Source organism: Fukomys damarensis, unplaced genomic scaffold (genome assembly GCF_012274545.1).
Source record: "Fukomys damarensis isolate Sample0158 unplaced genomic scaffold, DMR_v1.0_HiC HiC_scaffold_25, whole genome shotgun sequence".
In the NCBI taxonomy this organism is placed as follows: Eukaryota; Metazoa; Chordata; class Mammalia; order Rodentia; family Bathyergidae; genus Fukomys; species Fukomys damarensis.
The window spans coordinates 35,907,834-35,979,922 of NW_022900937.1; positions in this window are offsets into that span (position 1 = coordinate 35,907,834).

Below are 72,089 nucleotides of genomic sequence, written 5' to 3' on the forward strand. Positions count from 1 at the left end.
ATGAGTGGGCAGAGCGACACATTGGGACAAATTCTGTTCTCCCTTTCGACAGAAACAATTGCAGCAGATCATTTTTATCGTAATCAATTTAGGTACAGTTTCTTGGAAACCATCTGCGTAGTGTTCATAGATTGTGCTTAAGAATTTAAATGTGTATATTTTTGGTCGCTTGATGTAGCATCTGCTAATGGCCACATAAGTTCTACTTTTTATGCAGAAAGCTGTTTTCTTGTGAAGGGATTAGTAGAATGACTACTTGATTTTATCCTCTTAACTACCCAATAAGCTTCTGCCATTTCAAGGACACCCGCCACAGAGGGTTAGTGGTGGAATTAATTGCTCAAAAAGTATAAAAATAAAAACTGGAGTTGAACTTGTAAGATCAACAAAGCCTTGGTGAAACATTCCATAGGATTTCTAGCTCTAGCTCACAGTTTTAAAGTAGCATAGCCATGTATGGGCAATTAAGAATAAAGAAAAGTGTAGCTTTTGATGGTGACTCTTCCATTTTCATTCAATTTTTGTTGGTGGCTTTGAGCTATTAGTTGAGGAACTCTATAAAGAAATAGAACGGCTAACGTGCCAGCATCTACTTTAGCGTTGAGAATAATTTTAGAATCATATTAAAAGATAATTGGTCCTAAGACTCTAGATAATGAAAACCGAGTGGTTCTGGGGCAGAGAAAGGAGGACTGCCGCAAACATGCTGTCAGCTATATTTTTGGGATTGGAGGCATTCTGTAATGTAACTCAGCCTTGACAACACGTTTGGAAAAAGAGATTCCTAGCCTCACTTGAGAATTACTTTTGAATATAGCAAATATAGCACCATCGGGTAATTTAGCATAACATAGAGGATTCCACAGTCTGGGGGAAAATGTCTTTTTCACCCTGGTGTCGGACATGCTTTGACCTCTTCTCTGCTCAAAGGATTTAGGAAAGGCACAAAACTAACTAGATAGTCAGCTGGTTAGCTAATTAAATATGATAATGTCAGAATTTAAATCCTATGAGATAATGCAGTTCTTAAAGTCACATAATTCTGATTTTTCATAGAAGACCCAGCAGAAGTTTAACAGGAGTGTGAGTTGTATATTCAAAGTCAGGAATACACATGAAGTGCCCCATATACGTTTGTGAAGTGCTGGGCTACAGGGTAAATGGGGTGTAGTTCTACCCAGAAGATTCCTAGCTCCAGGAGGGAGCGAACGTCCTGGAATGGAAGTTGCTTTCTTGCTCCCGGGGTGCTACTACAGGGAACCTCAGTTTAGCACAAAGCTGGGAGCAGTTAGTGCACAACCAACCTCCTTGCTGGCTCTTATTCATCCATTTCCCTTTCTCTCTGGGTATCAGTCTCATTTGGTAAAACAAAGTCATGAGTTGCTTTTCATAGCAGGCAGGTGACCCCAATAATCAATAATTATTTATTAAATGGGTTGTATGGCTTTGCACTAGTCAGTCAAGCTGCTAAGAGAATGTGCAATTGAACTACTTATAAAAATACTTCATTAGTTCCTGTCCCTGACATTTGCAAACCATCCACTCATAATTGCATGAAAACAGACATTGGTTACAAAGGGCTGAGTTCAGGATGCCCATAGCAGCAGTGATGGGTCATATTTCCCAAAATGTTTCCGCTGCAGATGATTCAAGTGCATTTCCAGAAATGGATCAGCATCTCTAACTGATGGTAAGTTCTAAAAACAGCAGGAGGTGAGATTACTTAAAGCGCGTGCCATGTTCGGCTTGTTGGTCTAGAGAATTTCTTTGTACCCCATCTAAGAATCAGCTAAATTATCCCCAAACTTAATTAGGTGGAAGAATCTGGTCCTATGATTCAGAAGGTGTACAGACTATTAGAAACGTCATTTCAATAAGATCCTTTTATGCCATCTGTAAGAATCACACCAAACAGACTTGATACCCACAGACATAATGCAAAACAAAACTTATATCAAAGGAGGGGAAAAGGAATTCACACGTACACACACTCAGGCGCACACACACACACACACACATACACACTGTGCGCGTCTCAAAGTGTGAGACTTTAAGTCTCACTTCCACTCCGAGGAGCGTGAACAGCCAAAAAGGCCTTCTTGATGCTGCGTCCTATAGCTCAGTGGGGCTCTGGGAGCTCGACAGAGGAACAAGAGTCACCCAGGAAGGAACACACCAGGCTAGACTGTAAACAGACCTTTATTAGTCTGGCCAGACGGCACTCTCAGAACCAAGTAGCTGGCTCAGAGAGGCACCAGCTCAGGGATTAGCACAGTTTTTAAAGGCAGGTAGGTAGGGGATTGCAAGCACAGCAAGTGGGCAGGGGGGCAGGGGTCAAGGTTCTGCTGACCAGTCACATACTCGGCAGTCACACATTGATGATTAACAGATACCTATAGGATGTTTCAAAGGCCACCAAGACATTCCAGATGAGCAAACAGTTCGACAATTAACTTGGGGTCTCTATGTATGGTACAGATTTTATCTCATAGTCTAGAACCACTAACTTACGCTTTAATCATGATCCAGACTTCAAACAGTATAAGATTGCCTTACATTCCTAAGCCAGGGTTTGAACAAAGGTAGGGGCTATGGCTACAATGGGAGGGGGTTAGAGCACTGTCTCCTAGGCCCTCTGTCATTTAGCATGGGCTTGTAATTCAGGTCTTACAAAGGCTTGTATAAATGTACTACACTATGTAGGAGCCACTTAGGAAGCTAAGCGGCCTCTGAATTGCTCCATTCGGATGGATGTGTGTATATGTGTGCAAGAATATGTCAATATTCAGTCACGGATTAAGGCAGCAACTCCTTCTCCCAGGTATATGAGACAAAGTCTGTTTGGCATTTTCGTTACCTTGTAGTCAGCCCAGAGTTGAATACCCAGCCTCTTCCAGGCACAGAAGGGGGTGATGTAATAAATACAGCGTTGCACACAGTAACTGGTAATCCTGGGTAGGGACAGATGAGCCAAACGAGAAGTGCTTGTGTCTGCGAGGTTGTTCATCGTGGCAAGGGCTCTGTCCAATGGGGGAACATGTGCCCTGCATTCCCGTGAGAGAGATGACAGCTTGGGAACCCTTCCCTCGAAAAAGAAGTTTTGTTTTTCATTTCCTCATATTAATTTCATGCTCTTCCTTCCTGAAAAAAATAATGGAAACAAAGTCTTTGTAGATAGGGAGGGAGGGGGTGAAGGGTGGGAAGGGGAATGGGGAAAAATAAGAACCAAGATGGATCACGTAAAGGCATAAATTTCCAATGAAGAATGTCATTATATTGTGTACATTAAATGTACCAATAAAATTAATTAACAAATAGAGGGGGTTTTAAAAAAAATCCTGAGTAATTAAAAAAAAAAAGAAAAGAAAAAGAAGTTTTGTATCTGAGACTCCAGTTTGGACTTGCAGGCCAGGAGAGGACTGTGTATAAAGCTGATCACTGCTCTTTTCTGGTCTGACTTTCCCAGCTCCCCCGGCTAGCGATGTGAGTCACTCTTCACTGCTCGTGTCTAGAGACACCACCGCCGACTTTGGGGTGACTTGGCTAGCACAGAGGCCCCTCCCTGGGGTTTGGTTTTGCAGGGTTTCAACACTGCATAAAGCAGTAGTTCCTGGACAGATTGCATCAGCGGTGCTGGGGGAAGTGTTTAGAAATGTAAATTCTTGAAAAATACTCAAAAGAAACAGAAAGGGAGGATGGGGTTTAACAATCTGGGGCTTAACAAGCCCTGCAGGTGTTCCTGATGCTCCATAAGGTGTGAGAGGTGTGGCCTGAGATGGAAACCTTCCTCCCAATGGGAGAGCTCATAAGCCTCACTAAGGCTAGGACTGGGGCTTCCAGCATTTTGTAACTAACAGAGAGCTCTGATGGGTGCTCACCACTGGCTATATTTTTAAGGTACTCTTAGCAGTTAACTTTGTTGGTTATTTGTCTGTGGCTTCCATCTGCAAGCCACTAACCAAGGCGACTCAGGGACGAGGCTTGTGCCATTACTGGCAGTAAAGTCGCAGTTCGGCTGAGCTCCAGACAGCTCTGACCTCCAATTAGGCACTCGAGAAGCCAGAGGCAGGTGCCCAGCTGGCTCTAACGCAAGGATTCATTTCAGAGCCTTGGGTGCTTATACACTTTGCAGACTCAAACCTTCAGGTCAATGTCGGGATCCTTTAGAGGCCTCTGATTTCTTTGTGTGTTATACCTGAGCTCTTTATCTCTTTCAGACATGTAGAAAATAAAGGAGAGGATTTGTGTGTTTGTACCCTGGCTCATGCTTAGCTTGCTCCTTCCCTCCCTTCCTACCCTACTTCCTTCCCTCCTTTTCTCCGTTCTTCCCTCGGTTCTTTGATTTTTTTTTTTTTTTGAACTCGGGTCTTGCACTCGCTATGCAGGCGACTACACCACTGAGCTAAATCCCTGGCCCATTCTTTGATTCTTTCTTTTGTTCTTTGTTTTCGTCCTTTTTTGACAGTGAAGAGTTAGAGTTTAATTTTCTAACTTCTGATTCTTGGGATTCTCAGTGTCCTCCCCACTAAGGCTGGGCCTCTCCAGCGCGCACACACAAGGTGCTGGCAGGCTGAGCCAGGCCCTTGCCATCAAAGCCTCTGTAGGTCCAGGGTGCCTTTGCAGAGAATTGCGCCTGCACTCCCCGTGTCTGCAGGCTGCCCTCCTGAGGACTAGAAGGTGAAGAAAGTTGTCCAAGGTCGTCTGGCTGAGCAAGGGCAAGGATCGCAGTGCTCCGCAGTTCTGCCCTCCTTCCTCAGGATGCTGCCTCCCTCCACAGACTATGCTGAGCAGCGAGGAATGAGGCTTGCATATGTGCCCAGCTCACACACGTGTGCATGGGAGGAGATCCAGGAGGGCACGCCTGCCCTACGGACACAACTCCAGCCAGCTGTGGCATGGGAAGACAGCCTCAGCATTGGCAGTTCTGACTTTATGTGAAAACTGCTGATTGTTTAAAACATTGCCTCACATGAAAAATGTTGGTGGAGGATTCAACAGCCGTGTTTCTCCGTCTGATGGGGCCATGGGTTACCAGTTTGAGACCTCCACCATTGCAAGGAAAGAGGTGCCTCACACTGTCTTTTCCCATTTTTTTCTCAGTTCACTTGGTTTGAAGTCATTCCTTTTCCAGCCCTCCTGCCTACAGCAACATCTGCTCTTCTCCCTCTGACCTACTTTTGTTGGAGCCATTCTCTTTGCCAGTAATGTATAACATCGTGCCTGTGTGTAGGCCAACTTGCATAGCATCTGAGCTCCAAGTCAAGTCAGTGCCACCATGACGCCTTCCCACGGCCTCGCCCCATCAGCCCCTGGTGTTTCCGAGGAGCTGGTGTTTTTGGTGCTCAGCAGGCTCCCCACAGCAGGCGCGAGGTGTGTGCAGCCCCAGCTGCAGGTAGATCACCTGGAGAACTTTAAGAACTGAGGTTCGGGCCTCACCTCTAGCAGTTCTGATTTCATTGGCCTCGAGTGAGAAGTGGGCTTTTTGTTGTGTTTCGTTTTGTGTTTCTGTTTTTATTGTGTGCTCCCAAAGTGACTTTAACTTGCCAGGGTAGAAAAATATTGAGATGGTTAATTTACCCATGGGCATACTTTGATTAATCCACTGGATTGTAGATGCCTAAAAAGAGACAGAGTGGAGAGAGTGTTTTATATTGAGGTTTTCCTCACAGGGAGACACATGTAGTCTCACATGCAGTAGATGGTGCACAGATGCACACACAGCACAGATGACACAGTGACACACTCCACACGTGGCCAGAGAGCACATACTCTGCACACGTTGCTTAGGGTCCCTGAGCCCTAGCAGTTGGGTAGCGCGGTCATGCATGAAACGATCCAGGAGAAGGAACGGGGATCCTCAACAGTCACGGTGACCTCATGACTTTTCTTGGTCTCCAGGTCTTCGTTGCTGACCCTGGAAAGAGCTGCTTGCTCTGAGGGTTCCAGGCTCCTCTCCTGAGCCGTGAATCCTTATGCTGTGGTTCACTTCTGAGCCCATTACATTTTCCCTCCAGCAGCTCATTCTAAAAACAGGAAACACCAAGGAAAGCTAGATGTGCAAATTTATCTCAATGGCCCCACGAATGTCAAAAAATTTAAAATATCCAATGCCTCATGGTAAAGTATTTTAGATATGGCCATGGAAATGGCATTTGTAAAAATCTTACTGGACTAAGATGCAGATTAAATCGAGTTTATCATAATAAATTCACTTATTCCTTTAAGTACTCACTCAAATGCCTATTTACTGACATGTACTATGAATGAGGTACCAAAGCGTCACGTCCATAACCTAAAAAGCACGTGCATGAATATTTTGAAATGTGGCCGCTGTTAGGAAGGTATCTTTTAAAAATTTTAAATGATATTTTGGAGTGGAGTTAAGGAAAAGCTATTGGATGTGTGTGTATGTGTGTGTATTTTTGTCTTGCTTCAACAATTTCAGTCATTAAAATTGTAGTCTTTAAAAGTTTCGTCCACAGTTTTATTTTCTAGGAAATGTATGCAAGAAGTAATTTTGCTTCTTGGATCATACAAAGTTACGTTCGCGTTTAGGTTAGGTTCAATGTGTTGGTAGATCAGATAGTTTTGAGGTTGAAAGAGTCTGGAAACAATGCCATTCCCAGGTTTCTACCTTGAGCAACTGGCTCGGTACTGAAGTTCCTCACCTGGACAGGAGAAGCCACGCACAAGCACACAGCTCTCCTGTCATGGTTCTGCTTTAAACACTCAGGACCGGTTTCTGACAGACGCCTAAGCCAAAACATCAAGGTGGCCCTTGGTTTTATGAGAGCAGAGATGGACATTATTCACTGGAATCACCAGTCTCAATTCATTGGTCACACCTGTGAAGAACGTACCAGAAACCATAGACAAAAGGCAAAGTGCTTCAGAAAGAACTCAGATATTGGATATTTGAGAAGAATGGAAAGGATATAAATTTTTATATGTGACTCATTTATGCATTAAGAATCACAGCTGATGGTGCTATTTTATTTTATTTTATTTTATTGTTCTAGGGACTAAATCCAGGGCCTTTGCACTAAGCTACAACCTCAGCTCTTTTTTTTATTTTGAGATAGGGTCTCACTATCTCTTAAGTTCCCCGAGATGGACTCAAACTTTCAGTCCTCCTGCCTCAGCCTCCCAGAGTGCTAGGATTGCAGGAATGAGTCACCGTGCCTGGAATCTGATGGTATGGGTTCTTGCCATACCTTGAAAGGAGTAAGTATTTTTTTATGAACTTCTAGCCAAAGCAGATGGTCAATGGTCTGCAAATCTGATCTGCCTGAAACAGTGTTTTCAGGGAGGGTGGTGGATTTCCTCATGTGGCTCTCACAGGGCAAGGTTAAGTTTGATTTTGACATAGAGTGTGTCTCCAAGGGGCAGGATTTCTTCAAGGCAAGGCCATTCACTTGTAGCTAAGGATTAGAAACCACACTCTTCCACTCTCTTGCTCACTCTTTGAATTTCCAAAGAGTTTGAACAGTGTGTGCCAAGCTAGCCAATGAGGCAGTTTTATGATTTGTTGAAATTTCTAAAATGTTTATGTCTCCCTGGAGAGTTTACCCACCCGCCTTCATACCTAGTATTATTTTAAATACTAAGGTGTGTCCAACTGTGCCCTCAAATACGGTAAATCAACACCGACATGAGCTCAGCTTTCTGCAAAGGGTCTGGGTAGGGCAGGGAGGAGAAGTGGGGTCACAGCACCCTGGGGAGTTGCTTTAGCTCCATGTAAAGATGTGTGTTTGGCATCTTTTCAAATTCCCATGCGGGAAATGTGATGTTCATCCTAAGGAAGTGACATTTCTGGAGAAGGGATTATCTTTCGACTTTTTGCTTAGAAAGTGGGGGTCATCTCTGAAGTCAGAGTGCAGGAGTGAGAATGCCAGCAGCAGTTCTTAGGTACTTCGGGTCCTTGAGCAAGTCACATAATGGACTCTGCCTCAGTTTCTTCATTTGGCAAGTGACACAAAGAGCCTCCCCTTCCGTTCCCTTCCCCTCCCTTCCCTTCTCTTTGCATCTCTTCCACCTGCTCCCCGCTCCTTCCCTTCCTCCCTCTCTCTCTTTCACTTTCTCTCTCTGTCCAGGTGTCCTTAAGGATAAATGAGTTGGGAAAATACAAAGTGCTTAAACAGAGCCCAGCTTGTAGCATGGCATTCACTAAATTGTCAGGATCATTATTAGTCAGAAAGTGATTGAAGTAATGAACATATTTCCTATTTTTTGGATTGGTCTAGCAGAAGCTCACAAGTAAGCTTGCAGCTCAAGAGAAAGAACTATGTGTGCTCCACGGTCTGAGTGTGCACTGCTACCTTCCTCTGCCTTGTTGCACATTCCAAAGCTTTGCTTAGAGCCTCTTAATTTTTCACGTATTTTTTTAAAAAATAATTTGTAATAATTCTTTCATATTTTCTGGAGAATGAAGAAGAAAACAGAGCATGTGTGAGTTTGGATTTCTATGGCTGGCCCGGTTTTGAAAGGTACAGAGAGCCCTGTTCATTACCAAAGCCCCAAGCACCAACAGTGCCCTGGGAGAGAGGTAGTGGGGACATCATAACATGGCTGCTCAAGGTCTCAAAAGGAGTCTTCCTTTCAGTTCCTGGCAACCTTATTTGGTTTAGGTGGGGGAATGCTGACCAGAGCTGGAAACCCCCAGAAGCAGCCACGTAGGAGAGCATGAGAGAGAATAGCACTGGTCTCTGAAAAATCATTTAGGGTGTAGATCTAAAGTGTCCCCCAAATCTCTTTGTGTCGATGGTACTGGATCATGGGATGCTGTTCATCAGTGGATCCACCATGGATGAGTTCAGGGCTGACTGTGCTGTAGGAGGAGGCCCTGACTGGAGTGGTCACTGGGCTGTGACCTGGAGGGGTGCATTCCTGTCCCCAGCTCCTCCCTTCCCTTGCTGCTTCCTCGCCTACAAGGTGTGAGTGGCTCTCTTCCACCACGCCCTTCCACCACGCTATTTCTTTCTTGGAGCACTGACCGTGGACTGAACCCTCTGAAGACTACAAGCCAAAATAAATCTTTCCTCCTTTAAGTTGTGGGTATTTTGTCCCAGCACTGGAAAGTGATTAAGATAATCACTTTAGACATAAACTCTCCTGAAATGCTTGTGGGGAAGGTACAGGGTCAGACTAAAATGGTTTAGGGGGAAAACACCCCTGATCAAGACCCGAGCTGGGCATCTACCTAGATCTTTCCGCGAAGTTAGACGTGGATCAGATCCCTCTCCTTCCCCAAACCCTGTTCTTCGAGAGCAGCACCGTCAGGGCTACCTTCCGTCTTACAGGACTGAGTGTAAAATAAAGACAAAATTTCAGTACTCAACTACTTTCACTCATAGGAGGAGCCTGTGTGTCTCCATTTTGATCAAAATTACCAATTGCTTGACTGTGATTGTTTCTGTGGGGTGATCAATTCTCAGCTGAAGCCTAAAACTTCTCCCAAGAATGCAGGTAGAGAGGCCTTCTTCATACTCCTCAGAGGAAGAAAAGGAGAGAAGAAAGAGAGAGAGAGAGAGAGAGAGAGAGAGAGAGAGAGAGAGAGAGAGAGAACTTCCCATGTAGGAAATTGTGCAGCAGAAATCCTCACAATTGTCCCTGGCTGTGTTCGCCAGCCTGGCTAAGGGTCATTAGCTTAATGAGCTATTGTATTTTTCTCTCTTTTTCTCTGAAAAGTCTGCTGAAACATCCTCCCAGGAGCCAAATGAGGAGGCGAAGAAATAAACAGCAGCTGAGAGCTGAGGGAGCTTAGCCAGAGAGCCTGTCAGCTCAGGACGGCGTGGGGTGTGTGTTTGTGTGTGTGTGTGTGAAGGTGGACAGCGGTGCACAAAGGACGAGGTCTCTAACTACTCTCTGGAAGTGGCTTGCCCTGTCGTCGGCTCTGGCTTTTGAAGAAGACAGTAGCTAAAGCAAAGGTAAGAAGTTATTTCCTAACCAAAGCGATTGAAAAGCTATGGGGTGAGTCAGGTTCAGGTATCATGGTGCACACCTGTGATCCCTGCATTTTGGGAACCTGAGGCAAGACAATGACAATCTGAGGGTAGCTTGGGCACTTTAGAAAATTAATAACATCCTGTCTCGAGATTTATAAAAAGGGCTGGGGATGTAGCTCAATGTGCAGGCCTTGGGTTCAATCCCCAGTACCATACAAACATATTGGCAATTTCCCCATTAACGGACCTTATGTGATATTAACCAGGTATGACATCTTGGTTTATTTAGTTTAAAGAAGAAAAATAATTTACTGTTGCCAGACATAATAGGTATCTAGCAAATGGGTACTGAATAAATCAGTGTGCAGATTCAGTGGCAGATTATTGGTCCATAGGGTGGAAGCAATCTCACGTGAGTGTTTGGCCCCTCCCTGAGCTCACCAATTCTGCCCCAAACGTCTGCTCTCTGTCTTCTCTCCGTCTCTGCCCAGGACCAATCTGTAACCTTGCAGGCATCTCTAATCCACTTTTCCTCAGAGCGCGATGACTGATTAGTAGCACAGGCTCATTGTAGGAAATCTGAAAATTGAAAAAGTACAAAGAGAATCAAAATCCCATGCACTGTGACAACTACAGGCTGTGTTGTAAAGTTCTGGTTTGTCCCCGGTATGTAGTCTCAAAGACTTGCCGTCTGAAAACCCTCCCGTGACATCTTAGAAGCACGTTTCCACCAAATTACTTAAGATAAAGCTAAATCACCTGCTCTGCTGAAAATGTACCACGACACATATTAATCATTCTTCCCGCACTTGACACAGAAAACCTTCTTTAGTGTACAGGGCTTCGCATCTTCGCATCCTTCACTGTCTTGGGCAGCTAAAAGAGAAATCATTGAGTTAGAGTATGTACACTCCCAAAATACGTACAGAAGAGCATGTGCACTTGTGAGCACACACACACACACACACACACACACACACACACACACTCACTCCACTTGCTTCCCAGAACAGTCACACGATTTTATTTCCTTCTAAAATACATCACCACACTTATTTCCTGCCATCTTTCTGACCCTGAATATTTAAATTTGAACTTGATTTTGTTTCTTTTTCAAAAGGCACCAAGTGGTATTTCACTGCTTAAACACGAAATGTTATTTCACATGGACGGGTCTTTGCCTAGAGGGTGTCCTGGGGCTCAGTCCTGAGGGCCACCCAGGGAGCCACCCCATGGACTGGGCCTCCTCTGGGTGCTGGACCATCACATCCAACTAGGACCTGCAGCCCACAGAACCTTGTCTCCCAGGGCAGCCTGAAAGAGCTCCCTGGAGGAACTGACGGGCACCTGCTGCCCCAGCCAAGGATCAGGAAGCTCTGGGGACAGGGGCAGCCCGGATGCTGCAGTAGGCTGGCGTGACCATGCTCTTGCATCCTGAGTTGAGTGCAGCCCCACGGAAGGGTGCCCTACTTCCCTCCACCCAGAGAATGACAGAGTTGGCCTCAGAGCCTCCTCTCCTCTCCCTTGGCACTGGCCTCCCTGGACTTGCCACAGCCGGGACCTACCAGTCCTCTTTCCAGAGAACAGCTCTCAGCACTCTATCCTGGCTTGCCAGGTGGGCTTGCCTGCACACCTTTTACCTGTGACTAGATGCTTTGAGGCTGAGATCCTATCTGCAGCCTCACACATGACACATGACAGAACAGAGTTCAGCCTGCAGCCTCCCACCTGGAGGGTACCTGTCCTAGGCAGCTTCCTCTTTCTCCCCTGCTCCAGCCTGGCTGCCCCACCCTGGCTGTGGCTGCAGGCCCTGCTGGGCAGCCTGGTTTCCCCAGGCAACCTGCATGCTGTCCCTCTCTCTCTCTCTCTCTCTCTCTCTCTCTCTCTCTCTCTCTGTCTCACTGAAAGCATTTCTCATTTGCAGTTCTAGGGCCTGCAACTTTTGCCATATGTCGGTTGTCTCTGCCTTCGTGATCCCAGCCATATTAATGTGATAATTAGAACCAGTATTTATACAGACTCTCTGCACAAAAGCAGCTCCTTGTGCTTTGCAGGAGTGACTTACTTTATCTTGCCTGCATTGCCGATTCGGGGATATTATTCCATTTTAGATTTAGGGACAGATTGGGAGAGAGGAGGGAAGGGGAGAGAAGCACGCTGAGACAGAAATGTAGAAGGAGCAGACATCCATTGGGGAGGAGTCCTATGGCTGCAAAGCCAGTGCGGCTCTTGCCTCCGGGCTAATGACTGCATTTGTGCTTATTTGTACAGAGTTCTCGTTATGCCTGGGATGTCTTTCTGAGCCTTTGCTTATACTCTACTGTGTGAATGAACACTATTAATAGCAGAACAATTGCAATGTACTGTGGCTTGAAGACTTTCTGCAAAATTATGTAAAGGGATGATAATACCAGCTCTTCGTTCCTATGATAATTAAGCCAGAGAACAGGTAATAAGCTTAGGAAAATGCTTACACTAAGCCTGAGTTCATAGGAAAGAAGGTAGCAAATCTGAGTTACACTTTATCTACAGGTAGGCTGCACCAATGTCAAATCTGCACATACACCTGGGCACGCAAGGAAGATCAATGCCTTTTGAGCAACGTGCAGCATCTAAGCTATGAAATCTGATGTGCGAGCTTGGCCTGCGTTGGTTCCCAGGTGACATATGAACCTCAAGGCCACCACCATGTCCCAAGCGATGTGATACCCAGGGTCTTTTGTGCCCAATGCAGCCAGGTTGGTGGGAATGGAAGTGAATGAAGTCTTTCAAAGCAGACTCAGAGTTGAGTGAAAGCCCCTCCAACAGACACCCTAAACCAGCAAGTCCTCAGGCTTCATCCACCTCTCTGCTGCCAGGACTGCTGTCTTTGTCTTCCTTCTAGCACCCAGAATGAGCCTTTTCTAACAATGCTTGACGGTGTGCTCTCTATGGCTTCCTCTCCCACTTGACTCACCCACCCAGGAGGCCTTCCCTCTCCCGTACTGTCCCGTCTCCTTCCTCTCCTGTGTCCTACAACTCCTTCCGCCCTGTTCCATGTTTTTGATGTGCTAATGAACCCAGTAAGTCTCTTCCCCGGGGGGACTGTTTCCTGTGAATGCTGCCTGAATTATTTGCATGGCTTCATTTGGCTTTCCTCTTTGGTACTCGGTCCTCAGGTGTGGACTTTCATGTGGGTTGTCACCATCACCCATCACACACTCGCCTGTTGGATCACAGGCTGTCACAGATGCCGAAAGGACGCTCTCCAACGTTATCTCTTCAATTCATTGTATTTACCCAGCACCTGAATTTAAGCCAGGCACAAAAAGTAAATGAATATGAGGTGTGTTCAAAGTAAATGGTGAATATTTAAATTTTAAAATATTTATTGCAATCCAAGGCATATTATAATGAATCCCCCTCCGAATCCTCCATCTCACTTTGAACACACATCCCATCATTGTTGCCACTTTCTGAAACGGCTCTGAAGTCCTCTTTCATGCATGTTTTTACCAGGTATAATAAAAAATAACTAAATGCTGCAGCTGAGTGCCATCCAATGGAAAGGCAGGCTCATAAGAACATGACACTGTGTCCCTATGCACTTTATTTACTGGATCTGGCAGTCTGTGACTTCTGGCTCTTCCCCAAGTCAAAATAACCTTGAAAGGGAAACATTTTGATTTAATCCAGACATCGAGGCAGCCAGGACAGCGCAGCTAAAGACCCTCAGGAAAGAGGACTCCAGAGCTGCTGCAGAGAGTGGTGAGGATGGTGGGAAGAGTGCATTCAAAACAAGAGGAAATCTACAAGGGGAATAATGGAAATATACCTTTTACTGAAATGGACTTGTAAAACATTTACCATATTTTTCAAGCATATCTTGCAAGTAGGTGAATGTATCAATCATGCAGGAGTTTCAAATTCCCATACTCACTTTCTTCCTGCTGATTCATTTTATTTTGCATGGTCCAGGAGAGTCTATCTGTACAGCCATGCAGTTAACAAGGTGCTTTGCATGCATCATCACAGTGGATCTCTCTGTGGTCTTATCCAGCTTGTCCAGTTGACAATGGAGGTAGATTTCTAATGCTCAAGATTTAGGCCAGGACCCAGGTGTTACACAAGCATTCAATGTTTTAGAGCTGTGTTGCATGCATTCAAGGTAACACTCTGCCCTGTGGGGTCCAATGGCTAGCTCTCCGCCCACTTTTTCTGTAAGAGGATTTGCCAAACGTGGGTTCCTGTGTCCAGTCACATCCCTGCACCCTCCATCTAGTCCAGCTCTGTGCAATAACAGTAACTGTGTTATTAATGGTCTAATGTGAACATAAGTAAGACTTTTATTCCTTTCTTTCCTGCTGTAATTGCTGATTTCCACTTCCTGTCAGTGAGGTACAGAGTGAGATCATGTTCCTGTCTTTCGTATCCACATTCCATCTTGGCGTGAATGAGGCCAGGTCAGGTTCCCCACATGTTCAAGTTAACTGCTCTGTGATCGCACCCCAGGCAGTGCTCTGGGTGTGTGTCATCTTCCCTCAAATACAGGTGCTTTTAGCTGTATTGGTTCTATGCAAATTTACGGAATCTAGGCACCTCAAAACTATGTCCTTTTCAATCTAAAATGGTGACATTAAAATAATTTATCTTAGCAGAAACTGCTGCATATTAAAGATATCTCCAAGTGCAAAACAATCATCCTATGTCTGTGTTGTCTCAGTGTCCAGAGGAAGATGGGAAGAGCTTTGGCAGTGCCTTGCCCCAAACCCACACAACTGCACAAAAATGCAGTATTCATAAGGGCACGGATTTCAGATAATCCTTTATGCACAACAGCTGCCACCCCTAAGGGCTCAGCCTCTTGCTCTTTGTGCATTTTGAGTGCCACACTCTGACATTCAGAGCACTGAACAGATTTCACAGGATTCATCTCATAGTGGCCAGGGGAGGCAGAGGTGCCATCGCCAACAGAAAGAAAAAGAGTTCTCTCAAGTCAGATGATGTTCTCACTCAATTCCCCATATCCGGTCATTGCTCAGCTCAGTGTGAGCCAGGAACCCCATGCCCCCAACCAGAGAGGGCATTGTCTCTTTCACCTGTGCATTTCATCCCACAAGCAGTAAGACAATACCCAAAGCCTTCAGAGAGATTTTGCATGGGGAATATTCATAACAATCGTGAAAAGACACAAAATTATTAGATTTTTCTGCTAGCTGAAGGTTATGAGAAAAAGGACATATGACAAGATTAGAGTCTTTGATAGCAAACCACACTCTCTTCAAGTTTAAATGCCTTGCCCTTGAATTTTACTTAGCTCCAAAGGAAAATGATGCTTAAAATTCATATCTCATTCCAGCAGATCATATTAGGCAATATGGCATTGATTTGTCCCATCTAAAATCTCTGTGTTGTTTGATGTATTTAATTCTGTATTTTGTAATTAACAACCTAGGTTAAAGAATGCATCAAATGGAGTGTTCTTTTTCTAAAGATTCTATATTCTTCATTAATTCAACTAGCAAATACCACCCCATTTGAAACCAGGTATAATCTGGCAGATGGAGTCAAAGTAGTAAACTAACTGCCTCACTAGTGCAGGCAAGCTGCAGAATGCTAACGGCCTGAGTTATTTTGGGGAGGTTCAGCAGATTTCTTCTTTCCATAATGAGTGAATTTTCTCCACAGAATTTTAAATATAACGGATTTTTTTCCCTCAACAAAATAAAGTTACTCCCAAACAGAATGTTTATTAACTCTTTCCATAAGTCACTTTTATGATCAAACTTCAGAAAGAGAAAGAAATGCAAATGCTACTTGTGTTGTCTATCTAATTCCCTGTAGTCCTATAATTTTAATTGACTTGAAGTAAAAAAAAAAAAAAATGACCTACTCTGTGAATAAAAGGTTGAAAAGTGGTTCATCATTTGCCCCCGCAAATAACAAATGATAACAGTGTCACCAAGGAAAAGACCTAAATATCATTCTGCCGCCCAACTGCCATAGTGCCCAGATGAGGAGAGAGCCTTCAGCTGAACTTGGTGTCACCAGATCATGAACTGGAAGAGGAATCGAGGGGTTGGCCCTGCCCGTGGAAGCTGATCATGTCAACAGTAGCCTGAGAATGAGAAAGCCTACTTTATTTTGTAGCTGTTTCTCCCTGTCTCTAAGATCTTGGGCAAGACCCTTAGCTTTTCATCTTCAAATGGGAATGCCCACACCTCCTCACCAACAAGCAAGAACAGATTTCCCCCAAACACGAGTCGAATCAGTTTTATTCCCCATGAAATATGTGAATTGACTTTCCCCTTGGCCTTGTGATAAAGGACTCAGCTGGGTTTCTCTTGCAAGGCACTGCCCTAGTTGGTGGCATTGTCTTCTACTTTTCTCTTTTTCCTTCAGTCAGGGACAACCCTACTAAACCCATTTTATTTTCTGGAAGGGGCCACTATCTTTCTGTGGTTTTGTGTCTGTACAATTTTTGGCAGGAAGGATCTAGAGGGTGGGATTTCTCTAGAGGAAGGGTTAAGAGGATGGACTTTCTCCAGGTTGAGAGGATAGATTTTCTTCCTTGAGATTTCTACCCCATGCTTCAGTCTCCTTGCCATTCCATTATCAACTAAAGTCAAGCAAGCAGATGGCCCTGCTCAGCCCAAGGGCATGGTGGAAATCTTGTTGGGGATTTTAAAGGAAAATTTAAATGAAGAATTTTATATACACTTTGCTTTCCTTGTTTTGTTTTTGGTTTTTGAGGCAGGGTCTCACTACGCAGTTCAGGCCAGCTTTGAACTCACTATGCAGCCCAAGCTGGCCTTGAACTCGTGGCGATCCTCCTGCCTCAGCCTCCCAAGTGCTGGGATCACAGGTGTGCACCACTGCACTCAGCTTTAGATTTCCACAGCTTTGGTTACCTGTGAACAACTATTCCAAAAACTGTCAAATGGAAAATTCCAGAAATAAATAATTCATAAATTTTAAATCTATATACTTATGATACTCTTATAATTGTCCTGTTTCATTAGTAGCTATCATTATCTCCTCCTGTGCCTAACAACTATAAGTTAAACTTCATCATCTGTGTATGATCATAGTCCATATAGAGCCTGAGCTCTCTGTAGTTTCAGACACCCAATGGGTCTTGGAGGAATGGGTCCCCTGAATAAGAAGAGGTGACTGTCCTTTCCAAGGGTTTCTGTAGCGATGCCTATTTCCTCGACTGCACCACTCGTCACACCTGGGTGTAATTGCTTGTTGGATTTCTCGCACATCATACCCTGTCTCTTCACTACACTGGCTGACATAGGACGGGAACATGAATTGCTAATGGTTAAATAAACAAAGAATGAGTCTGGTAGGGGCGCTTCTGAACTCTAGTGGGCATAGAAACAGGAACTGTGAATTCTCAACACTCCTGAGTCTGTCCAGCCTTAAAGTTCTGCTGTCTTCTTTAATGGAAACAGCATAACCCATGCTACATAAGAATCGTAGACAATTCAAGCGTCTAACCCGAATGACTTCAGGTCTGGATTTTCCTTTCTTAATACGAGTGGCTATGTGGAACTGACTGGATTCGATGATCGTGTGGTCATTTTCCTTTCGCACCTAGCAACCCATGTTCATTTACACAATTCCAGGTGTTCATGTGCACAAAAGTAATAGCGGAAACTATTGGTCACGTGACAGTTCTACTTTGACAATCCCATATCACTGCAGAGAATCGAAGTTCAATGGCACAAACCTTGTGTTTGATAAGGCAGCCCTCGTTTTTGAAAAGATATATTAAATAGTTACATGTTTACTTCTTTATGGCAACATAGATGAGGAATTCTTCTATACGATATAGCCAAGATGGCTTTCCACCATATGAAAAGGGCATTCAGTGGTGACTTTTGGAGAGCACAGAATCCAAATTACCTTTGAAAACTAAGTAAAACAACGAACAAATCAGTCATTCCACTGCAAGCCAAAAATCTGTGGCTCCTGGCACCTGCACACCCATTTCCCTCTCCCCCGAGAGCCCGGCTGTGCCAGGGGCACTGAAGCATGCACTTCCCAGCTTTCCACGGGGCTCTTAGGCTCGCGATCTCCCACGGCGACCCCAACCCGGGGACGCTGAGTTCCGTTTCACTTCGGGACTGACTTGGCCGTAGACTTCCAACATACCCCGCAGGTTATATCACCGGGCTCCATTACCAGCGGTGCGCTCGCTGGTGGGGAAGCCCTCTGTGGCACAGTCGTGCCATGCCACACCCAAGGTACGTCATGCTTTTAAATCGGGGAGAGAACAGTAAGGAAGGAATCCCCATCTTGGAATCACTGGCACCGCAGTCGAGCAGCAGCACGGCCCCACCACTGCGGAAAACGCGATGCATCTTCTCACCGCAGCTGCTGTGATCTCTCCTGAACGTTTGGAAGCCAAGCCAGCACGGGGCTCCCAAGAGCCTGTTCTGGAAGAGAGACAAGGCTGAATGGGAAAGACAGGCACCGGTGGTGCTGCGAGGGGCCGTTTCCCTCCATGGTTATGGGAGGCGCGCGTGTATGAGGCCTCCTGCTATTGCTGGGGGTCGTTCAAGGCGAGGGGCAATTGTGGCTCAAGACAGGAAAGGAAGAGAGGGCAGGAGGCCGAAAGAAAGGCACCGGGTCATCTTGCTCGGGAAGCATTTGTAAAAGTCAGGGAATCATTTGCACCTGTGTTGCTTTGGAGGTAAATTACGGACAAGCCATTTTAGCTGCCTCTAAGTGTTGTAAAGACCTTGGAACTCCGACGAAACATCCTAGAAGTGGTTAGGTTAGAGGGTGTCAGCACTGACACGGAAGAAGAAGCAGCCGCCATGTGGAGTCCCAGTAAAAATGGAAGGCTCTGGGACAGGTGACACCCAGACTCGACCACAGGAAAACTATGGAAAGGGTGCCGCCCACGGCACCACTGCTGATGGGGACTTTCTGGAGCTGACCCTGGCCGTGAGGGGTCATTCACTGCTGCCACGGAGGAGCACCAAGGCTGATTCCCAGAATCAAACACACGACTTTTCAAACCACTGCCGCTTTTCTCCCGTAACCGGAGAATAATTAACGTGTGGTAAAGAGATAAAGTCGAAGGCATGTGAAGTTTAAGCCGATTTGGCATCTTTAACGTATTCCGACCATAAATATTATGATGTTCTACCCTGTGATTTGCTAACTGTTTTGCAATATGCAGGCAGAATGTGACCCCTACGTAGTGAGGGCTATGCTATGGTCATGTGGTTAAATGAAGGAAATCCAAGTGCTGCAGCAAAATCTATGGGTAGACTATCAGGAAAGAGCTTTTAATAGGTACACACGTGGTTTGAGCTCTATCCTAAAGTTCCTACCATGTTATTAATTCTCATTTCTTATTGCTCTCAGCAGCTGAGTGATCTAAATTATCAGAGACTGTGAGTTAAGAAAATATTTAAAGAAACAAAGGAGGAAATGGCAAAAATAATTATTACTTAGCTCCACCAATCAAAACTATTCCTAATTTTTATTTCTTTACCCCCCCTTTTTTTCTTCATTGGTACATTTCAGGTATACAGTACAGGTAGTTACATTCATCATTGGAAAATTGTGCCTTTACATGACACATCTTGGTTCTTATTTTTTCCCATTCCCTTGCCCTCCCTTCACCCCCTTCACTCTTCCCTATTTACAGAGACATTGTTTCCAGTTTTTTCTTTTCTCTTATTTTTTAGCTTTCCTGTACCCCTCCCACTTCTACACCTTTAGACATTTTTTTCCTATTATGCAATATCAATTATACATTTTGATCCTTATTTACACTTTTAGTTTATCATGCCAGATAAACTATTTGGTATTTATACATGTGTGTCCTATTAATTTCACTTAAGCGTAAGTCCCCAATGTGCATCCACTGAGCTATAAATGTCTCCAGTTTCTCATTCTTTATGGCTGATTAGTACTCCATTTTATTTTTTAAAAATCTTCTTTGTCCAGTCTCCAGCTGATGGGCATTTGGGCTCTTGCCAAGTTTAAACTATTACAAACTGTGCTGCTAAAACTAGTCCTAACTTATAAGCTATATGTTCTCCTCATAGCATGTCTAACAGAATTAACAAATTCAGAGAGCATTGCTTCTTATATGCCCCCTACACTTTTGGAGAATATTCCAAATCTAAAGTGTAATAGTTACTCCATGAGATCTAAAGTCCTAGGACTCCATGTACCACAGCAAGGACTATACAGTTCTCAGTCCACTGACTGTTCTTCAAAAGTATGTGACAATTATTGACTCTAAGCCAACTACAGAAATGATCCCTGAAAGTACAGCCTTTTGACTCTAAGCCTTTGCAAACAATGTTTCCTCATAGCTTTTTTGTTTCTCCTCCCACTCACAAAGTAGTTATCCTTCAGGAAATTTTGCTTTTGCTTGAAAACTTCTCATCCAAAATAATGCAAAAGCCCATTTCTCAACAAACTTCTTATTTTCCTGGATGCTATGCAGTCAATATAATCTGTTGACTCATTTCATAATTATTTCATTTTAAAATTTGTTTTCTGATTGTTCTCTGTCTTTGTTTCATGGATTTGTAGATCTTTTCCCCAAGAAAATGTAAGCATCTTCAGACTGGAACCTACACATTAATGGATTTTCCAAAGTATCCCACACATTATAGTTGTACACAGGGCTCTGAGGATGCTTTATTGAATAATTCACTTGCTAAAATTGGAATATGTGTATTTTCATTTCAACCGCCACTTTGTTTTAAGTTTGAGTTACTCTGAGTGAAGTACACATTTATTTTAGCCACTCTTAGAAGTGAGAAGTTTTTTGAGTGCCTCTGATAATTGGGTGCAACATGAAGGTGGAGATTGCAATTCACATTTGAATGCCCCTGACAGAAAATAGGTAATAATCTATGTGAAGCAATGTGACACAGTTTGTGTGTCTTTATAATGTGATGTCAAAAGTCAGATGCATGTTGTTGTTATCAAAAATATCAGGTTAAAAAGGACACATGGCTTCCTTTTATACACATACGGCCTCACACAGAGCTAGGACTTATCCATGTCACAGGAGCTCTGACAATATCGTGTTCATCTTCTCTAGCTCAGAAGCTGTGTTTTCTCTTCATTTCTGAGAGAGCTTGAATTCTAGGTACGTCCATTTCACCTGCTTGATATGATGTCCTTCGAGACTAGAGCATTTCATAAGCAGTTTGATGAGTTAAATTTAAAAAAATTACAAAGACACATTCCCATGCACCCCCTCACTTCTCACACACTCATCCCATCCTTCTACCACACTTCCTGCAGCAGCTCTGGTGTCCTCTTTCCTGAGGGTCTTTAGCTGAGCTCTCCTGGCTGCCTCAGTGTCCTGAATGGATTCAAAACAACTCCCTTTTATGATCAATTCAACTTTGGGGGAAGAGCCAGAAGTCATACGGTGCCATATCTGGTGAATAAGGTGGACAGGGACGCGGCCTCATGTTTTTATGATTCTGCCTTTCCACTCAGTGGCACTCCACATTTGTCATGTTTTTTAGCACACCTCATAAAAAAAAAAAACCTGAAACTCATGAAAGAGGACTTCCAGAACTGCTTCACAAAGTGGCACGAATGAAGGGATACATGAGTTCAAAGCAAAGGGGATTAATGGAAGACGTGTCTTTTGTTGTAATAAGCATTTTAAAAAATTTAAACATCACCATATATTTTGATCACTGTTTCTCTCCAAAGAAGCAAGAGTGTCCATTTCTGAGTGTATTTTCCCATTATCTGGAGCTTCAAACATGCCATTTTCAGGCTGGAAGAGCCAAATACATAGCAGCATGAGATGATGGAAAAAATATCAGATTTCCAATCTGAAAACAAATATCTAGCCAATGAGTAACAATATTCTCCAGCAGATAGCTGTCAGATCCCTTAGGATATAGCTAACTGAAAACAATGGTAGTCAAGCCCGGCTGCTTGGCCGTGGTTCTGTTAGTCCCACGGTAACTCAGTTTGATGGAACAGCGTGTGAAGAATTGGAGATGCAGTCCTCAGCAGTGCGGGCTTGGCAGCAGGTCTCCAGGGTCCTCTTGGTCCTCATCCTTCCCCCAGTTATCCTGTGGCCACCCCAGCCACCCACCCCTCTGCGCCTCACCCGTCTTCATCTGTGTGGAAACCCGCAATGGCTTCCTCCTGCGTCGCCCTGCCTGCAGAAAACAAGGCCAGATGGACTCAGGAGAGGTGGGTGTGGCAGCACCGCCCTTTCGATCCCTTCATTTGCCAGTCTCTCCCTTCTCTGGCCAGAGGAAATCTCCCCAGCACTTCACTCACCACGAGGAGGGAAAGCACCATGCTGCCAGCAGTGTCGCCGGCTCTCAGACCTGTTACATCCGCCGGTGTTAACAGCCATAATCGGAAACAGGAGATTCTGCAGAGAAGTGGGACCACGCCAGGGTGAACCAGGTGGGACAGGTCTTCCTTGAAGGCTGCTAGACCCAGCAAGATGCCAAGATGAGGACACGGCAAGTAGCCCCTTCCAAACTGGTTCTAACAAACGATCCTTTAGCGATTCCTGTCCCTGGCATCTTGAAACACACAAAATCTGAACGAATGGATTGCTGGGTTCAGGCATCTAGAAACCCATTCCCTCCATGGAAGGCAAATGAGGAGTGGTGGTGGGCGGGTGCTGGCCCTCCCTGGTGGGGTCAGCTCCGTGTAAGTTCCAAAGCGGAGCAGGGTGTGAGGGCCCTCTCATCCCGCCCTCCCCAGGGAACAAGTCTGTTTCCCCGCAGCTCCCCTAGATACAGGTAAAACAGAAGAGCTTCCCTGTTAGATTTAATAGATAGTTAGAAATCAACTCTAAATATAGTGGAGTGTAACTGAGTAATGATATGTTTATGTTCAGTGAGGGGAAAAAAGGAAGTGAAAAGAGCAACAGTTAACAGTGTCACCTCCTGTTGTGCCCAAACTGTGAGATGTGGAAACGCGATACAGGATGAATAAAATTAAATTGCTGGTCCAATTTGCTTCTGCAGGCCTGAGCCACTCATCTTGGGAACCCAAGATATCCATCGACAGAGATTCTCAAGACAGAATAGAAAGCTGGATGCCCACAGAAGTGCTGTCTGTCTCTCAAGCCCCTCCACACCTGACCACCACGTGCATATGAGTAAATGTATGAGTGTCATTCAGCTGAGGTTGAGCCCATGTTTGGGCAAAGCAGAGCTCCGGCTCAGCTAAACCCGTCAGCTATGTGCCGAGGAGCAAAGATTAGTGGAGATCTAGGTGACATCGATTCTAGGGGTTGTTTCAGGGAGAGTCCAAGATGCATGCAAGAGTTCCACTACTTTGGAAAAGATTGCAGTTTTTCAATGGTACCTATGGCTGTTGAGTGTAATGCCAACATGATGGGCTTGGGGAATGCTGGAGCACACTTCTGGATGTATCTCAGTGGTCTGGGTTGTGAGGTATGGCTGTGGATCTGTATCTGTTCCCTGGTCCTTCCCTCTCTGGTGCTATCCTCTGCTCTGCTTCCCTTCCCCATCACATAAGCAGCCTTGATCCACCATGTCTTTCCGCCATGATGTTCCCACCTTAGAGTCAACCACCATGGACTGTATCCCCTGAACCATGAGCTGAACTGAATCTCTCCTCCTTTAAATTCTGAATTCCTAGTATGGTGCCACCGCAACAGGAAGCTTGACTGAGACAGTGATTTTTTTTTTCATTCTGTGAGGACAGAAAATAAAAATTTGATGTACTTATAAGTCCACAGATAAGGTTTTCTCTCCAACCACATTGGTCTCCTTCAAGATGCCCAGGAATTCAAGGCTCTTCCCAGAATGAAGGTTTAATTCTTATGCATCAGATTCACTTCTGCCTCTCTCCAAACTCTGCTCCAGCCTCACAGATCAAGTTCCATCCACTCTGTCTCTAGTTGCCTCTCTCTGATCTCTAATTCCCACCATGCTGTGCTCCTTTTCATTCCCTGCTAGTTCCAGAATTCCACGCTTGGAAATCTTCTCATTTTGCCAACGACCTCTGCTTTGCATACCACCTAAGGTACCACTGGACGGGATTTCACTCACATAATCTGCTTCCTTCTGTAAATTCCTCTGGGATACTCAGCAAGCCTCCTGATCACAGGTATAAACACAAACCCCTAGCTGTCCTCCCAAAGGTCCTCTGTTCTGTCTTCCTTCATTTCAGTGCTTTCCAGTTGTGCAGGTCAAAAACTCATAAGTCGCACTTGGGTCCTCCCTCCATGGTGCCCATCCCCTTGTCTGAGTCTGGTACCTTCAGCTGATGTCCAGGATTCGAGACCTTCCTGATACGTCCCACCACGACCACTCTCAAATCTCACCCAGAAGATGAAATAGCCTGTGAGCGCAGGGCCGTACAAGTGCTCACAATCTCCAGCTCGCCCTGCAGCCAAACACTTTGCAATGAGCTCACATCTGCCAAAGTCAGGAGGGGTCTTTGTCTTGTTCGGGCTTCTGTGACAGATACCTTAATCTGGGTGGTTTGTTTCCAAACCAAAGAGACGGGGTCTGTCACGGCTCTGGAGCATGCAAGATCCAGGGGGCCACAGAGTCGATGCCTGGTGAACACCCGTCCTTGTAGCTGGGTCCTTAGCTCTTTGTTCTCACCCGGCAGAGAGGGCAAAGAGGCCCAGCAGGTCTCTTCCTCGTGCCCTTGTACAGGGGAGCTGACCCCAGCTTGGAGGGCAGAACCCAGTCAACCTCATCATCTCAGACTCTCCTGTTCATAACGTCACCGTGCTCTTCATAATGTCGGATACTTCCCCGTCTCCACCCTTCATCCTCACAGGTACCGTTTACTTATATTCTTCTCTTTTTAACATTAAACTACAGTTCCACTCCCAAACCTGCAATATATGGTGTTTGGCAACGTTATTTTCTCCTAATACACAACATATTGCAGGTTCAAATTTTATCTACCTTGCAAGAAAAAGAAAAGTAAAACCGGATACCCGCTTTCTCTCTAAGCCTTTAAAATGTTTGAAGAAAGTCCTTGCCCAATTTTCCTTTACTGGTTGCTGCCAATTGTGCCAGGGCTTGTTTCATCAGGTAGGAGTCCAGCTTCCTGCACGTCTCTGGAAGCCCTGTGATATCGTGGTCCTTGTCAACTGGCATCAATTTCAGTTCTACCTGCAGCAAAAGATGAAGTGATAACTAAGAAGAGGAGAAGAAAACAGGACTAACAAGGAAGTTACTATGGCTGAAGGTGCTCGTGTCTATATTTTTATTGAGAATTCTGTTGATGTGTGAAAAGTGTGTTAATCACACATAAAAATATTAAGCAGCAAATATATTGAAGTTCATTATGGGGCAGATAGCAGATGAAATCTAACGAGGAGAAATATGAAATCCAAGAAACCATTAGCACAGAGCTAAAGATTGGGAATAAATGAGCAGCCAACACCTTGTAGCAAAGGCAGGGTCCCTGACTTCTGGGGTTGTAGGATCAGAAGTATCTCTAGTGGGAAATAACCAGTACAGAAAAGGCAGTAAACAAGATGGGAAACGACATAGCCCACAACAAAAGGCGAAATAATTTTGTGCCCGTCAAGCCACATCTGGAGCATTCTGTTTAATTGTGGGTGTCGAATTCTGAGATGTTGAAAAGTGGAGCAGGCGGGGGCGGGAAGAGCTCTGTGCGATGGAGCACACAGGGTGCTGCTGCCCTGGTTCACTAGCTGGGGGTTATCTGGGGAGACAGAAAGACAAGTTTTCAAACACCTGTAGGACCAGGAGCCTTAATCCAGGAAGCTGCTGGGGAAAATCTAGACCCCTCTACAAGAAGATGGAGGGGAAGACTGTCCTGCTTGCTGTCTTGAAGAGACACTGCCAACTGGCAGGATTTGTGCAGAGGCAGACCCACGCGGATATGAACATTCTCACCTTTAAAGTAAATTTAAGCCAAGCGTGGTGGCAAACTCCAGGAGGCTGAGGCAGAAGGGTGGTGAGATCAACACCAGTCTGGATAATTTAGTGACTTTGGGAAATGCAGCTCACTGCACTGGCCCTGGGTTAGATCTTAGTACTGCACAAAGAAAGAGTAAAGCAGAGTCAGAGGGAGAGGGAGCTGGCTCCCTTGTGGCGAGCTGGAATGCGATTGTGGATAAAGCTGCTTGAGGTCAACTCTCTGGCTCCTCCCAAGCCCAAGAGCCCAAGATTCTAGGTATTTTGGGGCACTGTGTAGAACAAGCCATCTTGATGATAGACACAGATTTTATGACAATTTGGGCCTGTAGCTCTATACGACAGGTCTAGTACCAATTGGATGTATGGAGAAAAAACTTCCAGGATGTGATTGGACAGAGAGGTCCCAATTGCCAGTTCTGTAGGCCCACTTCTGATCAAAGTGGGTCACTGTGGTTCTCAACACCCTCACACGTGAAGCAAGTCCAACGCTGGCAGAAATTCAGTGCTGCACTCGACTCTGACCAAACACGGACCTTGGAGTGTAATGACTGCATTTAACAGCTGGATTTGCTTCAAACTCACAGTTGAATTTGAGTCAACAGGGAAATGTGGTACCCAAGAAAGATAATGTATTCTTTAGCTACTTTCAGAGAGTCACAATTTTTTTAAAAAGATTTTAAAAGAACGTAGCTGGGATCCGCTTTGAACTGCATGTTTAGTCTCAGGTGTCCCAATTTAAGATGACAACAGACAGATATGAGGACACACTTGAGGAGTAGCATCAGGTAAGCCTGAAATCATTCACATAGCAGATGGGGTGGGAGACTGGTTACCCCAAAGCACACCCCAAAGACGGAGTCTGGGTAAGCTCCTTACACTGCTCTAAATCTATGCTAAGCAGCAGCCACCTCTACCCAGTCCCATCTCCAAGTTACCCTCTTTTCTGTGCACACCTCTTTGGGGCTCACCACTCCTGATTTCCTGGGAGCAAATATCTGAACATGAACACACACACACACACACACACACACACACACGTACACACACGTGCACACACACGCACACACACAAATACACTCTTGCCTCTATAATCTATAATTAGTATTAATTTTTGATCAAAGTGTCAGCTTCACCTGGATTTGGGAAAGAAGTGTTCTTCACATAGGAGTATCTCACAGTGATTTAACTCTGTCCCGAGAAGAGAACCTTCCACCTTGTAATTCACAGCAGTTTAAATCCCTTCCAGAGAAAGGCTCTTTGATCTCCATTTACATATTGAAATGTGCTTTGGGTGGTTTCTCAGAACAAAGAAAGTCTGCATCAAAGACAAATACAGGACTCTGCCTGGTAGAGAGCACAAAACTGCAAATTTGCAAAACCACGCTGTCTTTTCATCTGAGGTTAAAAAGTGGTGAGATGCCTTCTCAGCCAGGGCCACTTCCCATCAGCAACGAGTGTGAAGAAAGAGTAGGTGGCTGACTAGGAGGCAAACAGGCTTCTGCGGCCAGGGACCTGACCCCTTGGGTTTGGGAGGCACTCACTCTGCTCCCTGGTGCGGTCCCAGCCTGGCTGTCTGGTGCACAGAAGACGGGAGATGTAAATGTGGGTTTGGATGTGAATGCACTGGAAGATCGCCCTTGCGCCTAGGTTTCTGCCTATGGTATACGAGGAAAGAATAGGTCCCGCATTGAAGCACAAAGCACCGGACCCGAAGAGATTCCACAGCCCTGGAGTAGAAGAGGTGATGGCATGTGTTTGGGAAACACTGGGGTCCAGGGCAAAGTGTTCCCAGAAAGTATGGGGCTGAGCTCAGAGGATGGGTCCTGCATCCCATTGGTTGGTTCTCAGCCCCAGTACTTCCAGGCATCCTGCTGCAAGGTCCAGCAGGGGCCTTAAGGCCGCCCAGGGGCCCTGCTCAGCACCAGCGTCCTCTCAGCGTGGGTGCCCCATGGAAGCCCCTGGCCTTTCAACCTCAGCTGTAACGGGCCTTGCTGTCCTCTTCTGGAAAGGATGGAAGGAGATTTATGACAGTTTTTATGACAAGTTGGGGCTGTAGCTCTATAGGACAGGTCTAGTACGAACTGGGTGTATGGAGAAAGAACTTCCAGGATGTGATTGGACAGAGAGGTCCCAGTTGCCAGTTCTGTGGGCCTACTCCTGATCAAAGTGGATCAGTGTGGTTCTCAACACCCTCACGCATGAAATAAGTCCAGCGCTGACAGAAATTCAGTCTTACACTCGACTCTTGTTCTTGTCCTCCTCACTGGAGTAACAGGGTCATCCCTGGTGGTAGAACAGCAATGGATTCTCTATTTCTGGTGGTGAAACACAGACTCTTCCAGGCCAATTGGGAATCAAGATATTCTGACCTTCTGCATTACTCAAATTGGGCTCCATTTCCTCCATTTGGGCAAGAGCTATATAATCAAATTTTATTTATGTTTTGACCAGTCAAATAATAAATTGTTCTTGGGTATCTCTGTTTAGGTTTTAAGAGTTTTTCTCTGGCTGGGGCTGTGCTGCCTTCCAAGCCTTGAGTACGTACTAGATCCGGGGTCTCTCAGACATTCCTGCCATCGCTAACCCTTCCCTAATATTCACTTAGCACCCGCCTGCCTCTTACAGTGACGTGGGCAGTGGAAATGAGCATCAGCGTTGGAACAGAGATGTCCATTAGCCAGGTGCAAGGAAATACTAGGAAATTGTCACCATTTCATTGGAGAAAGACTCCCACATCCTCACTAAGTCCTTTCCACAGGCATCAGTCTTTTTCACAGGAATAATTTTCACAGGGACCAGCCCTTTGGTGTGTATGGCGTCACGTTGTCCTTTCGAACATTGGCGAGGTCTAATATTGTGCCATTGCACAGATGAGGAAACTGAGGCCCACAGTAGTGGAGAAGCTGCCGTAGCGAAGTACAGGTAGACATCTAGGCCACGGAGGAATTGGGCAGTGTGTGTCGTCACTCACGGGCAACTCTCTGGCCCTTTCTGCTCCACTTTGCAGCCTAAGTGCTGAGGTGGAGACATAATGTTACGGGAGAGATGGTGTTTGGTGCCACCAACCTTTTACAGCTCTCCACCAGAGGCTGTGCACGTGTGGGTCAGCCAGGCTGCTTTCTCCTTATTTCACAGCGAGGGGACTGAACACTCTCCAGAGGTTGCCTGGTCCAGTTAGGATCCAGACTCATCCTTCCTCTGCTTCAAGCTTTGCCCTGCAGGGCCCTGGAGTTCACTGCCCCTGGATGTGGTTCCAAGAGGAAGACCCCCCCCCAGTCCCCACCGCTGCAGGGCCAGGCTGGGCAGCCGTCCCAGAGGAACTGGGGTTGACCCTGGCAGCCACCCAGCTCTGAAAAACATGTATCTTGGGGGCAGGGCGAGTGCTTAGAAATAAGGCACAATTGCTCCCATTTCCTCTGCAGGACTGCTGGAGAACCAGGTCTTAGGGAACTGGCACCTGGAGACTCAAACTGGGCCAGAAGAGCAAGGGGCCTGCAGCGGGTGTGGGCAGGGTGGGCGGTGTCCGACCTCAGGTGCCCTTCAAGGCAACACCCGGGCGACCTGCGCTGGGCTGGGCTAGCAGGAGCAGCCGGTGCTCCTGACACAGGGGCACCACTTTCCACGGGAGTCCTGCTTCCTCTCTCCCTTGCCTTCATCCCCATCTCCACAACGTGTGATTTGCTTCCCAAGTGGCTTCTGCGTTGCCACCACCAACTCCAGGATGCACAAAATCTCTCCTTTAGCGCAGCGGCGATACCTATAATCGGGCCAGGGAGGGCGGGGAGCCGGCGCATTCAGCATCTCCATCTCGATGAGGCGCGAACAAAGAGATAATTATAAACTGTTTCTCTTATTGTTGCACTCGCGTTAGACATGTGCATCCCTCTCTCCCTCACTCGCTCGCTCTCCTTTTCTCTCTCTCTCTCTCTCTCCCCTCCACAGAAAAGTAATTCTGCTGTAGCGATGGCACCAGGTGCACGGCGTGACCTCACACACACCAAATCGGGAGCTGACATCCATCACACTTTGAAATTTTGGATTTCATCATTTCCTGATCTTTCTAAAGGGATCACAGCACCTGGCCCTCACAGCTGTAGTTCATTTAGAAAGCAATTTAAAAACCGAGAAAAAAAGCAAATGACATCTTGCTGCCTCAGCCTTGTCATTAAGGAGAGCAGAATGGCCTTCATTTATGAGGCACATGGCTAAGAATTAATATCTTTCAGGGCTTTCTCGAGTAGGGATTACAAAAGGTTTGAAAGACCACTAAATAATTAGTAGTATCACTGAAGCAAGCAAAAAAACAAAAAAAAAAAGAGGAAAGAAATCCCTCTTTTTTGCTCTGCAGAAGAAAATCAGAAATCACACTGACTTCAGTGTGTCCTGAATGTTAGGCCGGAGTGTCCCAACACCCATCAGAAGGCACAGTCAGAGTCCGTCTTGGATCCTGATGCCTCCCGCACAGGCATTCCCGACACCCTCCGCAGATAGTCAGCTTTTCCTTCTCCTAATTCCACTCGTTACATGTACCGTGTAATGTCCTGTCACAAAGGTGGTGCCGCTGGCTATGTGCCCCCTGCCCCATGTGTTTGAAAGTTGTCGGAGATATTTCCCCCCCCCTGCTCTGGCTGCGAGCCTGGTTGGACTGGGGTAGCACGGACATGAATCCTTGGGATAACCACGATGAGAAGTCATCAGAGAAGGGTGGGGTGTTCCAGGGTTTCCCTCTTCCTTCGCTCTTTAGCCACGTGAAATTTGGAAAACTCTCCCTGTTTAATCTCAAACTATTCTTTTGTAAAATGAACAGGCTAGTTTGGGCTGGTGGCACATATCTATACCTCAGCACTCTGGGAGGCTGAAGCAGGAGGATCACAAATTCAACCACTGTCTCCAAAATTTTTTAAAAAGCATTTAAAAAGAGCTGGGATATAAGGATATAACAGTGCAAAGGCCCTGGGTTCAGTCCCTAATACCACACACACATACACACACATACACACACACACACACACACAGAATAGGTTAAAAGACAAGGCTTCTAGAATCTTTTCAAGTGCTAAGATTCCAACACAGTGAATAGGATTTTCGAGAATCATTTGACAATCAGCTCAAGAGCTCTGTGTGTACAGTTCTAAGCATTTGCCTGGACTACTAGACAGTATGAAGGGCTAAGTTGCTTCAGAGGACACAGTACCTTCAATCATGCGCTCACATGGCTGGACACTTCCTCATCTCTCCCTTCAGGTGGGCACAAAGGGTGGGCTTTTTACTCTTGGAGAAACTGAGGCTCAGTTGGCTACAAGCAAGTAGCCCCGTGACCCCGAGCAATGCCTTAGTAGTTCATGGGGTCTCCCTGGCTGAGTTCCTCAAATAGTGCCAGTTTCTTCTGCCCAAAACGTTGGCAGCAAGAAGCCGCCCTCATTCTGTGCCCCATCCCTGCAGTTATTCACATCCTTTTTGGGTAATTGGTGTTCAGCTCACCAAGGTGAAGTTGCCCTGTAAACGACATATTACTTAACATTCGCTAAAACATGCGCACCCCTAAATGCTTCGGAATGCTATGATGCATGAGACAGAAAGGATACATTTTGAACAGGACCTAGGTGCCTGCACATGCCTAGATGCCATCCAACCCCATGGGCTGAATTCTCCCAACCACCAAATAACATAGGTTTTTATAATCCATGCTTTATCCCAAAACACCCAGGTGGGCAAAAGCTAAACAGCTTTCTGTGAGGGACGGTACTGCTGCCTTTGACGGCTCACTGTCTATTTCTATGAAGTGTTTGGGTCCCGCCCACTGCCACACAATCTCTGGCCCCTTGGGTGTGAGGAAGCAGTGTCACTGTCTCACTGTTGCTATGTGTGAGCGGGCAACTTTCTGTGGCCAACGCCACACGAGCCATGCAGCGTGTCTGCCCATAGCAGCGCTGTCCTCCCAGTCACTGCCCACAAGCCCTCCTGCACTTTGTTTCTGCCAAAGATGCATTCTCGTTCTGTTCGACTGCTCCTCAGTCCCTGGTGCCCTAGTGAGCAGTGCGTGCACAGGGCAGGAGCAGGACATCATCAGGGAGCAGGTGTCAGTGCAAGAAAACTGCTGTGCTTTGGTGACAGCAGTGTGCAGTGTGGCCTTCATCACTGCCAAAGCCACAGTGCTGCACAGCCCACTGCTGACATCTTCAGTCTCCATACAAGCATCTGCTCTGCCCCAACAGTCTTCCGAGTGCATGTTACGTTCTGACCGACCCAGGGTGTTTGTAAAAAGCGCTACCCACTGTCCTCATTAGACACAAAGCACAAAACAAGGTGTGAGAGGCAGGGCCATGAATCCTTCACCTATGTGCTGGGCACAGAAAGATTATTCACAACAAAACCAAGTTTCTCTTGACCTCAGTGTGATCAAGAGGTCCCGCTTGACCTTAAGGAGCACATGGGTAGGGACAGCTTCTGAGAGAGGGGAAACTGTGTAAGGTTATTGGCTTAATTTCTCTGCAGTTTGGAGACAGCAATGCATTCAAGTATGGAGACAGAGGGGAGAGGAGAGGACAGGAGAGAAAGAGAGAGAGACAGAGCGGGGGGAGTTCTTGGTCTTTCTGTCTGGATTTTCTCACCTATGTATTGTTGGTTGGTTTCAAGACAATTATAAACAGCTGTCCCACTAGAGGCACTGGCCGTGAGCATTCTCCTCACAAGCCGAGGCAAGCATTGGTACAAAGTCATGTCCAGGTTCGTAAGGTAAGATCTTACATACTTGATAAAGAGCTGGCTCAGTTTACCTGGGAGAGAGGGCTTTCCCAGCTATTCGAAAGTTCCCAGGATTAAACCAGGACAATTGGAGGAGAACGAGCATGGTTGAGTCTTAGGTGGGTGGTTAAAGCATTTTCTTTAGCTCTACTGTTAAATCTTTTTGTCACTATAAAATGCCTACGGTTCCAGAAAGATGGTCTCCTTTTTTCCATATTCCGATATTATACTGGATTGTCTTCATAAGGTTAAAAATCATCCTGCACTTCATCATTCGTTCAAAGGTTATTTTTGCATCCAGGCCAATAGAGGTTCAGATTTATCAGCTCACAACTGGAGACCGGAATGACATGGTGAGGAAGAAGAAGAAGAAGAAGAGGAAGAGGAAGAGGAAGAGGAAGAAGGGGAAGGGAAAGGGGAAGGAGAAGGAGCAGCACCCATCACTTTGATTATTATTGCAGTTCAGATTAATCGTCAGCTTGGTTTGCTTGGAATTTGCCTAGGGGACGGACGGGTGTACACACTTCTGGGTGTGTCTGGCAGGTCATGGAGGGGTGACTGTGGGGCTGTATCTGCTCGCTGCCCCTTCCCTTCTGGAGCTGCTCTCTTCTCTGCTTCCCGGCCACCATGAACTGAGCAGCTTTGCTCCCCTGTGCTCTTCTGCCATGATGTTCCTGCCTAGGAGCAGCTGACCATGGATTGAATCTCTTAAAACCATGAGCCAAACAAAAGTCTTCTCCTTTAAGTTGTGGCTACTGGACATTGTGCTCCAGCAACAGGAAAGGTGATCAACACAATCAGTTAATTTAGAATGTCAGGGGGAGGGAAGTGGAGCCCTGATTTTGTGGGGGTTCTACTTTTGTCATTCGCTTTTATTGTATTTTTATCTTTAAGCCCTGCAGGTGATCCTCATGTGTAAGAAGCATTGTGAGCCTCTAATATGGCTCAGTACCCTAATTAACAATAACAAACTTTGTCTAACAGAAGTTAAACTATTGATTCCAGATTTCTACAGATTGTCAGTAGCAATTCTTTTTTTTTTTTTTTCCTCATTGAGTTTATTGGTACATTTTAGGTATACAGTGCAGTTTCATGCATCTTTGGGATCTGGTGCCTTTACATGACATATCTTGGTTCTTATTCCCCAGCCCGCCCTTCACCCCATCCACCCTTCCCTGTTTACAAAGAGATTTTTCCATGTTTTTCCTTTTCTCATATTTTTTTCTTCTGCCTTCTTAGCTTTCCCCACCCTTCCCACTTCGCTCACTCTTTTAGAACTTTTCTTCCTATTGCACATTATCAATTATACATTTTGATCCTTATTTACATTTTTAGTTTCTCATATTAGAGAAACCATTCTGTATTTATGCTTATGTGTCTTATTAATTTCAGTTAAGCGTATGCCTCAATGTGCGTCCACTTAGCTATGAATGTCTCTAGTTTCTCATTCTTTATGGCTGAGTAGTACTCCATTTATTTAAAAAAAAAAAACTCACATCTTCTTTATCCAGTCTCCAGTTGATGGGCAATTGGGCTGTTTCCAAGTTTTAGCTATTACAAACTGTACTGCCTTTAACATGGGTGAGCCTATATCGCTGTGGTGTGATTCTCTTAATTCTTTTGGGAAGATACCCAGCAGAAGAATAGCAGAGTCAAATGCGACCTCTAATCTAGTTCTTTGAGGAATCTCCATATTTCCAAACTGATTTCCACAGTGGTTGTACCAGTCTGCACTCCCACAATGGAGAAGGGAAAACTGGTTTGTTGTGGTCAGCATGATGGAAAGCTGTCTGTCAAACAGGTTGTTTATGCAATGGTGTGAGGTCTTCCTTCCCTAACTGACCTTGTCTACTCCGGAGGGATCTGATGATAAGTATAAGTCCAAAAACTCTCCCAGCAGTCAATCATGGAGTTTCACACCCACTAGCCATCACTGGTGACCTTCTTGCCGCGATATTGATTTCTTAGCTCCCGTGTGGCCAGGTAGGATGTGGCAGGGCACGGACCTAGCACAGTTTTAACCCTAACCCTTTGCCTGTTCTACCAGCAGCACTCTAGTTCAAGATGCACAGAGAGTTCGTCATTTTCTACATGAACCATGTCATGAAAAAGTCGTAATCCATTGAAAATGATATTCATGTACCCTTCACAGTGTATTTCTTCGCTTCTATTGCTGCTGTCCTATTAATACTATACCTAACCTTTCAAAGTTCAGAGAGGGGTGGCTCAACTAACTTTGTCTTATTCATTGTTAAAGCAGCCTTGTTTGATTTATTATATAGATCCGAAGAAGGTTTGAGAATTTTTCCCAAATCACACAATTAGTAAGATAGAAATGCCACCCCAAGTTGTTAAATTTCTCTGTTTATTTATTTTTAACATTGCCTAGATGCCATCTTTGTGGTCAAAACCAACTTTAGTACAACCCCATGGCTTTGGCTTGAAAGGGAGGAAGTTTCTCTAGAGTTGTGGTTGTTGCTCCAGTTCGACATTCCTCCCTTGAAAGTCAGAATTTGCACCTGGAGAGGAGACTCGAATGATCCAAAGGTCTGCTGTGTTCAGCAAGGGCTGCCTTGGAAGCTTGAGGCCCAAACTCCACACTTCCGGTAGTGTTCCAGTGCAGGCTCTTGCCCAGCTCTGGAGAGGGACCACTGAGAATCGAAATCCCTGCCTCACAAGAATGTCTATGTGCCTGAGTGTTGGGGCCACACTGGAGGTAATCTTAATTAATGGACTTGTGGTGCTCACCTGTTTTTGCAAGGCTGGGGCTTTGGGTCATGCCGAACCCCTCTGGCCTCCTGAGGGGCTGGTGTCTGAGCAGCTGAGGTCAGTCACAAAACTGAGCCCCAAAAAATCCTGCACACGAGGCTTGGAGAAGCTCCCCCAGCTGATGACCAGCACTGTGGCTGGAACAGGAGCTGCTGCCCTGGCAACTGTGCCTGGTCTCTCAGGACCCCACTGCATTCCTTTCCCACTTCTGGGATGTGATCTGTGTCCTTTGGCTGTAACAAACCATCATCAGGAGAACATTTTTCTCAACTCTATGAATCTGCTTAACAAGTCATGGAACCCGAAAGTGGATTATTAGAGACCTGTACACTGACAAGGACAGAGATTTTGCCTCCTATGGCTTCCCAGGCTGAGCACAGGTTTGAGGATTAACCATTGTACCTATTAAGGATTGTATAATTATGCACCTCAGAGGGGAGAATTCTACAGAAAAGTTAGGAGCACATACAGAGTCAAAGCTCAGACAAATGCTCAAGTGTGTGACAATACCCACCACTGTTTTGGAATTTCAAGGAAATACTGAGACACATAAATCAATTTATTTATCTTTTCTCATTGATTCTCTTGAAAGACTACAATGTAACTGAGGGCCTTTGCTCAGATGTAGGTTAATGTTCTCAAGTATGGAAGATAAACTGGGCTAATAACATACACTTATTATTATTTTTTCTTTACAACCACAAAATAGCTGCCATTTCATAAAGTGAAGGGGTTCTTCTTAGGAAAGAGAGATCTTAGAAGGATTAGAAAACCGAGCCATTCCTGCTAAATAGTCACCTGCCTTTTCCTCTGCCCTTGGTTCAAAGAAGGAAAATATGTCAGGAAAATGCATACTTCCTTCCCTCTTTGCAAAACAGTCCCCTTGATGAGTTATTTATGCCCTGATTCTAGTTTCTTTAAGTCCACATTTCGAAATTCCACATTTCAGAATGTGTTTCTATAATCTCTTTTGTAGTGGTCTGTACAAACAAGTGAAATGTGCAAACTTCAGAAAGGAAGGAGGCAAATGCCTAAACTAGCAATCTTAAAGGTGGTCTTTACAAAGAAGAAAGTTTTCAATTAAGATTTTTATCCCTAAAAATCAGAAGTATGTTAATTTAAGAAGTATTCCAGAGTCTGGACAATGTCCCTTTTAGTTTTTCCCCAAAGTTGCAACTGTCAGGAAAATAACATTGCCCCCCCCCATTCACACATATTTTAAATGAATATACAGCAGACAGGAAGTTAGGGAGTGCGCCTTCCAATGAGCTTTTGCTTCTTTCTGGTCTTGTGTGGTTTTCAGGGAGATCTTTCTTGAAAGAGCAAAGATAACTTTTTTAAAAGGAAAAGCTTCCCAGCGGCATACATTTTCAAGAGAATAAACAAATGACTGAGACGAAACAATACTTCAAGGAATAGCAGTTTGGACAGACTTAAGCAAAATTGACTCGATTTGGGAGCAGGGAAGGAAGTGAAACTGCATGTTTTTAGACAGATCTGTCTCTGCCAACCAGAAAACATCCTGAGTCAACAGAGGGCTGTATTGCCTGGCACAGTGTTGCATGCGTGTATAATTCCAGCACTCCAGGAGGCTGAGGCAGGAGGATGACCAATTCAAGCCCAGCATGGGCAATTTAAGGAAACCTCTAAAAAAAATAGAAAAGCACTAGAGATATAGCTCAGTGTGAAGACTCTGGGTTCAATCCCTAGTAGAGAAAGAAAAAGAAGGAAGGAAGGAAGGAAGGAAGGAAGGAAGGAAGGAAGGAAGGAAGGAAGGAAGGAAGGAAAAAAGGAAAAAAGAAAGAAAGAAAGAAAGAAAGAAAGAAAGAAAGAAAGAAAGAAAGAAAGAAAGAAAGAAAGAAAGAAAGAAAGAAAGAAAAGGAGAAGAGAAGGGAAGGGAAGGGAAGGGAAGGGAAGGGAAGAGGGAAAAGAAAAGGCTAGAAATGGCCAAAGCCATAGGAAGAAGCCACTGCAACATCCAGGGGGAGAGCCAACATTTTCACCAAGGCAACTGCTTCTTAACATTTTAAAAAGATGACAGCATGGTGTTTACTCTACCTATGGCCTATATGGCTGCTCTTCCCTACTGAGGTGCTATGCAGGCTGATGCAGATGCACCCTGAGGGCTGAGGGTGAGGCACCAGGACACCATGCTACCAACCTCCAGAGTTTGTCTCTTCTCTGAAAAAAAAAAAAAGTTACTAACTTAAATGCCTTATAGAGGGTCCAGCTAAGGAAGGAAAATGAAATACACCATTTTTGACTTAAAATACTTGCAGGTGTAACTTGTATGTTCTCGTATCTTGGAAATGATGGTCCCCTAGGAGTTGGCTTTGAGTTGAACTCTGACCCTTGGTCAGGATGACAATGTCCAGTGTGTGAGTGGATCCTCAGTGGGGTCTACACTTCCTGTGTACATCTTCCCATTCATATCGGCTGCTGGTGTGAGGGCCGGAGGCTTTGGGGATGCTTTCTGGAACCACGGGGTCTCCTGACGAGAGCTTCATGGGGCAGCAGACCTGGCTGATGGCTCCTTACTTGCTCTCTGTTCCCAGACACCAGTTTCTTCCCGCCCCTCTCCTGGCTGATACCAACTTTCACAGCCTGAGGTGACTGTGCCTTTTTTTCCTACTTTGTTTGGGAAGCATTGGTGGGAAAACTGTTGTGTAAATTATGTTAGCATCCTTCCCTGTATGTCCGAAAAAATACCTTTTGTGGAAAGCATTCTCAATAATTATTTATGGACTACATGAAAGAATGAACAATACTATGCCAGCTATTAATGGGTAAATATAATCATTGGCCTTGATATATTTTCCAAGTTATTAATGTTGTATTTACTGAGAGAAAGTAAAAACAGTGGCTATTAACACAAATACACTCTGAAGAGTTTTGTTTTAGGGCTATTTTAAAAAGGAAATTTTGTAAAAGCCAACCGGTAACATTTATATTATTTGTCATGTTCTGCCATTTTGTCAAGATCATAAAATATTGTTTGAATATAAAAAAGAGCTGACTAAACTAGCCTGAGTGGTAACCAAACCATCCGGCTAGGTCCAGAAAACATCCATAGGGAATAAAGATGCTTATAATAAGCTTGAGATTTATAGATTTGAAACTTCAAGTGCAGAAGTCAGTAAATGTCCCCAGGAGGCAGCTTGCAGAGATTGACACCAAGCCAGACAACAGGTAAGGTACCACTGATAGCCACTGGTGTTTGCCAAGAAAGCTAACAAGAGGAAATGCAGGTAATAGATGGAGTTCCTTTATTTCATGGTCATGATGCCGTGGTTGTTAACTGTGGTATGTCAACCTGATCTCAGGGAGCAGCACTGAGCAGATCAGTAAAGCTCTGGGTGTGTCTGTGGATGGCTGACATGCAGGCCAAAAACTGAGGCAGGAAGGCCCACCCTGGATAAGGATGGCATTAACCAATAGGCTTGTATCCTGGAAGGAATGAATGGGGAAAGAAGGAAGCCCGCCCTTTTATTTGGGGGGGACTCTAAGTTTTGCCATTGCCTTTGGAATGTGGTCTGTTGAGCTCTCCAACACAGACTCTTCAGCCTTCCACACAGAGTCACAAAAGTGACCAAAGCAGTTCCCAGGTCTTCCATCTTTGGTTGCTCCGGGGCTCTCCATCTCCACAGTGTACAGACCGCCATTTTGGATTCTTCTGCCTCCATTTTAATGGATGGGTGATGTTACTCCTCTCCTTCTGATCCTGATAAGCTACCTGACAAATACTTTATAATTATATGTACATTTCACAGTGATGCTATTCCTCTAATGCAGGCTCACTAATACAAGTGCCCTCAGGGCAAATCTGAGTGCCACAGACCTGACTGAGTTCTTGGTCAAACTGAGACCACCAGCATGTTCTTCTTTCCACCTGAGGACAGATGGGAGATATTTCTCCAGTCTTTCCTTAGTTCAAACTTTTGCCTATCTCCCATTATAAGCCGGATGCTGTGCAAGCTCTTGGTGCCCCAGCAATCCAGAGTAATGTGCTGTTCACCCTCCTGTTAACTTCTAGAGAGTGAACGCCATCTTTGGAATCAAATGAAGATTTGAATCCAACACCTTCTACTTAAGATCTAAGGAAATCTGTAGGCTCTCTGAGAAACCGATGAAGTATTTATTTGCAGAACAAATGATGCAATCAGAACAGCATAACTCATCTACCTTGTTAAAAATGATGCTGCAGGTAAGATAAGAAGTATGTGTGGTCAACAGGAAAGCAACCAGAGTCACATGACTGCCAAGACTACATAACTACACAATGAGGCTAAGTCTGTGCAGGTCCTTAGAAGTATGCGCACCACCCTTCATCTATTCCAAGAAGACAAGGAGAATGTTTCCTTGTTACATTAAAATAAATGCAAGAAAAACTTCCAAATGCTTTCATCTGTGTGTGTGTGTGTGTGTGTGTGTGTGTGTGTGTGTGCAGGATGAAAATTAACCCATTGCAAAACACACCAGTTATCTACACATGAGCTACATTCTGAAGGAATGTACTACTTATGTACAGCCAATGTGTACTAATAAAAAATAAAAAACAAATTATTGCTCAAATAAAAGCTAAGGAAAAGGAGAAATAGTGCTATGGGATTTGATAATAGAGCTTGGGTTTCCCTATGTATTCAGTTTCATGGTTATCAAAATCCTTGGGTACAAAAGCAAAGGGACAGACCAGTGTCACTAATGAGACTGAGCGGGAGCTCTTCTCTCCAGGACACAGATGAACACAGTTTTCACACAACTGGGCCAGCCAGGCAACATGCCCTTGACCATTCCCTGGACAGGAACTCCATAATCAATCATCAATAGCACCAGGTACAGTAATTGGTATCCTGGGAATTCCAAAGGTAATTGCCACCTGTGGCTTCTACCACACAGAGCTTAACCCAAGAGGGGCAAAGAGGGTATGCAGGCAACTGATAGGAATGCTTGCTGTGAATGAAACTGGGGTGTGAGAGGCAGAAATGAAGAACAGAGCCGATGACAAGGGGCCATCAGAGTTGAACGACAGGTCTGAGGGTATCATCTTGGCAGAGATGACAGTCAGAGAGAGCCAACTGCACAGGGGTGGGAGGGGGCAGTGGAGAGAAATTTCTCCAGCAGAACGAGGCACAGATGCAAATTCTCCTGGACTCTGGTGCGTTTGAGGATGGAGACAACGTTAGTAAGAGAAAATGACATCAACAGGGTTCCCCCAAGTTGGCTCTTTCTCTGTGTCCAGTCCGGCCACTCAGAGTGCCCTGGGGCTCCTCCGGAACAGGAGCTTGTCAGGTACAGGTAGAGTGAAGCTTTGCTGATCCACTTTCTGCCATGGGGCATGAAAACTCATTAAAAATAATTTTAAAAGTAAGCTATACTCATCTGACTTGAAATTACATGAAAAAGTCACTCTACTAATTTGTAATTGTAATAAAATTTATATGATACGAAGGAAAAGTTTTGCATAGGTGACAATTTTGGACAGAAAAATAACCAATCAGCTTCTAGTGGAATGGTGGCATCGTTGGAGAGCTGGGCCATTTTTAAAAGACCTTCCCCTTTTATTTTCTGTCTGCTTAAACATTTTTTTCTGGCTTTCAAAGAATGACATTAATTGTAGTCATTGGTTTGTGACATTCTCCTCATGGGCTCATGCATGGCTGGTCTTTGTTTATATTTTTTGTTTATTTAAAAAAATTCCTGCCACCACCACTGTCTTTTTGACCAGAGATTCACCAGAGGACACATGAAGGGTCTTTCCATGCTTTGCCCCCCCAGGGTCACTGCCTGCGTGCTGAGCAGTGGGTCCTCCTCAAAGACCGCAGCCTGGATCCTGCAGGGTCTGGAGCAGAGGCTGACTCCTGTCGAGTCCCCTCCAGGCCCTGGGTGAGCTCTGGGAAGGAGGTAGATTGCACACCACCACGGGGAAGCTCTCGGAGGATATTGGCAGCAATTCAGTTGCAAACCAGCTGCAAAAAGCTTTAAAGAACAGTGTTGCATAAAAAATGAAAAATGTTGATTGAGGACATATTGCCCTTGATTGAATGCTGAAAGAAACCTGCCGGGCAGAAAAATAGATATGAAAAAGGGAACGGGGAAGGAGAGGGGGCAGGGAGAGTACATCTGCCATTTGCCAGCTGCGGAGGAAGCTCTATTCGTCCGTCCACAGAGAGCGAGCCACCCTGGGAGTGAGAATCTGTGCTGTCTATAAATCTAATCCTGGGACTCCATAGAGATCTTGCTGTGCTTGCTCTTGTGCCATGCAGGGCAGAGAACTGCAGCCATCCCTGCTGAAAATGCTTTGCCAGTGGGTTCCCCTTCCAGCCATCCTGGTCACCTGGGTCCACAGCTATGAAGGGTGGGGTGGGGGGAGGAGGTGAGTTTGCAGCCTTTTCTCCCAAGTTCTGTGGTTTGGTGGCCCACTGACCCCTGAGGTAATTTGGTTCTATCCTTGTGTGGACCACTGGCTATGTTATGATGAATCTCTGTGGGAGCTTTGGCTTGGGAGCAGCCAACATACAGCTTGTACTCCCTGTAGTTGCCGGGCCACTGCCCTTGAACGTGAGGGTTTGGGGTTTTCCGGTACAATTCAGCCACTTGCCTGCTCTCACTGCCCAGGAAGAATAGACTGCCAAGAACTATTCTGGATTTCTGGGTTGTCCAAGGCAATTTCATGACCTGAACAAGAAATAATGCTCACCGCAGGCAACTCATCCTCATCCTACAGCATAACCGAGTCCCCCTAGCAGGACACACAGGACCACTGACCTCCTTCCCACTACCTCAGATCATAGCTGCTGGGCACAGGCAAGAGTATCTGGCTGTGCCCCATGTCGCAGCATTTCTTGATCTCCTTTAAAAAATGTGGGTTTTTTCCCCATTGGTTTTAGAGATTGAACCCAGGATCTTCACACTTAGCTACACCCCAGCCCTTTTATTTTTTATTTTAACACAAGGTCTTGCTGAGTCACCATGTTTCCCAGGCTGGCCACCTCAAACTTGGGAACCTCCCACCTCAGTCTCCCAGAGTGCTAGGATTACAGGTGTGTGCCATTGTGCCTGGCTGCATTGTTCACCTACCGACCACAGGTAGGCACCATGCAGGTGGTAGGCATAGGTACCAGGGAGTCCCAAAAGGCTGTTGGAGGTGAATTTTCCAGCTTTGGGGTTCAGAGGTAAAGATCAGGGTACCCTACTGCCCAAAAAAGACACCTGAATTCTGGATCTTTCAAAGTAACTGCATAAAACACCCCACATTGCTGATGAAGAGAATGCGATCAGATACAAGGCTCTCACTGCCTAAGGTGAAGTTGCTGACAGAGTCTATCATTCACATACAGTAGCGTGCGTATAACTGGTAGAAAGACTACTGCATGTAAGGTTTACTTTTCTGGTGTCTTGTGATGTTGACATGCAGGTCAGTTAAACCAGAAATGTGCCAGACAGTCAGGTTGCACAGCTCTGTGTAGGCAAAACTGAGTAATTATGTAAACAGTCCTTAGACACAGTAAATCCGTCCATACATATTAGGGTACACCCTTCTAAGGAAAGGTGTAGATCGCTAAGTCACAGACCTCTGATCCATGCACTCTGCTTTTAGGAAAATATAGTAAAATAAATGTGTGATCGCCCATTAGATTTAGTTAAAATTATGCCCAACAAACCTGTTTTATAAGGTGAAAAAAAGCCCCAATTAGATAAACTTTGAGAGATCATATAGTGCAATGCTATGCAGATGAAGAAAAGGAAATTGTAGATTATTTTGTCACGTAAACATACATTATGATATGTTCGGTGAAAAAAGTAAGACCATGTTTAAGCTTGATGTTTAGTACCATAAGAGTTTTAATAATAAGATACATGCACCTATAAAAGTTCTAGAAATATGGTAATTATTTTAAAAGAACAGTAATTTTAAATAAGGCAATAGAATGCTTGACTTCTTAGTATGTTTCATTTAAATTTTGCCTTTATTCTGAAATGAACCCCTATCACTCACTCAGTAAGGAAGTGAGGCAAGAAATTTTAACAAAGGAAAAGGCCCTTATATAGTAAAAGTTGTGTCATGAAAAGAGACCATAAAACCATCTCCCAGGCACTGTTTGATAAGCAGTGCTCAAGATCCAAAGAAGCAATCAATTCTGCACTCCTAGAACCCAGAACTCTGCGAACAGAGCGGGGACAAAGGATGCGAAAGGTGAGGAACCAAACTCCCCACGATGTCAGTTCCCTGCATGTGGAAGCCCCATACTATCTCTGAGCCCTTGTTCCAATGCCCCTGTGTTTGGTTTCAGGCTTTCCAGGAAGAGATTCCCCAGGGTCGCCCCGTAATGACAAAGACAAGTGGGGCGGTGTCAGCTTCCCTGTCATCCCCGAGGACCTCTGCTGCCGTGGTTTTTGTGCCTCCTGCCTGCCTCCTGAGTGACCTTGATTCTTCCCCGTGTTCTGTTGTGTATCCCACAACTGCCTGTTTTAGTCTCAAATCCAACAGCAATGATCAGAGAGGCTCTCGTGGACCACACCCAAAGTAATTGCAACCCCCTCAAAACCACACTACACCCTCCATATCTCCTTTATTTTTCATCACATTTATTGTGGCCTGCTGTGTGTGTGTGTGTGTGTGTGTGTGTGTGTGTGTGTGCCCTTCATTTCCTTTACTGCAATGGCACAGGCATCTACAACAGTGGCTTATAATGTGACATGAACCTATTGAAATTTTAGGTAAATTAATCAATCATTCTGCTGCACCAGTGTTGAAATGTAACTTGTATCCTAACATGTGACATTTCTAGTGTCAAGGAAGGTATGGAGAGAAAGAAAGCAGGAAGGCTTCCAACCTCCCCCTTGGTGAGCATGAACTCATTTTCACATTCTGGGGCCCCGGCCAGGGAACCTGGGATACTGTACTCACTCAGTATTCAGAAGCCTGAATTTGGCAGAAGGCTGCCTGAGATCCACACTGCACATGCAAGTCCAGGACCTTTACACATGACACTCAGAGACTGCAGGGACTGGGCCCATGGCTAGCTGGGTAAATTCCAGCCTCTCCACTAGATCCACGTTAGGCCTATCAGTAATGGCAAAAAGGTAGGAAAGTTTGAGTGGTCAACAAAACTCATCAATACAACCTTTGAAATCATTCCAGTTGATGCCTTTCTGGGTCAGAGTTTCATTTCAGTCCTGAAAAAGCAGGGCCATACAGGGTACCTGGCCTCAGCTCTACAGAAATCTTAGATCTGCACACTCTGTTTAACCTTGGGTCTTTCATCTCCCTAAATGCCCCATGTCGTGGTGTAGACCTTCCAAATGATGAGGATTCTCTCCACAGTCAATTTTACCTACTCACTTTCTGTGAGCAACCTGTAACTGTGTCGAGAGCAGCAACAGTCTGATTTATTATGTCTTTCGTATTATATTTATTTTATGCCTTTCAGCGGTACGGCTGCTTTGAGAGCTCACAGAATTTACAGCCCGAATTTTTCCTCTAGAAGAACGTCAGGGTTCTCTAGGATATTTCTCCCATAGGAAACATCTTCTCTGGGTAGCAAAATACTTGCCAAATAGGATCCAACTTGCAAATATCAAGTCTTTCATTAAATGATTGAGTAGCTAAGCGAGGAACTTCATTCCAGTGGCGACACTTGTCTGCAAATCTGCTGTGCTGCGATGCTTTCCACGTGGCCACGACACTTCTCCCTGCTGTCAAAATTTGCACCTTCCAGATCTTTACTCTGCACCTTATGAGCATAAGCAACACAGAGCGAGACCCGGGCTAGTCCCCAGGTTTCTCGCGGGTTGAAGCTCAGTGGGGTACCGGTCAAGCAGCCTCCGTGAGGGAAAGGGAGGTGGGAGCTACAGGCTAAGGAGATGTGGTGTGGTCAGAAGTTCTGAATGAAAATCCCAAGGCAGCCGCAGACCCTGCAGGGAGCATAAAGGACAGGTAAGGTGGTGGCGAGATGCAGCCAAGTGACAGCACAGAGCCCAGATGGAGACATTATGGACACAGTGCTGTGTATAGCTGGCTGATCGGTTCCCTGCCCAGGAATAGGCAGATAACTGTCTAGAAGCAAAGTTTTCAAAGGAAGAGGACCTACCGTAGACATGTCATCTCTTTTTGGCATATTAAATAATGGAGCATCGTGTCATAGTGGACACCAACCTGATTGCTACCAGGAACTAGTTTTGTGGAAGACAATTTTTCCTGGGCCTGGGGGTAAGGATGGTTTCCAGACTGGATTCTCAAGAAAAGTGTGCAGCACAGATCTCCCTTGAGTGCAGTTCTCAGGAGGGTTTGCACTCCTGTGAGAATGTACAGACTAAACTGATCCTACAGGAGGCAGTGCCTGGGCAGTGATGCCCACGAAGGAAGGCTATAAATTCAGAGGAAACTTCCCTGGCAAACCCACTCCTCACCCCAAGCGGAGCATCCTGGTCAACAGCAGGCCATGGAGCCTGCAGCTGGGACCTCTGCTCTATGGTGCCGTGCTCAGCCTCAGTGCCTGGTTGCATCAGCAGCATCCTGCAGGCCGAAGTGTGGGCACAGTGATCCCTCCCAGTGTGTCGCACTCCCAGCATGTGGGGTGGGGATGATGCTCAGCAATGCATCCAACAGCTAGCTCCTTGATATGAGCAGTAGAGACGTCTGTCCTGGCCCAACCTGCACCTGAGAGCTTCTTCTGGGAGTTCTTCCCAACTTGGTGTTCTGCTACCCCGAGCTTTGATATAAGCTGTCCCCAGTGAGAATACTCACACCAGAATTTGGCAAAAGCGACAACTCCAGGCCTCTTTCTGCTTCCCCCTTGGCTTGACCTTCACTAGCACACAATTGGACAAAATGTGTTGGTTTTTGGTTGCGATTGAAGTTTATTTTATCTTTATCATATCTTGCAATGAGGAGATTTTTCTGCCTATTTCACACTGGCCCTTTGGGAGAACAAGGGTTCCCATGCATCAACAAAGTAGCCAGCATTCACACACAAGAAAGCCGGGGGAGCTAAATTTGAAACACTTGTTCACTTTTCTCAGATGAATTTAAACTCCAAGGTCTTAGCCAGGGTAGTGGTGCATATCTTTAATCCTAGAACCCTTGGAAGCCGAGGCAGGAGGATTGCAAGTTTGAGCCCAGCTGGGCAATTTAGCAATTTAGGGAAACTGTGTCTCAAAAAGAAATCAATGAAGGAAGGAAGAAAGGAAGGAATATAACTTAGTACAAAAGCCCTGAGTTCAATCTTCAGTAATGCAAAAGAAAAAAATCCAAGATTCCTAAGTTCATCAATACCTTATGAGGCCATGGCTCTGCTAGAACACACTCCACAGCTGCCACAGGAGACAGTGACAAACACGTGTATATTCACAAATTCAAGTCGTCTGCCTGGTCCTGGACAGTGGCTGGTCGCCCACGAGTGGGACAGTGTGAATAGGCACCGTCCTCTAAATGTAAGGAGAGAGTGGGAGTCAACACTTTGCCCTCAGCTGTTGAATGACTGGTAACACTCCCATATCCTTAAAAGTGTCATCCATCTATAAGCTAAAAAGATGATCGAGTTTTATGTGCTGGCTCCTCTCAAAAATATATTCCACCCCAGTGCAGTGTAAGAAAAGGCTAAGAGTTTGGGGCTATGACAGGGAGTGTTGTCCTGCCCTTTCATGTGTAGCTGCAGCACTGCCCTTACCCCGAGCTCATACCCCTTTCCAAATCTGCAATCTCAAACCCCGGCTTTCTCATCAGTGTCCTGAGACTGGTGAAATACAGCTCAGCCCAGAGACCACAAGTGTGATTTTTCATGATAAAGCAGATTTGCATTAGAAATTCACTTAGCATAGAAAAGTCAGAGCAGTAGTATGAAGACATTACAAGAAATTTGGAGTGATTTCTGACCCCCTCACTTCCTGTCAGGGCATCCCCAGGGTTTTCTTGTCTTCTCCATTCTGAATAGTGTAGCATTTAAATGATCATTTTGTTTCTCCCTCCTGCTCCCCAATCTAAACAACAAAAGAAGGAATTTAACCTCATATCCTCGCTCTGAAATTAGCTCTATTGTCAAAAGATGACAGCTGTATCCTGATTTCAAGAATTTCACGTTGTAATAAAACAGCATTTTTGAAACCATTGTGCTACTTCAAACAGATTCCTAATGGTCCCCCGGCAAACCATTTCCAGAAGACTTGGGTAAGTAAGATAGAAAGACACCATTTCTACAGAGTTGCTTTTACGGGCTAGGTCAGAGTGTTCTCTCCATATTGCTCATTCCCAGTCGAATTTCCTAATAGTCTATCTCCTCCGCTAACAGATGCCCGGCCTCATGTCGGAACCAGACCGCCCCACCGCTGAGATGCTACCCAGCGCCTTTCTTATTGAGCCGTTTCTCTAGCAGATGGTGCAAGGCTGCAGGCACACTCCTTCCTGTTAATTACCAGCCTTCGCTACAGATGGAAATGTCAGTCAGCCTCACAGGTCCTGGTTCCTGCCATTGCCTCAGCCCATAGCCCTCTACCTAGGCAACATGCAGCCAACACACACCATGTGTTTTGTGACTGCTGACTAGGCAGGCAACAAAAAACAACTTGCTTCATGAATATTCATGGAGGAATGTTTAAAGTTCTGTTCATCTGTGATGCTTCTAGATCCGCTTAAAGGGGATTGTACCTTCCTGAGAACACTCTACTCCTTGTTTTGCTACACCAAAGATGCTGGAGGTAGCAAAGTGGGTTGCCATGGCAACTTGGGGAGGCCCCCTCTATGTGGGCCATCCGGAGTCTGGCGCAGGCACATCGGCTTCTGATTCCGCTTCTTCTCCTAGCGTTCAGTGTCGCTTCATTATTCTTATCCTGCCGCCACGGACCAGGAGTCACCAAGCTGGACTGATTGGTTTTCATTAAACCTTGATTATCTCATTAGCACTACACGGCCAATATGAATTCCTTGGTCTTTCTGGGTGTTTCAACACACACGAATTTCAGCAGAGTCATGCTTTATCCATGAAGACAAACCCTTTAGCCACCAAAGACGGGTGTCCTTTCAGGTTTAGAGAAGGACACTGGAGCTGAGACTTTCAGTGTAGAGAAGAGGGAGGGCTTTTCAGAAGCATCTGACTGAAGGCTGTTCTGGGAATCTTCCCTCACCTGTCTTCTCAGGGACGCTGTACATACAAGAAAGGCTGTGGTAAGAGGTTAGGATGGCAATGGAAGACACCAACTCAACTCCTCTCGATCCTGTCCAAGAATGTTTCCCATCCCAGTAGGATGAGAACCTAAGAGCTCCAAATCTTATTCTAGAAGACAAAATTATCACCTCCTGGGATTGAAAACTGGGCCATGATGTGGCTAAAACTGTGAAGTAAGTTTCCTCAAGGCTGAAGATAGATTCCTTTACAAAATGTGAATTGATTTTTCTCCTTAGCTGTCTCTTAATTTTGAATGAGACTCTGCCCTGTGGGATGTCTAGCTGGTGGAGAACCCCCAGGGTCCATTCTGGCACAGGGAGGAAGTCTAAGGTGAAGAGCATTAGTAGAACAAATGGGGCAGCGGTCGTTGGAGCTCCTGGTAGTAGGCTGAAGCACCCATCTTCTTCCCTGGCTCCATTTTGGGAAGCAGATGTTATATATTTGCTTTGCATATTTTATAAGAAAGAGAAAATCTATTCAGGTGTCTTCAGATAGGAGACAGAGGTGAGCTGACTTTGAGTGCCTCCCCCTGTAACTGTGTTCCATGCCTTTCCTAAGGTCCTGGGAAGGAGGGCAGGGAGAAGATTCCAGAAGTGGTCAGAGCTCTCTATGCTCTTGTACAAAATTCACTGTGATTACACTGTGCAGTGAAGCACATTTGCAGTGGTGTGCAAGTACATAATCGTTTAACACACTCACCAAAGAATATTACTACACATATATGCATATAAATGAATTGTGAATTTTCTTCATATAAATGATACATAGACTATAATTTACAAATAATGCCACAATGTGCCATATTCTTGTCAATTCTATATAAACAACTGATTGCTCTGGAACGCTTTCATTGGCTTGTGCCGAACTTTTCTAACCATAGCCCACTTACGGTTGCAATTTAGCTATGACTTGAAAATTGAATTGCATTTCTTTATGTGAACATTTTCATTAAGTTTATTGTCACTGCGCCTGACCTGTGATTTATTATTAAGCTGTTACTCACTTTCATATACACTGCATTCATTAAGTCCAAAACCATCTCAGCTCCATCACTGCATGGGTCCGAATTTCATTCCTCGTTCGATGACTCAAGTGACTTCTTGGCTCAAGTGGCTAATAGCATTCAATCCTGGGGGAACATTTTTTTCAGTATCGTTTGCTATTCACAGTGTAGCAGCTATGCGCACAGCACACTCTGACGTTGGGTTTGCAGTGCTCACATTTTCTCCGTCACAGTCCAGTCAATCAACAAAGCAGCGAATGAAGCTGTGCTTTCTGGTGTTTGCAGCTCTGTGTGCTGTGTACACCTCCACCCTGCCTCGTGTTGAGCTGCTCGCATGGGGCCAGGATTTAACTCTGCACACAGTGACTGCCTGGCACATGAGACGCCGGGAGCTGGATGCCCAGTACCAACAAAGAAAAGCTACTCATATGACTTCACTCAATGTAAAGTTGGAAAGAACACGCACATGCTCAGTGACTGACTTACAAAATTCCTGAAAATTTCTGAAAGGCCAAGGTAGTGTGGTGCAGGGGAAGTCAAGCATTGAGTGTCTTCAATTTTCCTACCTCTTGAAAACATGTATCATATCCCTACTGTGTGTTATTTACACATAATAAACTAACATAAATTTATGAACTCTCACTTAAGAGAAGCTTAGTAAATTATTGACCAAAATGGGTTGGATAGATGCAACTACTTTAATGATGCCAGTTCAAATGATGGAATACTGGTGCATGGTAAGTTTCTTGACGTTTGGGCTGGTTTTTGATTTGTGTCAAGGGAAACTTAGCAGGGTGACATGGAGTCCAGGGAGGGCCAACACTTAATGTGCGATCTTCTCAGGGAGGGAGGGGCTTGCCTTGAGCTTAGAAAAATGGGTAAGGTTTGGATAAAGAGGAAAAACAGGATATTTCATTATGAACTCAAGATATACTTACTGATCAATGATGGGCCATGAAAAGCACCACAGTTTCACCATTTATAATCCTTTAAAAGTCACAATTTCTCCAAAGAATGTCTTCTTCTTCTGTGACACTGGATGAGCCCTACAGAAGCATCAAATATGTGCAGTTTACAGATTTTGAAACTCAGTTCTAAAAACAAGCCCTCAAAATTAACCACTGTAATTAAAAAAAAAATTAACCACTGTATCTAAAAGAAAATAAAAAGGGTTCCCTTTATGTACCATACCTTTGAAGATTTCAGAGGAAATGCTTCAGGGAGCACCAGAAACTCCAATAAGTGAGATATTGTTGGCGAGGTATTGAGAGAGGGGAGAACAAAGTCTATTCCCTGACACTGATCTTGGTTTACTGTGTGGTCATTCGCAGGCTGACCCCTGGAGGATTCTCCTCCTTGACCAGAGAGGACCCTGAGAGAGGGATCCACACCTTCCCAAAGAAACCTGCAGAAGGAAAGCAGTGAACTGGTCGATCAGTCTAAATACCGAACCATCTAAATCTCTGCTAGAGACAATAAAAATCATGATCAACTGAAAACTAAACATGGGGGGGGATCACCTCAAATAACCAAATGGAGGATGTCCAAATGTTTTTCATCATGTAATTAAGATGCCATTTTCTCTTACGAAAACAAAGACCAAAGAAGTCCTCACACAACTACCTAGTGCTATTCTAGTGTTAGCTTTCCTCGTGTACCTAGACCATAAAACACATGCGGTACTCTGAACCAGTGCTTCCAGGATTGGAAGAAAAACTCAAAGGTATAAATTGTTCATGAAATGAACAAACAAAACCATCAGAATTCTTTTTACTTATTTTAAATCTTATTTTTATTAGTCTCTGTTTGCAGTGCATAATGATTCCATTCACTGTGGGAAGATGTGTAGAACACATCTTAATTCTTTGTCATTTCCTCCCTTTGCAAAAGATCTTGCTCCCTGTTTCCCATTATCTTTTATCTTGCTCTGTATTTATATTTTGGGATTCTCATATAGTAAAAGCCGTGCAATAATTAATCTTGTGCCTCTGCTTTCCAATAGAGAAATAGTAAATAGATTATGGTCCATCAATCTGTTTATCCATCTATCTCTCTAATCGGAAAAATCATCACAGGAAGGAAAAATATGAAAATACTGGAGGTGACTATTTACTAACTAAGAGGTTAAAGGTGACTCTGACTGAGTCTCTGCAGTTTTATGTATTTTCTCATTTTCTACATTAGGCAAGTGTTGCTTTTATAAACAGGGAAGGAAACCAAAGTTAATTTAGAAGAGCAGTAAACTGCTTTGGAGAACAGGCTTTAGATCCAGCTTTGAGCTGCTGTCATCTGTGCAGCAGTGGCTAAACGTGCTCGGTCTCTGCAGTATGTTTTCACATCTTTTCAGAGGGACAGTGACAGGCAGGTACAAGGTCGGCAGGCAGGAACCACCCTACAAGCTTGTGACATGGTCTGTTTCGGGCCAGTTTCCCTCCTCCACCCAGCTCCTGGGAACGGTCCCATGGAAGGAAGCCAGAAGATTGAAACGAATCTTTCTCAGTCTCCTTAATTTTCTCAAGCCACCGCCCGAGCTCCTGCCTTGGCAAGGGTCAAGCCAAAGCAATGGACATGAAGCCGTCCTGCAGGAGGCCTCAATGCTCTCCCAGGCATCTGTTAGGAAGGACCATGCTCTTCTGTTTGCCAAAAATTACATTGTCCATGGAGCCTGCCCTGGTGTTCAGGAAGAACTTGAGATAGAAAGACAGTGTTTCTGGAGGACCGTCCCCCAGTCATTGTACCCCCAATGAGTGTGGGTTTGGAAGGAGAGACCACATCATTCAAAAGTGGGACAGCACCTCTGCGGGCGAGGCAGCAGCAGCTGGAGCTGCGTCCTGGGGATGAGAAGCAGGATCCGAAGGCAGAAGGAAGAGACCACAAATGCAAAAGAGGAAAAAGTGTAAAATCTGCTTCTGGCCATCGCAGGAAGCTGATGTAATCCAGTCTGACTCCAGGGAAGAGATGGTGCCAGCTACGGCGGCCACATGGCTTCTAATGAGGCCAGCCGAGCTGCGGCTCAGCGGAGAGGGTGAGCAGCCAACATTCGCCGAAGGACAGAAGCAGCCGTGGCAGCTGGTGAGTGAATTAACTGCAGGCAGAGCAAGGGGACCCAGGTGGAGGGACAGTCTGAGTCCTTCCCTTATGGGGAGAGAAAGAACAAAATGTGGCAGGGAACACAGCCACCGCAGACTCTTTGTTTTATTTTAGTTTCTTCTGACAGATTTCTCTGGCAGACAGGAAAAGGCAGAGTCAGAGGAGATGGACGGAAACACGACGGACTGTGGGTCAGTGACATATCCACATCGAGGCACACACAGCGGAATGGGCATTTCGGAGCCACACAGGCCAGGGAAGCGGATGGATCCGACTCCCCAATGGGAGAAGACCCACTTCCTAGTGGTACGGACTCTTGAGGAAAAGCCCACCTCCGGGCTCCAGTCCCTGCCACAGGGCCAAGTCCTGCTCCTTGCACTTGGCACCTGACATGTTGTTTTTTTGGCCCAGTGTCTCCATGGCTGCAATTTCCCTGTGCGGAGATGGAGCAGCTGCCCTGTGCTGAGGCTGCAGGACGATCCTGGGCATGGTGGAAGGGGCTGTAATCCCGGGTGGTCCCTGGCGGTGGTGCAGTCTGCCCCAGGCTGGCCGTATTCCTAAATGGCAAGCTCGAGCCTTCACGATCAGTAACCCTCCGAAGACGAGCACACCTGTACCACCAGTACACCAGAAAGCTGAGGCAGAAGGACCCAGGCCGGAGCACAGCCTGGGTTTCTGGTTGGCCTGATGGGACATTGTCTCAAGACAACGAATAAAAGGGCTGAGGAAGTGGCTGAAGGCCAAGCAGCAGGACTCGGTCCCCAGCACCACACGCTGAAGCAAATTTGCAAAATAGTGGTGGAAGCTTTTTTTTGACAAATGTCAGAGAGACGTGAGCATTTTGGAAAGCTGGGTGAAACAAAAAATAAGCATATGTTGAGAAAGAAAATAGCCTCGCTGATGAGAAAGAGGCCAAACCAAATGGGAGTGGGCAGAAGCGAAGAAGAATGAAAGCAGCGCTGCTGGGGCTCGGGTTATTCCAGGAAGATCTGTCACCGCCCGAGGCTGAGGCTTGCACTGCTCCTACACAGCCCGAGAGGCAGGAGGCCTGGTAGCATTTTGTGCCCCTCCTACCACAAGGCAGCACCCAGATCTCTGATTTGAAAGCACCAGCATGCAGGTGAGCACGGTAAATCATGTCTGGTCTGCCAGCCCAGGCTGAGGCAGGAGGATCCCAAGTTCAAGTTCAGCCTGGGAAACCTAGCAAGACCTGTCTCAAAATAAAATTAAAAAATAAAGAAAGGTGTGAATGCGGCTTGGTGTGATGCTCTGGGGTTCAATCTGTAGCACTGCAAAAAAATTCGAGCAGCAGAGAATCAGCATGGCTAGGAAGTTCCCCTTTATCTTTCTCCTGCTTTCGTTTTATTAATTCCCTGCCTCCTTCCTGTAACTAGCATCAGCTGCGTTCTGAGTGCCACCATTTGTGCTGTGCACACACAGCACGTGAGTCACAGAGAGGGCAGAGGAGAAAGAAAATCAGTCAGCAAGCTGAGCTCAGAGAGCCACATGGAGCCAGGGAGAGTGGCCCAGGCTCATGGGAGCAATAGAGGAGGGGTGCCCGTGGTGAGTTCAGGGGCAGGTCATGTCCAGGTGACACACAGGGACAGCAAGACAGGGATGAGAGGAATCCATTAGTAAGAAGTGGTGTGGGAGAACTCTCAAATAGAAGACATCGTGCCTGCACTCCAGGAGGCTGAAATGGGAGGATTACCCTGGACGACAGAGAGACTTACAGGTAACCTGTCTCAAAACAGAAAGGAGGGCAGATAAGTGCAGCTTGGTGCAATGACCTTGAATTTCATCCTCAGTATGGAAAGAAGGAGGAGCAGGAGGAAGAGGAGAAGGAAGAGGAGGAAAAGGAGGAGGCACAGGAGGAGGAAGCAGGAGAACTAGCATGTAAGAGGATTGTAGGGGCAGAAAGAGCAGCCTGAGGAGACGCAGGGCACAGACTCTACATGTGGGAGGGGCAGAGATAAGTCCCAGAGGCCGGCAAGGATCAGAGTGAAGGATGAGCTGGGAGCTTTGCCTTTCACCCCGACAACTGTGGCGTCCGCAGGAGAATTTTAAACAGGGGAGGATCGCGCCTGGCAGACACAGATAAACACTCCGGTTGCAGCAGGAGAGAGAGCTGTGGCTGTCGGGCCAAGAAGGCTTTTATTTATTTACTCTTTTTTTCCAGTACAGAGGACTGAACCTAGGGCCTTCACAGCGAGCTACGTCCCCAGCCTGGTATTTACTTACTTACTTATATTTTGATTTGAGACAGAGGCTGGCAAAGTTGCCCAGGCTGGGCTGGAACTTGCAATCCTCCCGCTTCAGCTTGCTAGAGCACTGGAATCCAGGCGCACACCACCACACCAGGCTCAGAGAGGCCTTTCACAAGAGGGAGGCTGCAGTGGACGGAGTGGCTGAAGGCCGCTCACCGGCTCTGAGGTGCCGCCTGCGACCGGAGGGCCCCGTGGAGACGCAGCGGTGTTCTTGTGCTTCCCTTCTTCTCCTCCTCCTTCCTCTCAGTCCCATCCTCTCTGCCTTCCCTTCCTCTTCTCCTTTGAGACTTTTGTTGCGAGTCAGACCCCTGAGGGCAGCGGGTCCTCACGAGTCCATGGGGAGTGTGGTGTGAGAAAGACAAGGCACAAATGCAACGGAAGCAGCATCGCCAGAGACCAGGCCTGAGCTGCTTCCGGTTACAACTCCTGAAGGGACCAGGGATGCGCTGACACATCGATTATCCAGGCTGTCCATGCACATCTCCAGAGGAGCTCAAGGAGAACTTACTGTATGTGGCAAAGGCTTTTTACTTTTGTGTTCAGCGGGGCTTAGAAACTGCCAGACTTGCCAGACTCAGCAAATGCTGGGGCCAGACAATGCTGCGTCGCTGTAGAAGAAGCTCTCGCCTTACCTGCCGGACAAAGAGGGCTGCTGTCTTGTGGTCTTTCCCTCCTGGGGTCCATCCTCACCACTGCCTACCGATGCTTCCTTTAAAAAATAAAAATACCAGGGATTTAGCTCAGTGGTTCCAGCACCTGCCTCGCAAGTGCAAGGTCTCCAGTTCGATCCCCGGTACCAAATAAATAATAAAAGTAAATGAAATCGGGTTGTGGGCCCCAAGGAAGCTCTTCAGACCCTCGGAGGAGAGGGCAGGGTCCAGGTGGCCTGCAGCACATGATGGCCCCCAAGGTCCCCACCACCCTCTACACCCTTGCCGCTTGTCAAACTCCAGCTCCCCTCTTTACCACGGTGGCGTCTTCTATCCACAGGAAGCACAGGGGTGGGGCTTGGAGCAACAATGGACCCCTCACAAGGGGAGTGGGCCGGGTTCAGACAGCAGTGCTCTCAGGCGCAGGGCTGTTGTCGGGGAGGAACGGAGCCACTCCTGCCCGGTGGCTCTCGTGGGTGGGAACGTGAGTTGGGGTGGCCTCTACAGAAGGCAGCATGGAGTGTCCTCAAAAGACTAAGCTGTAATTCCAGTCAAGCCAGCTCTTTGCCTTCTGGGTGTCTTCCCCAAAGAGTTAAAAGACACCCCGTCACCGCGATCCCGGCACACCCGGGGTTTATAACAGCTAAGTCTCAGAAGCAGGCTGTGTGTCCCTCAGCAGATGAGTGGACAATGGAAACGTGGTGTCTGCACACCATGGAGTACTGCTCAGCCATGGAGGAGGAAAACGAATGTGCCTCGGGATCATAACATTAAGTTAAATAAATCAGACGCACAAGCTTACATATCGCTTGATTTTTCTTATATGAGAAAGGCAAAGAATAAATAAAGAGCAAAATAAAAATAGGCAATAGGAAAAAGGGAGATAGATTTTTCTTAAAGTTGCAAGGGATCAAGAGATGGGGGTAGAAAAGAAAGAGGAAGGGGCTGGACTAATTAAAATAGAAAGCTGAGTGGAATCAAGAGAGATGGGTTTCAAGGTTACCACACACTTGCCACCTGTGCTGCTGGCCATGTGACCGAGTGTTAGGAACCCACACCTTCAAGCAGCAAGAGGGTGTACATGTCCCAGGGTCCCGGATACTCAAGGAGGGTCATGAAGACGGTGCCCAGGAAGTGTCTGCCTCACGAAGCCACAACCACGCAGAATATGACTGGAATCTCTAAAGTCCCAGGAAAATGAGTCCTCTGATCAAATCTGATCATTCTTCAACCCCAATTTTCACCCTGTGCTCTTTTTCTTGTTTTAATTATTTATTATTTTTTTGCTAGTCCACATTTGCCATAATGATTCCATTCATTACAGGGAGTTTGCAGATGTTCATAAAACACCTTAATTCTTTCTTGTTTGTTCGAGGTGTGTGTGTGTGTGTGTGTGTGTGTGTGTGTGGTAATGGGATTGGACTCAGGACCTCGCACCTTGCGCTTGCCAGGCAGGGGTAGTGCCACTGAACTATATGCCCGGCTCACCCTATTTCTTTTTAATTCCCCTTGCTTCCCCTCTCTCCTCTTGGATCCATGTTTTATGCTTTAGTCTCCTTTCTTCTTCCCTACCTTACTTCTTTCCTTCCTTCCTTTTCTTTCCTCCCATCCCTTTCTTTTTTTGGCCCTTCCTCCCCATCTGTGACAACTTAGCAAGTGCCATTTTCCCAACAAGAAGGGCAGATGCTTTTGACTTCTCAGACACAAGCAGAGGGGACCACTGGGACTACAAAGCTACTCTGGGTAAAAAACAGTGATGCCAGCCAGGTAGAGTGTATGCTTTAGGGTTACGAAAGTTCAGACTAAGATGTAGACATTTGTAAGATTTGTCTCCATGGGAAAATTACCTGATCCCATGGGCTTCCAATCCTCCCCCGGAGGGCATGAGATCCAGGACATATTTTGAAGGAGGAATATTTTCTCTCAGATCAACTTAGTCATTTTAACCACAAGTTTATCAGGGAAAGTTGGATTGATGCTTTGCTAACAATTCACTTCTAGGTCACAGTTTTCAAAAAAGGAAGTTATGCTTCTCCAGCTCTTTTTTCTATTTTTTTTAATTTTTATTTTTATGAGTCCGTGTCTGCAGCACATAATGATCCCATTCCTGATGGGAAGTTAGTACATGCACCTAACACTTCTTAAATCCTTTTTCATCTACTTCCTCTCTCTTCTCACCTCCTTCCTCCATCTCTTGGTTCCCCTCCAATTTGCAAGAGATCTATTACTGAGCTTTCATTTGTCTCTTTATCTACATTTCTGAGGTTTTAAAAGAGGAAATGAGTCTGATTGGATTGACTGTGTACTCGAGGCACCTCTGTCACAATTTGACACAGTCCAGAGGACCTGAGGAAACAAGTCTACTAAGAAGGATCACAGAAGCCCCTGAGATCTACAAATGCTTCTAAAATCTGGGTGGAAATCCAGAAAGCAATGGACAGGGGCATCCATGCCTCAGGACTGGTGGTTTTCTAGGCAGGGTGTGTGCGGCTGTGTCCAGCAGACAGCATGGACAGCAAACAGACAAGGTGAGAATCCAAAAGGCTGGTGAATTGATGTTTTCAAGAACTCCAGAAATACATTGACTTTGCAAACTTTGTCCAGAAGTGGCCAGGAGGGGATGAAATTCCAAGGCAGAAACTCATGCCTGCAATGACATGGGTAAGAGCACCCAGGCTCTTGCTCCGGGGACAGCTGTCGGTGGGGATGGGTTTCTGGGCAAGGGTGTGGGACTTGGATCAAGCGATAGGGGAGCCTGCCCAGAGAACAGGGCCAGATCCATTCACTACCCCTGGGATGCAGGTGTGGTGAGAACCAGAATGTGGCTGGTTAGGACATGTACACCGGAAAGCATGAGGGACGCTCACCATGGGTACAAATTTATGGCCTGCAGAGCTGCCCAGTCATCAAGATAAATGATAGTCTAGCGAAATGGTTAGAAAAATAGACACAAAAACAAGAGCAAAGATCCCTGATGAACCAAATGTCCACTGGCTCAGTGCAGACACAAGGTGCCACTGAGCTCCCTGGAGCTCAGTGCTGCTCAGAGGCTCTGTGCTGGCTTCCCCGCAGCCAGCCCTGCTCTGGAGCCCTGAGCTTACCTAGGACCCTCCTGTGCAATGCAGGCAGTGGCTGAGCCTCAGGTATGATTTACAGGTCCCACGGCAGGAAGACCTCACAGGCAGAGCAGAGTGTTACCGGCTAGGGGTTACCACGAGTTTCCCTCCATGCCTGCAAACTACTGCATCAATCCCCTCTTAGGACCCATGGATAAACTCTGACCCAGAAGGCTACTCTTGCTTCTTTTCATAAATCCATGAAAGAAAACTGTGTCCAGCTTTGCTCCCCTCCAGTGTCCTCTGCTATTCTCCAAGGACATTTAGTGCATGTCTTCCAATGTCCACCCTGCGGAGTGTGTGTGTATGTGTGTGTGTGTGTGTGTGTGTGTGTGTGTGTGTGCTTGTGTGTGTGCCTGTTTGTTAGTGTGTGTTTGAAGCCCTGGAGCATGAGAAGAATAGGCAGAAATCAAGAGTCTGCTTGAGACAGAAGAGCCCAGTGGGAGAGAACCAAGCACAGAAAGTGGAGAGGCCTCGGGACCTTGCATCCCCTGGGGACATGGAGTTTGCAAGCTCGAGAGCCTGGACATGGACAGAAGGTCCTCGTGCATGTCGCTCGGCTGTCTGAGGACTGAGTCTGGTGCTGCCCGGGAGGTCGAGTTCGCACCTGTGTGCCAAGTCTGTGCCCTTTGCTTTGTGCAGATTTCACCTCAGTTCAGAAAGAGCATTGAGACGGAGGTGCCTCCAGGTATGTCTGACATCACGGGATACGCACAGGTGTGAAGTTTCCCAAGCCTCGATCTCCCCAGGTGAACAGCACACTGGACCAGGCTTACTAAGAACTTCCTGGGGCCTGCAGCACCCTCTGCCCACCACCGGTAAGACCCACCCCGGTAAGGGAGAGTCTGGTGGTTCCTCTTCACAGGATTCAGGGCTCTGGACACACATGGCTCTGCTCTGTGGGTCACACCGAGTGCCGTGGCTGTCATTTCCCGCTGTGTGACCGTGGGGACAGGCACACAGGAGAGTATGCTGAGAGAGATCTCCACCACTATTACTCCACACTGGATCACATCCACTCCTCGCACTGGACACAGGACAATGCATCTCAAGCAGGAGACTCAGAGCAGCACCAGGACTCGGCAGCCCTGGCCTCAGCCTTTCCAGCCCCATGCTTCCTGTCCTGGCCTGGTTGATCACTTGTGGGCCCTGAATCACAGGTGTGTGATCGTGCGATGGCTCCGGGAACTTCCCACTTTTCTGCCCTTGTTTCCAAGGGTTGACACTACAAATGCTCAGAAGAATGAAGGCAGCAGCTGGAGAGAAGTGGAGATGCATTTGCAAGATGCTGTGTGGGGAGATTTTCCCTCTCCCTTTCCCCTGAACTGCGGAAAGAGTGCAGTGTGACTAATTACACCAGAGAGGAAAGCAGAAGCTCTCGAGTTAAAGTATTTTGGTAATCATGTTTACTGCCGGTAAAGTACGTCTGCATTAAATAAGTCAAAACACAGTGCGCGAAATTTGGAATGACTCCGTGAGCCTTGCAAGGATGGAGTGAGATGTAGAAATGATATAATGTCCAAGTCGAAACACTAGAAGAAAAGATAAACCATCTGCTTCAACTAACTCAGATCCACTTGAAAATGCTAATTGTATGGCAGTAGAATGATTAAACTACATTTAAAAAAAAAAAAAATAAGTCAAAACACAGTGCGCGAAATTTGGAATGACTCCGTGAGCCTTGCAAGGATGGAGTGAGATGTAGAAATGATATAATGTCCAAGTCGAAACACTAGAAGAAAAGATAAACCATCTGCTTCAACTAACTCAGATCCACTTGAAAATGCTAATTGTATGGCAGTAGAATGATTAAACTACATTTAAAAAAAAAAAAACTTTTTCAGTGAGAGATGTGCTCTGCTATTCAGCAAGATTGGGCCCCTGCAGATGGAAGTAAACTTCCTGTGCGTGACCATTCGTGTCTCAGGCTGTCCCATGCCAGCCAGGCTGTGTTGACCATGCAGGCTCGGCCCTGCAGTCTCCATCTCTGCAGATGATCCTGAAAGGCAACTGAGGCATCCGGAGGCCTGCAAATATCCCGTGAAAGATCTGTATCCTAATCTCTGGTTTTCCCACCCCAGCATCAGTGTCCTTTCATTGCTTTTCCTGGTAGAGGACTGAGTCCAGTGTGGATGGGAAAATACAACCCAGCTGTCACCAGAGATGAGAGAGATGTACACTACTGTCCAGACTCAAACTCCAATTTGTAATTCACGTACAAAGTAAATATGGGGAAGAGAAGCCACGTCACGGTTTGCTCCACTGAAAAACCACAAGATGGGAATGTGTAACACACACAGATTAACACAGAATCCTGCTCTGCTTTTGAGTCCACAACTGCAGGACACAATAGCCACGTTCATCGTGGGGAGCTGGTACGTGGACATCGCACAGCCTAATTCTGTTTTTGTCCCCTTCACTTCCCCTCCCTCCCTGCTCCTTCCATTCTGCTCCCCTTCCCAATTGCAAAAGCTCTATTTCCATTTTTCCTTTCAGTTATTCTTTTCATTTCTTTTTCCTTTCCCCTTCCCATTTGAAAAAAAAATCCTACTTCCTATTATCTATCTCTTATTTTGCTCTTTGTTTATATTTTTGATTCACATGATATTTAAACTGTGTCTGATTTATTTTACCTAACATTGTGGTCTTCAGGTGCATCCATTTTGCTACAAATGACTCAGGTTGATCCTTCTTCGTGACAGAGTAGTACTCTATGGTATGCAAATAACCACCCTTTCTTTATCCATGCATCTGCTGATGACCATATATGCTACTTCCAAGATTTAGCCATTATGAGTCGTGCTGCTACAAACACAAGTGTGCAAGGCCAGGGATTTAGCTCGGGGTGCCGCCACCTGCCTCACAAGCACAAGGTCCTGAGTTCTATCACTGGTACCAAAAAAACCAACAAAAAACAAAAAACTCTTACAAACACAAGTGCGCAGGGGTTAGTGTAATATGATGACTTTAACTGGGGAAGACAATGGGGAGCTGGGTAAAATGGAAATTCAAGTTTCAGTTTTTGAGGACTCTCCATGCTGATTTCCACAGTGAGTGCACTAATTCACACTCCCACCAACAGCATAGAAGGGTTCCGTTTCCCCACAGCCTCACCGGCATTTGTTTTTATTTGATGTCTTGGCAATGGCCGTTCTTTCTGGGGTGAGAGGGAACCTCAGTGAAGATGTGCCAAGGCCTTTGCATGGGTGGGCTTAGCCAAGGGGCACAGCTTCCCCTCCTGATGTGCTCAAGGGTGTCCCTGTTATACAGTGAAGAAGATGATTCTGACAATGCACTTTTGAAAGCCCTCTGCAGAACTGTTCTGGTTAATCTGCTGAAACATCTGTGGCCATGTGTGGGTTTGTTCAGGCTTCAGTGACCAAGTCCCCCAGAAGAGGAGGAGAGAACAACAGAAAGGCATTGTCTCACCATGCCGAGGCTGAAAGTCTGAATCAAGGGCAGGCAGCTGCTTCCCTCTGAGGCAGGCTTCCCACGCCATCTCATTCTGACCTGCTCTGGAGGCCTCTCCTCCAAACAAGCCCACACTCTGTGGCACTCAGGGTCAGGGCTGCAGCCAGTGGACTACATGGGGGTACAATCAGACCTCTAGACCGGCACCATGATTCTTATTATTCCCATGCTGGAGAAGAGGCACGTGGGGCTCTGAGGAGACCAGTCCTGCCTGGGGCACATTGCCGGAAAGAAGCAGAATGTCTGCTGACTGGTGGGTCCGAATGGAGAGGCTATGCTTTCCTCCTGAGAAAACTCCATTCATTTCTGCATGAGGTGCAGACAGGCAGGGGCGGTAAATGCTTCAGCTTTTCACGGCTCCCAGGAGACAGCTGAGCACGGAGGGCTCCATCGGGGACTGCTTCTGCTGGAAGAAAATGGGAAGGAGGGGTCCACATTGCCCGCCCCAGGCCCACTGGCATTTCTCTTCTGACCCCAATTCTTAGGGTCGCAAGTGTGGGCTACTGTCCGAGTCTCAGCCACCACCTTCCTCACTGGTGTCAGGACAGAAAGTAGGGTGCTGAGAACCCAAGAAGATGTTCTGTTTTCAATCTGAAAAGGGGGTCAATGGCTGCAGGTAGAAGGTACAATTGGAAACCATGGTGGATGTTTAATGTTTAATTTGTATCATAGTAAAAGACACTGGCAGGAATTCCCCCTCGCAATCCTCCCCTCTGCTTCCAGAACACTCATCCCATCATCCTTGCCTCTTCCTGCAGCAGCTCTGGAACACTCTTTCCTGAGGGTCTTTAGCTGTGCTGTCCTGGCTGCCTCCATGTCCTGATGGATTCAAAACATCTCCCTTTTATGGTCATTTTTGACTTAGCAGAAGAGCCAGAATTCTCAGGGTGCCAGACCTGGTGACTAAGGTTAAGATGAAGACATAACATTGTTTTTGTAGGAGATGCCTTTCCATTGGATGGTACTCAGCAGCAGCAGTCACATTTTTTAATTTTTTATCACATTTCATAAAGACACTCAAGAAAGAGAATTCCAGAGCTGCTTCAGAAAGTGGCAAGGATGATGGGATAGGTATGTTCAAATGACGGAAGTATTTTGAAGGGTTTTAATGGCAACGTGTCTTTTCCTGTAATACATGTTAAAAATTAAAACATTCACCTACGCTTTTGTTACACTGAATATGTACTGTTTACTCAGTGAAGAACTTTCAATTATCAGGACAAATCTCTCGAAAAGCAGGTGACTTTGGCTCGTGCAGAGGGAAGACTCAAGTCAATAGACAATCACTGTGGGCTAAAAATACTTGAAAGTAATTCAATAGAAGAACAGCAAGAGTCCAGGTTGCTGGTTAGAAAGAAAGCCAAAGACTGAAAATTCAATCAGAGCTGTTCAAAAATACACGTAGTTATAGTTTTATTTCCCCTAAGATTTCAGTGGAATTAGTCCTGGGTGGAGGGTATGTCCTTGCGAGCCATTCTCATGCAAACTGCGTGGTAACTTAAAGCCAGTAAGGCAGACGAGGAAGACACATGTGTCTCATGGGAGGTGGTGACAGCTGGACAGGGCTGGTAGGTCACCTGGCTGGGTGCAAGTACCAGTGGGTAGGAAGCGGAGAGCAAGTGAGCTCTCTGAGGGTCCTCTGCAGTAGGAGGCTCAGCACGGATCCCTGGAGAGTTGCACTTAGTCCAGTAGAGGACTCAAATACCGATGCCCGACTGACCCATACACAACAAACGTCTGCGATGAGAAATAATTGTCTTGTTGGGAAACACAAGTGGAGACCAGGGTTCTGCCTGTAATCCAATCCTCCCTTTCCTAGGCCACCAAGAGAGAATTCTGTACTAATCTTCAAAGATATCTAAAGAGGGGGCTGGGTCATGAGACAGAGAAATAAAAGCTTCCAAGCCACAGCATTGTAGGAAATATGAGTGAGTCTGGCAGTTGATGCAGGCAGAGCTTTTGATGTGAAGCAGCTGAGTATCCCAAAAGTAATTACAGCTCTTGCAAGGACAAAAAGAATAGTTAATTTCTAGAATGATGAGACAATAGGGTGAGAAATGTCGGTGAGTGGCTTGCATCCCTTGCATCATGGGATGTTCCAGGTGGAGACTGCTGGGGATCTGGCTCAGGGGTTCTGTGGCCTGCCTCACAAGCGCAAGGACCCAAGTTCAATCCTCGGTACCAAAAAATGAAAACAAACAAACAAACAAAAAGTTGTCCAGGTGGAGACTTGCAGGGCTAACTTGGCTGGGCACACCTCTCTCCTGCAACACCTTTTTCCTGACTCTCAGTGTTAAGGGTTAGATCTAAGTGGCCCTCCAGACACACTCACGTGTTTGGGCTCAGGCTGTCTGGAAATTGACTGGATTATGGGATTGCCTCAACTGACCTAGGGGGTGGAGCCTGTGGGGAAGAGGTGGGTCACTTATGACCCGGAAGGAGTGTCTCCCTCCCTGGCTCCTCCCTCCCCTCTCTGTGCCTCCTGACCACGTGACCGGAAGCTCTCTGCATCACATCCTTCCACGTGTTTCTACATGAGAGCTGAGTGTGGACTGAAACTGAGACTGCGCAGCTTGGTGTAGCCCAGAACGCCTTACCTCGTACTTCAGTAGGGTCAAGTATGTATTGGCTAAGCTTGGCAGTATTCTCCCAAAAGTCACCATTCCTTATTTATAAATTTAAACAAATTATGTGAACAGACCGACAGTTGGAGGAGGGCAAAGGTAGTGACAGAAGTCAGATATGTTGTCTTCGGGTAAAGCAAGACAGTGTGTTGTTTACTCTAAAGTCAGAGTTATAAAAATCTACAGTTTCATCGGAGGAAATATTTGTTGTAACATGACCACAAAACAGTGAAATGAAAATTAGACATAAACACGGCTATGCTTAAAAAATAAAACTGTAAATAAGAAAGAAAGAAAATGGGCAAGATGTGAATTGAGCTGTGTACACTGATTCCCCATGAGTTATGGTAGAGAGATTTTTCTCTTATTATTTATTCTTATCAAAAAAATGAATGATGATAAGTATTTAAAACTCTATGGCTGGATAAGTAATAACCTTCTACCATGACTTCAGGTTTCTTAAGAATGACTGTCTGATAGCTATACGGCCCTTTGGCACGAAAATCCTCTCATAGAATGACATCTACCATTGCACAAGCATGCAAAGCCTTGGCTCTTGTTTATCAGGCAAACGATAAATCTTTAAAATACACAAAGAGGTGGAAATATATTGTAAAAGCACTCTCCCAAACCCAAGTTAGGTTAGGTTCCCCAAACTACCTTGTATGGTAGGTGAAAACAGGATCAGTGCTATAACGGGGGATGCAAAGACTGAGAACTGAAAGATTGGGTGTGGGCAACTGCAGGAGGACAAGTCACTGCCAACCATGAAAGCTGCTGATTTCTAGTTTTCTCCTTGCTCTATTATCTTTTATCTTTAGTTTTCTTTTAAAACGCACAGTTAATTTCAAGTAAGACAGACTGTATAAAGTATTGCTCCCGCTGGTGTAAACTGCAGTTCATAATTTCACTTGTAATATACATATTGAACAATGTTTAAACGGTGAGTTCCACTCTGAATTTTAAGACTTAGGAAGCAACCATTGTATTCATTTGTACTGCTGGAATAACCTATTTTGGAACAAATGTGAACTTTTTCCCATACATTTTCTTGAGTATATGCATATTCACCTAAGAGGTATCACTGAAAGTAAACCCTCTAGCTCTGCACTAGCCTTCAGAAAATTGAGACTCACTGCTAGGGATGCTTTCATTGAAAGGCCAAGTAATACTGAACATTGTCAGTGTCCTCTGGTTTTCGTGAGTCAATGCCAGGCAAGCTCAGGGGTCCAAGGTACTCCATGCCCCACCCCAGATGTGTTATCATCTGTGCAAGAATATCAGAAAACATGGCACTCTTCTGTGGGATTATGTCTTAGTGTAATAATCTGAGGGCTTTAAGTGATTCATTGGTGTGGCTTTGTTTTATTTCAGTTTAGCTCACTTGATTTTGCTATTTGTCTAGCTTTTAGATTTATGATTTAGCTGTAGGAGTAGTTACATATTGTGATTGGATGTAAGAGCAGTCAGACTTCCTGACAATTGGACTAACTTTTAAATAAAATTTGATCATTTACATTTAGGACTTTGCAACAGATTCCTAAAGTAAATCCCAAGAATACAACACATTTTTATAAAGACATTTGCAATCAGATATCTACATGAATCAAGATACTTGAATCTCATATAATCATAACAAAGTATCAGAATAAGTTAGATGGTAGCATTCAGAATGAGGTCCCAGATTTCCATTAAGCCAAAATTGTTTTATTTGCTAGCCTTTTGATATTATAAGAAAAAGTTATAAACGTGAGCTTATAGAATACATTTGTATTAAGAAATTCTGACTGCATCTGTCATCTGCTTTATGTTGTACACATCTATCTAGTGGTTCATGTGACAATAGGATCCTGTTCTTTAAATTTTGAGAAACATTAGTGGACACCAACCCTAGACCAAGGGTAATGATCAGATCCATGGCTTTGGTGGCTTTGGCCTGCTCTCTGTGCTGCACTGCCCTGCCCCACTAGCACTGCAGATGCCTAGGGTTCCGGTTATGTGAAGTGCAGGGGCAGAGCTGGCTGTTCCCAGGGAGCCTTTCCTGAGCTCCATAGCAGTCCATCCCAGGCTAGGACAGTGGGAACACCAGGCAGGCTACTGGCTGGAGGATAAGGACCCTGGGCAGTAGCTTATCAGCATAGCCTTTCGTGACTGTGCGTCTTTTCTAATTGTCTTTGAACTGAAGCCACTCTGCTGACATGACATACCCAAGAAAAATGGTCATGGGATTTCTCGGCTCTCTACAGTCACCACTGAGGGACTCATTAGAAAAGCAGCCCTAAGCTTTTGTATCAGAATGTATCAGTCACTTCCTCATCACAGGGACAAGATATCAGCCACCTGCAACTTAAAGGAGGAGAGGATCATTTGGGTCATAGTTTCCAGTTGGTTCAGTCCTTCATTGGCTGGCTCCAAGGCAAAACAGCATGGTGGAAGGACACAGTAAAGGAAAGCTGCTCACCTCCTAGCATCCAGGAACCACAGACAAAAATATGTCTTTCCAGGTTATGCACCCAGTGACCACCTCCATCCAGGCCCCACTTCATAACAGCCCATTTAGCCATGAACCCATCTGGGGATGGACCCACTCATGAGTCCAGCAAGCATCCCAAAGCCCCTCCTCTGAACACGGGAGGCTGCCCTAATGGCCTTCTCCTGTGACTCTTCTTGTTCTCTCTGTCCACACTGTCACTCCGCTCATGGATGCTCCACCAGCTGAGCTGAGGTACATGATCTGCTGCTTTTTGCTTCCTATCCCAGGGTTTCTCTGTTACTGTCAAGTGGAAATTGTAATACGACTGCTCTGCTCTTCTGATGCGCTTACTGACTTAAAAGTCCAAAGGAGTTTCTACCCAGCCAAGCAAGTCTTAAACATAGGAGAATGGAAACTGATTCATCAATGCATCCTGTCCACCCTTCGCTGTGTGCCCAACAGTCTGAGGGTCCCCAGTATTCTCAGGAAGTGATCAGACTGAAAGCACATCTCCTGTTTTGCTTTCCCTTCAAATTGTTTCACTCTTTCCTGATGTCACTTCATGCCCTGCTGTCAAGCTCTGAGACCACTGACTTAATATTGACCTTCATATTTTATGTTTAGCCTTGGCCCCTAGTGAAGCTGCCAATGAATTCCGTAAATTTCATGCATTAAATTAAAGCAGTAGTTCTCACTAGCCCACAGGAAATCTGTATGGGGTATTAAGGCTCTAATAAGTGCTGATGAAGTGTTCTCATCCCAAGACACTCTCCTTTCAGCATGGAAGACTGAGAGGCAAACTGAAATTTCAATGGGAAGGGGTCTTTCCCTTTTAAATTCAGTTAAAATTATGTTCATTCATCGCAGAAGTATCTTCCAGTTGCTTCTAAACAGAGAAAGGTTGACCTAAAGCTGTTTGTAAATCCATCATCATGAGGAATGGTGAAATACATCTGACCTGGAGCCGTCCTTTGGTAGTACCTGCCTAGGAAGATATGTATCTCATGTGGCTTTCACATTCCCATAGGAGATAGTAAGAGCAGACCATGGCTATCTTGTCCCCCCAAACTCCAAAGTGTCTGCCATCCTCATTCTCTTTAGAGCAAAGAAACCACTCTCAACTGGTCACATTCACAATAAAGCCTATGTGCCTTGTTAAAACTCTTCATTTATACAGATGACAAGACAGATCCAGGGCAGAGAAACTTGCAGAATTTAGTCCAGAACCCAAGACTACTCATACAGTCTTCTTTCTTCACTATTCATTAATTCATCCATTGGTCCATTAGTTGTTTCATTCATTCTCACTGAAGTTCACAAGAGTTCACCTTGTTTCATTCATTCATCCACTCATTCACATTTTTAGCCAACAGACATTGAAATGAGAGGTTGATTTCATTCCAACAAGAATATCACAGACACATACATACACAAGTGTTTTTCCTATCGCCCATGAGCTCTCACATACAGAAACTATTTCTTAATGGTTGTTGTACTTCCTCCACCACCACTGTGGCCCCACCATGACTGCCATCTTGTCCTTCCCCTCTTGAGTCAGTAGAGGACTGTGAGGAGCTTTGAAAGCCCTGGAGTTGAGAAGAGATCGCAGACCCACAAACAGCTCAAGTAGAACATCAGAGTCACTCCTAGGGCTTCAGAAAGAAAACACCACATAGGAAGCTGATCGCGTAAGTAGTAGGAGAGTAACAGAGTGTGATGAACTCTCTGAGCAGTGAGAGACTGGTCCTTCCCTTACCTAGTCTGAGGATTCAAAGAGGTGCTATTGTGAGGCTATGAGGGTCAAAGTCACCCAGTGAAAATTCAGCTCATAAGGTATCTCATTGGCCGGTGCACCATGGGGGACACAACTGAGGGAGGAAATAGGGCAAAGAGCGAGCTTCTCCCTTCCTCCTCCCTGCTAATTTCCCACTAGGGCTCCCATGATCCAAACTGGGATGCATTTCAGCTGGCCAGCAAGACTGGAATTGGGGAAAAACAAGGAAGTAATAAACAGACAAATAGTCCAGGACTCACAGGATGCTCCCTGCCACTTCCAGTTTTATCATCTTCTAAGCAGATCTTGGTCAGAGCCATGGTCCAGAGTGCAGGGTATGGTTTCAGCAAGAGAAGTGTTTTTCATCTTGGAAGAAATGCCAAGGATGTATGATTCCAGGCTCTTTGTTTTTTCAGTTTGCTAAACAGATGAAAATTTTCTATTCTAGACTGTGCCATAATAACCAAGACACGTGCCTACACAATGGAGGAAAATAAATATTTGTGTAAAGAGATGGGCATGGGTGTATAATCTTCAAAGGGAATTTCTCATCAAGTAGAAATGTAAGGGAACATATGTTATTAAGAAACAATATACCTTTATTTAGTTCAGTGTCCTCTAAACAAAGCCTGGTTTTCATGTATACAACCGTTCCAAATCTATCTTCCAAAAGACATGAGTATCCAGGCTGGGAAATCTGAAAGAAGGAAAAGTTTCAGATAGGTATTGAGAGAAATGCAAGGGAATGATATAGCATAGGTAGAAAGCAACAGAGGGGAGATGCCACAGGGGCCACCCCCCACCCCGCCTTAGAGACATCAGCCATTGTGGGAAGACACACCAGCCAGATTGCGATGCTGGGGACAGAGGGTACAACCTATACTCAAATGTCAGAAAGAACTGAATAAAAGTGGGATGGTGGGACAGGATTTAGCTCAGTGGCACTGCACCTGCCTTGCAAGTACAAGGTCCTGAGTTCGATCCCCTGTACAGGGGGAAAAACAATGGGACAGAGAAATCCACACACTCTGTCTGTATTTGCCTTAATGCCCCAAAACAACACATATTAAACCAGCTTTTATTATATACCTGCTGCATAACCGATTATGGTAGATAAATTGTATTATGGCAGTGATCCCTTCACACATTAGTGGAACACCTCCTCTTGGAGATGGGATAAATGAGGGCACCTACACAAGCCAGACAAGCAGTCTGACCCGGGGTCAGATTATTAATAATTCAAAGCCATGTTTAGGTGACTGTGATTTCTATTCTTGTCACCATACATTGCCATTTTATCATCATATATGAGTGTTACTTTAAACAAGATTTTACATTTGTTCCACATCCTGCATTTCACTATGACTTCAGCTAATTATGTGCTGTAAAATGGAAATGCTTTTCCATTCATTTTCACAGGAACTACAGTTGTGCAAATCTGTCAAGATGTGGACATTTGGAAACCCAAAAGCCATCGAGGTTGGGATTTGGAAAGCATTCCAGTGGATATTTTGGGTTATTCATTTAGGGTTATTAAGACTGTACACCAAGCCTATATTCAGTGTTCTTTCATGCATCATTGGATTTAGTTTTTACAATAAACTCCCAAAGTACAAACCCTCTCCCTTTCTCTCTCTCAGGACTGAACCCAGGATTTTGGCATTGAGCTACATCTCCTTCTCTTTCTAGTTTTTATTTTGAGGCAGGGCCTGAGTAAGTTCCCCAGGCTCAGCTTGAACTTGGGACTCTCCTGTCTTAGCCCTTCATTGTGATGGAATTACAGGATAGGCCCACAGCCAGATGCTGACAGAGCTGGAATTCATCTGCCCTGCTGACCTCGTGCCCAGTGGTCTCCACACTGTCCTGTCCTGTCCTTGTGTACTTCTCACCCAGATCCCCTGTCTGGTTGCCAAAGTTGCCCATAGAGCCATGGAGATGCCTCCAAAATCACCTAGCAGCCAGCCCAGGTGTTTGACTCCTGACCTTGCCTGCTCTACATTATGCTTTCCAGGGACTTTTGTAAAGGACATATAATAACCCTCTTATTAGTATTACCATCATTATGATCATAATCCTTTCTCTGAAATAATTCGTGCAAAATATATTTACTAAAAGGAGAGGGGCACTTGAGAGAAAAATGCTAATCTGTTGCCATACCACACAATCCCCAGATGGCCTTGTTTTAAGTGGAAGAAAACACCATAATAATAACCACGATCACCGTCAGTTCCATGTGGTGCAGATGTGGATACAAGGATGCTGGGATGCTCCCATGGAAGTTCAGAAAGATCTTCCCGTCCTCCACATGACACAAAGGCAGAAATCCAGTTGAAGAATAAGTTCTGTGTGCTCACATTTTCATCTTCCTTGCATAACCATGCCCTAGACAACCCCATGTTTAATGGGAGGATAATAATAGTCACTTTGTGAGCCATTTGGGAGAAATTTCAGAAGTATGGAAACTGCCCTGTGTATCTTTATTCAATTTTCTCTCATTTCCCTAGCATCTTGAATAAAGAGAGTTGCATATTTTAGCAGGGGGCACCATCTTGGCTTCTGAAGGGAAGGACGTCCAAAATGAATTCTTTTCTGACCTGTAGGTCCCACTTGGGCTCATGCACAGGAGAACACAGCAAGCCTGTTCCTTGCCTGATGCTCCAACACACACACACACACACACACACACACACACACACACACAATGGCACAGATATGTCTTTACATCTCAGATATCTGTGTTTCAAAAATTGAAAAATATTTTACTGTGCTTTTCCCTTTTGCTTTTAAATTGAAACATCTTTACTTACATGAACACTGTCAGAGAACCTACAAATTCTAGCAGAGATCATGTTTTGATCTCTAACTTAAAGTCCAAGACTCTGTGTCACTTAGGAAGAGAATGTGGCATTGAATCTCCTCACTGAGCTGGGAGATGGGAGAAAGGTGCTCTGTCTTGTCAGTGCTGGGCAGAGGTCTTCCTAGGTGACACTCTAGCACTCAGCAGCTCTGGTGACATTTACACTCCCTGGGATTCCAGGCATGATAGCAGAGAAGGACCTTTGTCCAACTCACTAAGAGATTTCTGAGCTAGAAACTGGCATCTGG